Source organism: Petromyzon marinus, chromosome 42, assembly GCF_048934315.1.
Source record: "Petromyzon marinus isolate PM22_M1 ecotype Great Lakes invasive population chromosome 42, UKy_Petmar_22M1.pri1.0, whole genome shotgun sequence".
NCBI classification, from domain to species: domain Eukaryota; kingdom Metazoa; phylum Chordata; class Hyperoartia; order Petromyzontiformes; family Petromyzontidae; genus Petromyzon; species Petromyzon marinus.
In genome coordinates, this window is record NC_133708.1 from 3926417 (window position 1) to 3998505 (window position 72089).

At 47.2% G+C, this 72089-nt stretch overlaps 1 protein-coding gene and 2 long non-coding RNA genes across 3 annotated transcripts; 1 reads left to right on the plus strand and 2 right to left on the minus strand.

Annotated features, from left to right (window-relative positions):
* Window positions 1–24357: 24357 nt before the first annotated feature.
* LOC142930575 (uncharacterized) lies at window positions 24358–34263 on the plus strand. Its single transcript, XR_012946538.1, has 3 exons — window positions 24358–24459; window positions 27963–28085; window positions 32381–34263. It is a non-coding gene; the product is annotated as an uncharacterized LOC142930575 (long non-coding RNA).
* A 1463-nt stretch (window positions 34264–35726) lies between these two features.
* On the minus strand, window positions 35727–50574 carry LOC142930628 (protein-arginine deiminase type-4-like). The gene is made up of 7 exons (XM_076073623.1): window positions 50512–50574; window positions 49785–49987; window positions 47848–47995; window positions 45247–45352; window positions 44292–44374; window positions 39142–39267; window positions 35727–38433 (listed from the first exon to the last, which is right to left on the minus strand). The coding sequence occupies exons 1-7, from the start codon at window positions 50572–50574 to the stop codon at window positions 38194–38196; spliced, it is 969 nt and encodes a 322-aa protein (XP_075929738.1). The 3' UTR covers window positions 35727–38193.
* A 760-nt stretch (window positions 50575–51334) lies between these two features.
* LOC142930574 (uncharacterized) lies at window positions 51335–53142 on the minus strand. The gene is made up of 3 exons (XR_012946537.1): window positions 52815–53142; window positions 52203–52305; window positions 51335–51732 (listed from the first exon to the last, which is right to left on the minus strand). It is a non-coding gene; the product is annotated as an uncharacterized LOC142930574 (long non-coding RNA).
* Window positions 53143–72089: the final 18947 nt, after the last annotated feature.

Sequence of the window (72089 nt, forward strand, 5' to 3'; positions counted from 1 at the left end):
ACCACCGGAGGTTGTTATCTGGTGAAGGGGCAGTTACCCCTTTGTTTTGGTATTAATGTGTTGCCTCCAAGGAGTACGTCTGCGACTCAGTTGAACTCACTACGCATGTAAACACAGCAACACTTGTACACATGCACAACCCTTAAAAGTATCAAACAGAGATAAATACACGTGCATATGATATACACTCACACGCAATATTTAGTCACATAGCACACGTTATTTGCAGTAGTAATTTGTTAGACTGTACTGCTATCAATTACCTCATCGCCTTGCAAGGTGAGAGACTGACACCTCATCATCATCGACCATGATCTAACCATTGCTGTATTAAGATCTCTCCATGCCGTTTTCACCCCTCAAGGTCCTACGATGCAACAAGTCCCCAAGCTCCAGCACACAAACTGATTCCATTGCTCCGTCTCCGTGGTGGATGTCCTCTCCTGGCCGCGTTTCCCTTTTTGGCAACCGCTCCTCCTTTCGTCTCGACTGCCGTTCATCGTCCATGCCAATGATGATGCGTCCTGCTGCCAGAGCACACTTATGTTTCTTAAAAGTCAACATTACATTGAATGTGTTAGGGTCGCCGGCCCCCGGGATCTCCCCTGCCTGCGACCCTGTCCGCGAAGTCCCGACGCTCCCAGACTCTCCACTAGTGTGGGAGCTGCCGCCGCCGCACTCCTCCCCGGGCGGGGAAAGGTCGTCGTGCTCCTGTTCCCCCCCGTGTGCTGTTCCCCCCCGAGTCCGGGTTTCCGACCGGTGAGGCATCATACTCGACCGCCCTGGGGCCCGCTAGCGCTTCGCCGGCACCCAAACGCGACGCTCCCCGCCCGCGCAGTCCCACGCCCCAATCACACGCGGGTAACCGGGGGGTTAAAGGTCGGAGGGTAAGCGACGTCGTTCGTGCTCACTCCGACGATTGGGGGGATTGGATTAAACGGGTTTAAAGGGCTATGCGATGGGCATGCATGCGAGACGGGTATCCGCTCGCAACGCGGGAGTCCGCAGCCGACGGTTTGTAGCGCACACACTCCACGCGGCGCCGCTCCACACACGCGGCGACCACCGAGAACAGCAAGCGCACCCACGCTTCCACTTTCTTTCCACACCCTCGCAAAAACCACCACACCAGTCTGTTATGTAACGACCACCGCGACAGCAAGCGCACCCACGCTTCCGCAAAAACCACACCAGTCCGTTATGTAACCGCCGACGATTTATTCCACCGCGTCGGCGAGCCCTTATTTAACCGAGTCAGTCGGGATCAGCGGGGCAGGACCAATCTATCTCTCGATAGTCGGCACTACACTCTACCTGTCCTTCTCCCCTTTACCCTCTCCGGTTTTGCTCTTAAGCTAAGTCCCAACTCCCTCTCTCTCTCTCTTACTCACGGTTTGTCGTCACTGCCGTCTGGTCCTCGCGGCGCGTCGATACGTCCCACGGACGTTCGCGCGGCTGGACTCGGGAGTTGACGGGCCTGGGGTTGACTCGAGTAGCCAGAGACCTTTGTCCTTCGCCCTCACTCGCTTTATTATTTCTACATCAAAAGGGCTACCTGGTGCCGACTCGCGGGCCAATCAGCTCGCTGGGATCACCCGCCAATCGGTAGGCCCATCTGTATCCCAGCATCCCCCGGGCCGTTGCTTTCAGCGACGTCCGCATCTAAATTTACCTGCTCAGCGGCCCTCCAGCCAGAGGGCGACCCTGCTTTCCCGCCGCTCGTGGCTCTGCCCTCCTACCTGCCTGCTGACCCGTGTGTGTTGTGTGTGCTGTCTACCCGCGGTGGCTCGGCAGCCCCGTCGTGACCATGTAATTACAACCAAAGTCACGGCGCCGCGGTGGGTGTTAGCGTCGGGGGAGACCGTCCAATTCCCTGGCTGCAGGAAACCGTGAAGATTATCCCTTTACGAGGGCTTCTGGGTGAAAACCTGTCGGCCAGGGTGTCTCCCCATGCGCTCTAATGGTGGGGGGAGTGCGTGCGTGTGTGTTCCGGTGGGGGGGGGTGGGGAGGTGGTGGGGTGGAGCAATGTCGGCCTCGCCGCTCGGGGCGGCGAGATCGCAGGTGGGCCACCCGCCGATCGGCTCCGTGGCGGCGGCATCACAAATGTTAACCCTCTCCCATTCCGGTAACGTATGTGTACGTCATCGGAACGAAATCAGAAGAAAAAATCAAAAGAAAATAATTTTATTAGGTATGTCTTCACGTCGGAAGACGTACCCGAGGCTCCTACAAGGTCAAGTGGGAGGGCGTGTGGCACATTTTCGCGCCAGCTATCGTAGAGTTAGGTCGTGTCACTGTGGTTCTCTGTGGTGAGTGCAAAGTCTTTAAAAACAACGGCGCTACGCCTCTTTGAAAACTAACGCACGTTCTGACATTCGGCGGCGAACGGGATACCGCACCCAGCAACTTGCAGACCGCCTCGGGATGGGTAAAATGGTTAAGAACTCATATGCAATGAAGTTTGCCAATGCCAACTCACGTAAGCCTCCGCACCAGACGTGATCGCAAACCCTTTATACACACTGCCCAAAGCGGCACGGCGGTGTCCACCACCCACCAGTCAAAACACCTCCGAGCCAACAAGCGCTGCGCAAAGCCACCACAGTACACGGACTCCCCCCCCCCCAACCACCTGTGTGCCCATATTGCACCGAGTTTGGCCGAAAGACGAATGGCTGCGGGTTCTGCAGCGATGGCTTCTCAAACCCTGTTTAAAAAATACGTGGGAGGGGAGGGGAGAAGGGCTACTGTCGCCCAAAATCATCGCGACCTCCTGGGCACAACACACGCCCTCACATCCCACCAACGTGGACACAGCCACTCTCAATTCCTCTTCTTAAATCCAGACGATTGGTCATCATCTCTCCACACCGTTAGCAGTGTGGTGAAGGCATAGTAACAGATCATGACACGGAGCCAGCTACTGTCGGTGGTGTGAAGGTTCACCAACAAGCCATGGGATGACAGTTTCTGTGGGTAGCATGGTGAAAGCTGGCTGAGGAGGTCATTAGCAAAGCCCGGGTGCCATGAGCAGTGTGGTAACGGCTCAGTCACAGGTCGTGGCACAAACCCAGCTACTGTGGACTGGGCGGTGTTGAGGCCTCGCCGCACCACACTCACCTCCATCCCCTTGTCCGGCTCGCCGACCCGCGTGGGTCTCATGTAGGGACTGCCGTCTCTGTGCAGCACGGGAATTGATGACCCAGCTTCGGTGGGACACTCCAGCACGAGCTCGACGCTCACCGGCAGCTGCTCCGACCGAACGGTGGCCGCCACATCCACGGCCTGCGTGATGCTGCACAAGCGCACGTGCACACGTGGGGCAGGTGGTCCTGAGCGCGCCCGCATTGGCGCTGCGCAGCCACCCGTCCGCCAAAGGAAGTGACGCACGTTGTGGCCGATGCAAATGTAGCGCAGAAGAGTATGGGGCTCTGTGTGTGTACGTGTGTATGTTGAACTTCTTTTGCGCTGTACGTCGCCAACCGCGCAAATCGGAGGTGCGGGGGAAAGGACCAGAAACTAAATGCAGAAAGATCAGTTCTAAAGAAAATAGATTTCAATCTTTAATAAATTAACATTTCAATTGAAGAAATTAGGTTTCAACTTGATACGGCTCGCGACCACGTGAGACCCATCACTTCGACATGGCCCACAAGCAATATCTGTCACTGTGAGCATCTTAGCCGCACTAATCAGATACAAGAGGGAAATATTTTTGACCTGGCTGTGGCATGGTCTTTCTAATTTTAGTCCGCTTCTGTCACAGCTGAAGGCCCTAGCAGTGACAGAACAATTTCTGATTTGAAACTCCACCTAATTTACTCCCGGTATAAGTGTAGTGTTCGATTTCACTCAGACAACTTCTGTCTTTCTTCGAACACTGCTTTATTTACAACTCTCAGCATGTCCTCCACATTCCACAGTATCCTGGTCGCCACGGCTCGCTCGCCGTGCTTCACTCGACTCGCTCGCCACCTTTGTCTCTCCACTCCCCACGATTACTTCGCTTTTTCCTTGTTAACTTCTTGTCTCCGCTCTCCGCTATCACCCTCACTATGCTCTCTCCACTGCTAACTGCTTCGTATCTGTTCACCGTTATCACCATCACTATGCTCACTCCACTGCTAACTCCTTCATCTCTCACTCCGTCTCAGCAACTCCGCACACAGCGTCTTCGCACACAGCGACTTCGCACACAGCGATTTCGAACACAGCGTCTTCGCACACAGCGACTTCGCACACAGCGTCTTCGCACACAGCGTCTTAGCACACAGCGCCTTCGCACACAGCGATTTCGAACACAGCGTGTTCGCACACAGCGACTTCGCACACAGCGTCTTCGCACACAGCGTCTTCGCACACAGCGCCTTCGCACACAGCGACTTCACACACAGCGCCTTCGCACACAGCGTCTTCGCACACAGCGTCTTCGCACACAGCGACTTCGCACACAGCGACGTCGCACACAGCGTCTTCGCACACAGCGACTTCACACACAGCAACTTCGCACACAGCGACTTCACACACAGCGTCTTCGTACACAGCGTCTTCGCACACAGCGACTTCGCACACAGCGACGTCGCACACAGCGACTTTGCACTCAGCAACTCCACCCTTCAACTCTTCACTCCAACTCTCCCAAGCTCTCTAACTTCAACCCATCTCCAAGCTCAACTCCCTTCAACTCAACTCCCCTCTGTTGACTCCGACTCCCGTTCTTATACCCGCTCTCATTACACCCCCAATTAATTAACCCGCGTCCCAACGGTGCTCCGCGTGACCTTCGCACCTCTTTCTCGCCAGACTTCCAGACGCCTCTCCAGCCCCAGCAACAGCACCAACCAATCACAGCCGTCCACGGCTACCCCAGCTTAATTGCCCTAATATAACCTGCACTGTATTCGCCTTCACTACAGGCTGACCCAAGATAACCCGTACTGTCTGTGTGATCAGGTAATCACGCTGTTTGTGCTACGCACCTTCCTACTCCACTACATAAGCACAACCGTTTATTATAAACCTTGCTGACATGTGTGCCCACCTCCATTGCGTTTACGGCCAGCTGCCACAGTGCACAGCGCATTGTAACGAGGGCCCCCCCTCTCTCACCATGTCAGTCGTGGGGGAGGGGGGGTGTTAAACCATACATGGTGCTGGTCAGTGCGGGCGTTGGCGAAGGGAGTGGGATGCCCAGGACCAGTTCATGTTGTAAGGTAGCTGCATTTAACGGGCACGGAATTTGTTCCAAAGTGTGGCGTCAAATGCTATGATGATGCTCCTTGAAGTCACAATTACGCAAGTCACTTTACGCGAATGTAGAAACATTTCCTTCGATTTTAATGACGCTTCAAATTCACGCGAGACAGCATGTAACAAGGAGCAGATTTTTAAAGCGTCCTCTCTGAAGAATGCCACGTCAGCTGTGTGCGGAGCAGTGTGGCAATGTTTCAATTTAAAGCTTTCGTGACTGCAGGGATTCATCTTCTTGGTTCTTTCGGTAAAGTCACGTACAATGGAAATAAAATAATAAAAATGAAACATAATAACATGAAATTCTCCAGACGTTTCTGCCACAACACAAGTAGCCTTCCTCAGGTAAAGAAACAGAACTGTCAGGAAGACAGCGCTTCAGTGAACACTGCTAAGCTTGGCAGCGTCTTTTAAGCTGGGTGGGAGGAGCAGAGCGCCTAGGGCACGGAGATGACCAATAAGGTCTGTAATAAGGTAGGACACTGATACGGAGTTGACAGGTATGGTCTTGATTTTGAACAAGGTAATTTTTTGAGAGCGACCTTTGCCAATTACTTTGGCCGAATGTTAACGGTGGCGACCGTAACTCACAATTGGTATAAAAGATACAAAGATAGCAAAAACAACACATTTTCGAACGTCCAATTCAACATCCACAGCGACACCCGCAGGCCAGAAACCTAATGATGAGAAAATTACCGGTGAGTGGATTATCCCGAGTTGTGTATAGAATGAGGGCCATCAGCCAACAAGGCTCTTTTGGTTTAACACGTAGGCTTTCGCGACGAATATATAGAGGCGTGGATGTGGTAACCGCACTTCTGCGCTCTTGCGCAAAGTGGGGGGGGGGGGGGGGTTGGGGGGGCGGAGGGGGGGTAATTACCCTATTGAAAGTTGGTACGGCTATTTTAATACACAATATACAGGAAGGACATGATCAAATAAAGGGCTCGCATAATATTTGTTGACTCAGTAATCCCCCCCCACCCCACTTTGCGCAAGAGCACAGAAGTGTGGTTACCACATCTACGCCTCTATGTAAGGAACGCCAAAGTTAGACTTAAGCTAGTTGTAATTAGTGGTGAACGTCGTACTCAGATTGTAAATGTTTTGGCTTGGCTCTCCAACACACCGGTGTGCTGTAATAGTGACGAATTGGCACTTTTTGATTACGTGACAACCCTTAGTGGAGTTGGCTGTGTCGGCTGGTGGCGGGTTTTAACGACACATTTATATATTTACGCGATCTAATCCCAAAACAACTCTATTATTGAAGGCTGTTTTACTCATTCTAGATTTGAAGTTTTCGTGACTGCAAGGATCCATGCTCTGGATCTTTCGGTAAAGTCACGTAGGTAAAGAAAATAATATAAAAGATAAAAATAAATCAATTAAATTAAATCACGACGTTACTATTGCAACACAAGCAATCATCATCATCAGGTGTGAAAATCACAGCTAAAATTTATTTTTATCTTTTATTTTATTTTTTTTACCTACGTGACTTTACCGAAAGAACCAGCGTATGGCTATTTTACTATTTTGTTTTACCCGGCAAAGCCCACTGAGCTATGTAGCTCTTTTTCAGAAGCAACCTGGCTATCACAAATCATAGCTCAACGAAGTGGCTTATCACGTAAACATTTATAGCAGCCAAATACTCGAAACGCACGTTGATTCTAAATGTGGGGAGGGGGAGCGGAGGATCAGGAGGAAAATCCACACAATCACGGGGAGAGAAACACCACAAACTTCAAATACACAGCAGGCGTCAAGGTCGGGGTCGAACCCACGATCTCCTGTATACCAGGCGAGGTAGTTAACATCTCACCACCGGGGTGCACACGAGTCGTCCTGGTGAATAAACTGTTGTTCCGAAACGCACACACAGCACAGTCCACCGTCCTGCCTCAGCAATTCACTGAAGTAATTCGTGCCCCCCGCCCTCACCACACACCTTAGTTTCTCGGAGGCCTGTGCATTTTCCCTCCCAACCTCCTCAGCTTTTGAGACTGTCGAGAAGTTCTTACCGGGGTCCCCGACTCGGTGGTGCCTCGGCTGGGAGGCTTCCCCCCCTTGCTCTCCAAAAACCCTCGCAGAATTATGACGTTTGGTCCAAAGTCCTTCGTTTTTAGTTTCGATCATTCATTTAAGACCATTTTGCTTTGATAAGTTATCCACGTGATACGCCACTTTGTTGAGCGATCATCTGTAGCCAGGTCGCTTCTGAAAAATAGGCGAATTGCTCAGTGGGCTTTACCTGGTAAGATAGAAAAAAATGTTTTCTTCAGTAATTTGTTTGTATTGTTTGTTGCACCGTTCTGACCCGCCCCTCCTGGACGGCTGTTTCTTGTTTAGAGATGTAGGAAAGAATCGGTGTTTTCGGAGAAACCCCATGCTATGAGAGGTTAAAACTTAAGGTTAAGACTTAAAGTTGAGACACAAATGGGTTCACAATCCCAATTGCCGCACTATCTCCTGACCACCACAAAGTGCAAGTGAGTTTAGGATTTGCAACAACAACTAAAACTGCAGGCCCCACCAACCCTTGCCTCCCAAGTGTAGGCCTATGAGTGTGTGCGACTGAATGGAGGTCTATGTGTTGCAAGCTCAAAATACTTGGGCAATGCTGAAACAGCTCTGAGCATCACACACAAACCACACATTTTACAAATGTCATAATACTAAGTATTTATTAACATCGTTCAGGCAAAGGAATTAGCATCATACATTCGGTAAGAATAATTCGCAACCCTGTGTTAATCCACCGCTGGTTGAAGGCATCCTCGCGTGGTTATTCTGGCAGTATCTTTCGCAGCTTGATGAGGAAAGCTGTGAAAAAATACAATCCACGCATCAGAATTTAATTTCACCTTAACAAAATATACGATACAGAAATTAAAATGACATGAACCTGCAAATAGAGATCACCACCCTATCTACTCCACACGAAGCTCTCTTGACTAAGAGAAGACTCCTCAATGGGTTCTTGTAAAAAAACTTTCCATGCCTTGTCGGTCATGGGGTTGTACATGTATAGTGACATAACGGATTTCACTGTGTGATGCCGGCTCTAGTGAGGCACGGCGTGCGATGTATTGACATCGTGGGCACCACTTTTATGTGGGTGCAGTACCGGCCCTAGAGGGGCTCGGTGAGCGCTAACTGGCAGTGCTGGATGGCACCACGCTCTGCGTACAGTACCGACCCCTACAGGGTAGGGTGTGAGAGTGCCGGCCATGGGAATGGGGTTATAAAGGGCCATGGCACTCTGGTTGACCCCGAAGGACACGTGGCTGGTAAAGTCTACACAGGGCGCCCAGGTGGGGGCTAGGGGTGGTCACGTGTCGAGAGGATTCGAAAAGGTGGTCGTGGCCAAGGGCAGAACCAGCCACGACTAGTGAAGATATAAGCCGGGTCCCCAGAGGGACCGGGATTCGGCGTTGCTGTTGTTATCCTGAAGATCTACGTTCGACGTCTGAGAAAAGTCACCAACACATGGACCTGGACCCGAGCTGGGGTCGTGTCCACTGTAGCTACTCCCAGTGTAATAAGTGTAGTTAGAATGGTGGTCATGTAGCTAGTTACGGTGTAATTAGTGTAGTTAGCCTGGTGGTCACGTAGCTAGTTAGGGTGTTATTAGTGTAGTAGCCTGGTGGTCATGTAGCTAGTTATGGTGTAATTAGTGTAGTTAGCCTGGTGGTCATGTAGCTAGTTACGGTGTAGTTAGTGTAGTTATTCTGGTGGTCATGCATCTAGTTACGGTGTAGTTAGTGTAGTTAGACTGGTGGTCCACCACCGGAGGTTGTTATCTGGTGAAAGGGCAGTTACTCCTTTGTTTTGGTATTAATGTGTTGCCTCCAAGGAGTACATCTGCGACTCAGTTGAACTCACTACGCATGTAAACACAGCAATACTTGTACACATGCACAACCCTTAAAAGTATCAAACAGAGATAAATACACGTGCATATGATATACACTCACACGCAATATTTAGTCACATAGCACACGTTATTTGCAGTAGTGATTCGTTAGACTGTACTGCTATCGATTACCTCATCGCCTTGTAAGGTGGGAGACTGACACCTCATCATCATCGACCATGATCTAACCATTGCTGTATTAAGATCTCCCCAAGCCGTTTTCACCCCTCAAGGTCCTACGATGCAACAACTCTCCAAGCTCCAGCACACAAACTGATTCCATTGCTCCGTCTCGGTGGTGGGTGTCCTCTCCTGGCCGCGTTTCTCTTTTTGACAACCGCTCCTCCTTTAGTCTCGACTGCCGGTCATCGTCCACGCCAATGATGATGCGTCCTGCTGCCAGAGCACACTTACGTTTCTTAAAAGTCAATATTATGTTGACTGTTAACCCTCTCCCATTCCGGTGACGTATGTGTACGTCATCGGAAGGAAATCAGAATAAAAAATCAAAAGAAAATAATTTTATTAGGTATGTCTTCAGGTCGGAAGACGTACCCGAGGCTCCCACAAGGTCAAGTGGGAGGGCGTGTGGCACAGTTTGGCGCCAGCTATCGTAGAGTTAGGTCGTGTCGCTGTGGTTCTCTGCGGTGAGTGCAAAGTCTTTAAAAACAACGGCGCTACGCCTCTCTGAAAACTAACGCCGATCCGCTTGCACGTTCTGACATTCGGCGGCGAACGGGATACCGCACCCAGCAACTTGCAGACCGCCTCGGGATGGGTAAAATGGTTAAGAACTCATGTGCAATGAAGTTTGCCGATGCCAACTCACGTAAGCCTCCGCACCAGATGTGATCGCCTACCCTTTATACACACTGCCCAAAGCGGCACGGCGGCGTCCACCACCCACCAGTGAAAACACCTCCGAGCCAACAAGCGCTGCGCAAAGCCACCACAGTAGACGGACTCCCCCCCGCCTCCCCCACCTGTGTGCCCATATTGCTCCGAGTTTGGCAGAAAGACGAATGGCCGCGGGTTCTGCAGCGATGACTTCTCAAACCCTGTTTAAAAAATACGTGGGAGTGGAGGGGAGAAGGGTTACTCTCGCCCAAAATCCTCCTCCTGGGCACAACACACGCCCTCGCATCCCACCAACGTGGACACAGCCACTCTCAATTCCTCTTCTTAAATCCAGACGATTGGTCATCATCTCTCCACACCGTTAGCAGTGTGGTGAAGGCATAGTAACAGATCATGACACGGAGCCAGCTACTGTGGGTGGTGTGAAGGTTCACCGACAAGCCATGGGATGACAGTTTCCGTGGGTAGCATGGTGAAAGCTGGCTGAGGAGGTCATTAGCAAAGCCCGGGTGCCATGAGCAGAGTGGTAACGGCTCAGTCACAGGTCGTGGCACAAACCCAGCTACTGTGGGCTGGGCGGTGTTGAGACCTCGCCGCACCACACTCACCTCCGTCCCCTCGTCCGGCTCGCCGACCCGCGTGGGTCTCATGTAGGGACTGCCGTCTCTGTGCAGCGCGGGAATTGATGACCCAGCTTCGGTGGGACACCTCCAGCGCGAGCTCGACGCTCACCGGCAGGTGCTCCGACCGAAAGGGTGCCGCCACATCAATGGCCTGCGTGATGCTGCACAAGCGCACGTGCACACGTGGGGCAGGTGGTCCTGAGCGCGCCCGCATTGGCGCTGCGCAGCCACCCGTCTGCCAAAGGAAGTGGCGCACGTTGTGGCCGATGCAAATGTAGCGCAGAAGAGTATGGGGCTCTGTGTGTGTACGTGTGGATGTTGAACGTCTTTTGCACTGTACGTCGCCAACCGCGCAAATCGGAGGTGCGGGGGAAAGGACCAGAAACTAAATGCAGAAAGATCTGTACTAAAGAAAATAGATTTCAATCTTTAATAAATTAACATTTCAATTGAAGAAATTAGGTTTCAACTTGATACGGCTCGCGACCACGTGAAACCCATCACTTCGACATGGCCCACAAGCAATATCTGTCACGGTGAGCATCTTAGCCGCACTAATCAGATACTAGAGGGAAATATTTTTGACCTGGCTATAGCATGGTCTTTCTAATTTTAGTCCGCTTCTGTCACAGCTGAAGGCCCTAGCAGTGACAGAACAATTTCTGATTTGAAACTCCACCTAATTTACTCCCGGTATAAGTGTAGTGTTCGATTTCACTCAGACAACTTCTGTCTTTCTTCGAACACTGCTTTATTTACAACTCTCAGTATGTCCTCCACATTCCACAGTATCCTGGTTGCCACGGCTCGCTCGCCGTGCTTCCCTGGACTCGCTCGCCACCTTTGTCTCTCCACTCCCCACGATTACTTCGCTTACTCCTTATTAACTTCTTGTCTCCGCTCTCCGCTATCACCCTCGCTATACTCTCTCCACTGCTAACTGCTTTGTCTCTGTTCACCGTTATTACCGTCACTATGCTCACTCCACTGATAACTGCTTCGTCTCTCACTCCGTCTCAGCAACTCCGCACACAGCGACTTCGCACACAGCGTCTTCGCAGACAGCGTCTTCGCACACAGCGACTTCGCACACAGCGTCTTCGCACACAGCGTCTTCGCACACAGCGACTTCGCACACAGCGTCTTCGTACACAGTGACTTCACACACAGCGACTTCACACACAGCGTCTTCGCACACAGCGACTTCACACACAGCGTCTTCGCACACAGCGACTTCACACACAGCGTCTTCGAACACAGCGTCTTCGCACACAGCGACTTCGCACACAGCGTCTTCGCACACAGCGTCTTCGCACACAGCGACTTCGCACACAGCGACTTTGCACTCAGCAACTCCACCCTTCAACTCTTCACTCCAACTCTCCCAAGCTCTCTAACTTCAACCCATCTCCAAGCTCAACTCCCTTCAACTCAACTCCCCTCTGTTGACTCCGACTCCCGCTCTTATACCCGCTCTCATTACACCCCCAATTAATTTACCCGCGTCCCAACGGCTTTCCGCGTGACCGTCGCACCTGTTTCTCGCCAGACTTCCAGACGCCTCTCCAGCCCCAGCAACAGCACCAACCAATCACAGCCGTCCACGGCTACCCCAGCTTAATTGCCCTAATATAACCTGCACTGTATTCGCCTTCACTACAGGCTGATCCAAGATAACCCGTACTGTCTGTGTGATCAGGTAATCACGCTGTTTGTGCTACGCACCTTCCTACTCCACTACATAAGCACAACCGTTTATTATAAACCTTGCTGACATGTGCGCCCACCTCCGTTGCGTTTACGGCCTGCTGCCACAATGCACAGCGTATTGTAACGAGGGCCCCCCCTCTCTCACCATGTCAGTCGTGGGGGAGGGGGGGGGGTGTTAAACCATACATGGTGCTGGTCAGTGCGGGCGTTGGCGAAGGGAGTGGGATGCCCAGGACCAGTTCATGTTGTAAGGTAGCTGCATTTAACGGGCACGGAATTTGTTCCAAAGTGTGTGTCAAATGCTATGATGATGCTCCTTGAAGTCACAATTACGCAAGTCACTTTACGCGAATGTAGAAACATTTCCATCGATTTTAATGGCGCTTCAAATTCACGCGAGACAGCATGTAACAAGGAGCAGATTTTTAAAGCGTCCTCTCTGAAGAATGCCACGTCAGCTGTGTGCAGAGCGGTGTGGCAATGTTTCGATTTAAAGCTTTCGTGACTGCAGGGATTCATCTTCTTGGTTCTTTCGGTAAAGTCACGTAGAATGGAAAGAAAATAACAAAAATAAAACATAATAACATGAAATTCTCAAGACGTTTCGGCCACAACACAAGTAGCCTTCCTCAGGTGAAGAAACAGAACTGTCAGCAGGACAATGCTTCAGTGAACACTGCCAAGCTTTGCAGCGTCTTTTAAGCTGAGTGGGAGGAGCAGAGCGCCTAGGGCACGGAGATGACCAATAAGATCTGAATGGGTCTGTAATAAGGTAGGACACTGATACGGAGTTGACAGGTATGGTCTCGACTTTGAAGGAGGTAATTTTTTGAGCGCGACCTTTGCCAATTACTTTGGCCGAATGCTAACGGTGGCGACCATAAATCACAATTGGTAAAAAATATACAAAGATAGCAAAAACAACACATTTACGAACGGCCAATTCAACATCCACAGCGACACGAGCAGGCCAGAAACCTAATGATGAGAACATTACCGGTGAGTGGATTATCCCGAGATGTGTACAGAATGAGGGCCATCAGCCAACAAGGCTATTTTAGTTTAACACGTAGACTTTCGCGACCAATATATAGAGGCGTAGATGTGGTAACCGCACTTCTGCGCTCTTGAGCAGAAGTGGGGGGGGGGGGGCGGACGGGGAGAAATTACCCTATTGAAAGTTGGTACGGATATTTTAATACACAATAGACAGGAAGGACATGATCAAATAAAGGGCTCGCATAATATATGTTGCCTCAGTAATCCCCCCCCCACCCCACTTTGCGCAAGAGCGTAGAAGTGTGGTTACCACATCTACGCCTCTATGTAAGGAACGACAAAGTTAGACTTAAGCTAGTTGTAATTAGTTGCGAAACGTCGTACTCAGATTGTAAATGTTGTGGCTTGGCTCTCCAACACACCGGTGTGCTGTAATAGTGACGAATTGGCACTTTTTGATTACGTGACAACCCTTACTAGAGTTGGCTGTGTCGGCTGGTGGCTGGGTTTAACGACACATTTATATATTTACGCGATCTAACCCCAAAACAACTCTCTTATTGAAGGCTATTTTACTCATTCTAGATTTGAAGTTTTCGTGACTGCAAGGATCCATACTCTGGTTCTTTCGGTAAAGTCACGTAGGTAAAGAAAATAATATAAAAGATAAAAATAAATCAACTAAATTAAATCACGACGTTACTATTGCAACACAAGCAATCATCATCATCAGGTGTGAAAATCACAGCTAAAATTATTTTTTATCTCTTTTTTTTATTTTCTTTACCTACGTGACTTTACCGAAAGAACCAGAGTATGGCTATTTTACTATTTTATTTTACCAGGTAAAGCCCACTGAGCTATGTAGCTCTTTTTCAGAAGGGAACTGGCTATCACAAATCATAGCTCAACGAAGTGGCATATCACGTAAACATTCATAGCAGCCAAATACTCGAAACGCACATTGATTCTAAATGTGGGGAGGGGAAGCGGAGGATCAAAAGGAAAATCCACACAATCACGGGGAGAGAAACACCACAAACTTCAAATACACAGCAGGCGTCAAGGTCGGGGTCGAACCCACGATCTCCTGTATACCAGGCGAGGTAGTTAACATCTCACCAACGGGGTGCACACGAGTCGTCCCGGTAAATAAACTGTTGTTCCGAATCGCACACACAGCACAGTCCACCGTCCTGCCTCAGCAATTCACTGAAGTCATTCGTGCCCCCCGCCCTCACCACACACCTTAGTTTCTCGCAGGCCTGTGCATTTTCCCTCCCAACCTCCTCAGCTTTTGAAACTGTGGAGAAGTTATTACCGGGGTCCCCGACTCGGTGGTGCCTCGGCTGGGAGGCATCCCCCCCCATTGCTCTACAAAAACCCTCGCAAAATTATGACGTTTGGTCCAAAATCCTTCGTTTTTAGTTTCGATCATTCATTTAAGACCATTTTGCTTTGATAAATTATCCACGTGATAAGCCACTTTGTTGAGCGATCATCTGTAGCCAGGTCGTTTCTGAAAAATAGGCGAATTGCTCAGTTGGCTTTACCTGGTAAGATAGAAAAAAATTTCTTCAGTGATTAGATTGTATTGTTTGTTGCACCGTTCTGACCCGCCCCTCCTGGACGTCTATTTCTTGTTTAGAGATGTAGGAAAGAATCGGTGTATTCGGAGAAAACCCATGCTATGAGAGGTTAAAACTTAAAGGTTAAGACTTAAAGTTTGAGACACAAATGGGTTCACAATCCCACTTGCCGCACTATCTCCTGACCACCACAAAGTGCAAATGAGTTTAGGATTTGCAACAACAACTAAAACTGCAGGCCCCACCAACCCTTGCCTCCCAAGTGTAGGCCTATGAGTGTGTGCGACTGAATGGAGGTCTATGTGTTGCAAGCTCAAAATACTTGGGCAATGCTGAATCAGCTCAGGGCGTCACACACAAACCACACATATTACAAACGTCGTAATACAAAATATTTATTAACATCGTTCAGGCAAAGGAATTAGCATCATACATTCGGTAAGAATAATTCGCATCCCTGTGTTAATCCACCGCTGGTTGAAGGCATCCTTGCGTGGTTATTCTGGCAGTATCTTTCGCAGCTTGATGAGGAAAGCTGTGAAAAAAATACAATCCACGCATTATCATTTAACTTCACCTTAACAAAATATACGATACAGAAATTCAAATGACATGAACCTGCAAATACAGATCACCAGCCTATCTACTCCACACGAAGCTCTCTTGAATAAGAGCAGACTCCTCTCAATGGGTTCTTATAAAAAATAACTTTCCATGCCTTGTCAGTCATGGGGTTGTACATGTATAGTGACATCACGGATGTCACTGTGTGATGCCGGCTCTAGTGAGGCACGCCGTGCGATGTATTGATATCGTGGGCACCACGTTTATGTGGGTGCAGTACCGGCCCTAGAGGGGCTCGGTGAGAGCTGACTGGAAGTGATGGATGGCACCACGCTCTGCGTGCAGTGCCGACCCCTACAGGGTAGGGTGTGAGAGTGCCGGCCATGGGAATGGGATTACAAAGGGCCATGGCACTCTGGTTGACCCCGAAGGACACGTGGCCGGTAAAGTCTACACAGGGCGCCCAGGTGGGGGCTAGGGGTGGTCACGTGTCGGGTCGAAAACCGGCGAGAGGATTCGAGGTGGTCGTGGCCAAGGGCGGAGCCAGCCACGACCAGTGAGGATATAAGCCGGGTCCCCAGAGGGACCGGGATTCGGCGTTGCTGTTGTTATCCTGAAGATCTACGCTTGACGTCTGAGAAAAGTCACCAACACGTGGACCTGGACGCGAGCTGGAGTCCTGTCCGCTGTAGCTACTCCCAATGTAATTAGTGCAGTTAGCCTGGTGGTCACGTAGCTAGTTACGGTGTAATTAGTGTAGTTAGCCTGGTGGTCACATAGCTAGATACAGTGTAATAAGTGCAGTTAGCCTGGTGGTCACATAGCTAGTTACAGTGTAATTAGTGTAGTTAGCCTGGTGGTCATGTAGCTAGTTACGATGTAATTAGTGTAGTTAGCCTGGTGGTCGCAAAGCTAGTTACAGTGTAATTAGTGTAGTTAGCCTGGTGGTCATGTAGCTAGTTACGATGTAATTAGTGTACTTAGCCTGGTGGTCATGTAGCTAGTTACAGTGTAATTAGTGTAGTTAGCCTGGTGGTCATGTAGCTAGTTACGGTGTAATTAGTGTAGTTAGCCTGGTGGTCATGTAGCTAGTTACGATGTAATTAGTGTAGTTAGCCTGGTGGTCATGTAGCTAGTTATGGTGTAATTAGTGTAGTTAGCCTGGTGGTCATGTAGCTAGTTACGGTGTAATTAGTGTAGTTAGCCTGGTGGTCCACCACCGGAGGTTGTTATCTGGTGAAGGGGCAGTTACCCCTTTGTTTTGGTATTAATGTGTTTTCTCCAAGGAGTACTTCTGTGACTCAGTTGAACTCACTACGCATGTAAACACAGCAATACACATGCACAACCCTTAAAAGTATCAAACAGAGATAAATACACATGCATATGATATACACTCACACGCAATATATAGTCACATAGCACACGTTATTTGCAGTAGTAATTCTCTAGACTGTACTGCTATCGATTACCTCATCACCTTGCAAGGTGGGAGTCTGACACATCATCATCGACCATGATCTAAACATTGCTGTATTAAGATCTCTCCATGCCGTTTTCACCCCTCAAGGTCCTACGATGCAACAACTCCCCAAACTCCAGCACACAAACTGATTCCTTTGCTCCGTCTCCGTGGTGGATGTCCTCTCCTGGCCGCATTTCCATTTTTTTGGCAACCGCTCCTCCTTTAGTCTCGATCGCCGGTCATCATCCACGCCAATGACGATGCGCCCTGCTGCCCGAGCACACTTACGTTTCTTAACAGTCAATATTATGTTGACTGTTAACCCTCTCCCATTCCGGTGACGTATGTGTACGTCATCAGAACGAAATAATGAGAAAAAATCTAAAGAAAATAATTTTATTAGGTACGTTTTCAGGTCGGAATACGTACCCGAGGCTCCCACAAGGTCATGTGGGAGGGCATGTGGCACAGTTTGGCGCCAGCTATCGTAGAGTTCGGTCGTGTCGCTACGGTTTTCTGCGGTGAGTGCAATGTCTTTAAAAACAACGGCGCTACGCCTCTCTAAATGAAACTAACGGCGAACCGCTTGCACGTTCTGACATTCGGCGGCGAACGGGACACCGCACCCAGCAACTTGCAGACCGCCTCGGGATGGGTAAAATGGTTAAGAACTCACGTGCAATGAAGTTTGCCGATGCCAACTCACCTGAGCCTCTGCACCAGACGTGATCGCCTACCCTTTATACACACCGCCCACAGCGGCACAGCGGCGTCCACCACCCACCAGTGAAGTGATGGCTTCTCTAACCCTGTTTAAAAAATACGTGGGAGGGGAGAAGGGTTACTGTCGCCCAAAACCCTCGCGACCTCCTGGGCACAACACACGCCCTCGCATCCCACCAACGTGGACACAGCCACTCTCAATACCTCTTCTTAATTCCAGACGATTGGTCATCATCTCTCCACACCGTGAGCAGTGTGGTGAAGGCATAGTAACAGATCGTGACACGGAGCCAACTACTGTGGGTGGTGTGAAGGTTCATCGACAAGCCATGGGATGACAATTTCCGTGGGTAGCGTGGTGAAGGTTGGCTGAGGAGATCATTAGCAAAGCCCGGGTGCCATGAGCAGTGTGGTAACGGCTCAGTCACAGGTCGTGGCACAGACCCAGCTACTGTGGGCTGGGCGGTGTTGAGGCCTCGCCGCACCACACTCACCTCCGTCCCCCTCGTCCAGCTCGCCGACCCGCGTGGGTCTCATGTAGGGACTGCCGTCTCTGTGCAGCGCGGGAATTGATGACCCAGCTTCAGTGGGACACCTCCAGCATTAGCTCGACGCTCACCGGCAGCCGCTCTGACCGAACGGTGGCCGCCACATCCACCGCCTGCGTGATGCTGCACAAGCGCACGTGCACACGTGGGGTAGGTGGTCCTGAGTGCGCCCGCATCGGCGCTGCGCAGTCACCCGTCTGCCACTGAAGTGGCGTGTTGTGGCCGATGCAAATGTAGCGCAGAAGAGTATGGGGCTCTGTGTGTGTACGTGTGTATGTTGAACTTCTTTTTGCGCCATACGTCGCCAACCGCACAAATCGGAGGTGCGGGGGAAAGGACCAGAAACTAAATGCACAAAGATCAGTTCTAAAGAAATTAGATTTCAATCTATAATAAATCAACATTTCAATCTAAGAAATGAGGTTTCAATTTGATACGGCTCGCGACCACGTGAAACCCATCACTTCGACATGGCCCACAAGCAATATCCATCACTGTGAGCATCTTAGCCGCACTAATCAGGTACTAGAGGGAAATATTTTTTTCCTGGCTATAACACGGTGTTTCTAATTTTAGTCCGCTTCTGTCACAGCTGAAGGCCCTAGCAGTGACAGAACAATTTCTGATTTGAAACCCCACATAATTTACCCCTGGTATAAGCGCAACCGTTTATTATAAACCTTGCTGACATGTGCGCCCACCTCCGTTGCGTTTACGGTCAGCTGCCACAATGCACAGCGCGTTTATAATAAACGGTTGTGCTTATACCAGGAGTAAATTAGGTGGGGTTGCAAATCAGAAATTGTTCTGTCACTGCTAGGGCCTTTGGCTGTGACAGAAGCGGACTAAAATTAGAAACACCATGCTATAGCCAGGTCAAAAATATTTCCCTCTAGTACCTGATTAGTGCGGCTAAGATGCTCACAGTGACGGATATTGCTTGTGGGCCATGTCGAAGTGATGCGCATCATGCGGTTGCGAGTCGAATCTAATTGAAAACGAATTTCTTAGATTGAAATCTAATTTCTTAGAGATGGAAAACTAATTTCTTTAGAACTGCTTTTTGTGTTTAGTTTCTGGTCCCTCCCTCACTGCACCTCCGATGAGCACAGATGATTACGTATGGTGCGAAAGAAGTTCAACATTCATATATACAATCAGTGGCTTGACTACGAGTTGTAAAAGTGTCAGAGAGGGTAAAACCTCTTCGTAGTTTTTCATATTTTGATACTGGAAAAAAAGGTCCCATTTTGTAGATGCTCACCCCGAGCTTTAAATGCTCCGATAGTGGCATTGTCTTCGTGCTGTTCCTCTTTTTGCGTTTTGCTCTGGCCTAACACTGGTTGAGACTAGGCCCTAAAGAAGGCTGTCTCTGGTGTCGGCCAATCAGTTTCAAAGACAATGCATATATTATCAGAGCATGTTTGTTTACATGTTCACCACAATAATGCAGACATGATTCCTTGAAAAAGGTTTCTATTTGGTGTTTGAACATCTTAATACCTCTTTTATTGCCAGAAAGTGTTTAACCTATTCTTATTTTTTAATAGTTGTAAAAGTGTGTTTATATACTGCCCTACAAAGCCAGCGATGTGGCATCAATTCCCGACCATCGCTAACGCCGCCACTGCAGCTTTGCACTTTAAATCTAGATTGAAAACTCATTTCTTTAGAACTGAATTTTGTGTTTAGTTTGTTGTATCTTCCCCTGCACCTCCGATTATCCCGGTTGGCTAAGTATGGTGCGAAATAAGTTCAACATACAATCCATGGCTATCCAAAACGTGATATGGGCCTCCTCTAGGGCGAGTCGGCCTCAAACGAGTACCTGATACAATGTACAAAAAATCGGCACTGAGGAAGGGCAACAATACCAGACCTGGCGCTAACCACACCACCACATTGTATGCTGTGCAGGTATTAATAGGTGCTTGCCAACAGAACTTACCCCAACGGTTTGTTCAAGGCTACATGAGAAAAAGTCGTTTTATTCATGCAGCATTGTAAAGTGTGGCATGGCCAGAGGTCGGCAAGACCTGTGGCTCCGGAGACTGCGTTGTGGCTCTTGAAATAGAGTTGTTTTTTTACTGAATTCCAAAAAAATGGCTATTCTTGTTATTTTGTTTGCCGGCCCCTGTCCGTGGAAGTCCAGTTAACCATTGAAGTCCAGTTTGCCATGGAAACCCAGTTTACCATGGAAGTCCAGTTTGCCATGGAAGCCCAGTTTGCCATGGACAGGGGTCACCAACCTGTGGCTCATTAAGGACTGTTTTTGTGACGCTATTTATTAAGGACCACCGTCTCGTATTCACATCCATTGCGGCTCTTTTGAAATATTGAGGTTTTATTTTACCGAATTGGAAAAAAAGTCTCTTATTCTGGTTGCCGACCCCCGGGGCACGGTGAAGTGTCCCACGGTGAGCGCGGCATGGTGAAATGTGGCGTGGTAAACGTGGGTGAATCAAACGGTGCATCGGGAGGGGTCACCTGCACCGGACAGCATCAGCATCATGGCTCCACTCCCCGACCCGGCCTCTAGCACCACGTCTCCCGGTCTCAGGTCAAGGTGCATGAGCATGGCACTCACATCCTGCCATGATAACCATCATCATGACCATCATAACCATCATCATGACCTTCATCATAACCATCATCATGACCATCATAACCATCATCATAACCATCATCATGACCATCGTAACCATCATCATAACCATCATCATGTCGGGCACCGTGTTGCGTGTCCTCGTCCACGCCTTTGACGCTGGCGTCAGGTTGCGTTTCATTCGACGGATGGCTGCCTTGGCCCTGTGCCGCCTGTCCCGCAGACTCCGCATCGGGGCTGAGGCTCTGGGGACCCAGGAGGGTGGCGAGGCGTGCGGCTGGGGACAGGGAACGGCGCCACGTGCCGCGCCGGACAAGGGGTGAGGAGGCAGCATCCGCGACCTGGGAACAAGGGGCAGTGGAAACGCCATCATCTACACCTGCAACAACAGGGCTCTTAAGAGGCAAAATCCGGCCCACGAACTTCCGTTCCTTCATCGTACCATTAAACTATAAACTATATTTTATTTTACCACGTAAGGCCCACTTAGCTATAAAGCTCTTTTTCAAAAGCAACCTGGCTATCACAAATGAGAGCTCATACAGTGGCTTATCACGTGGACATTTATAGCAGCCCAATACTCTTAAACGCATGTTTTTTTAACATGGAGGGAAAAACCTGAGGACATATATAAAAAATACCACCGTGGCTCTGAAATTAAATGACAGTGCTAAAGTTAATTCGTTTGTGCGAGTGCGTGATATAATTTAGTGAATGGTCTTGGACACCATATCGACTGTGTTGTAATGTGTTGTGGAGGTGCAGGCCTGAGGTGTGAGGACTGTAGCACAGAGGTGGTGGTGATTCTGAAAATCCTTATGGAATAAAGTTTGGACACACCTGGCCTATAACAAATGCACGAAGTTTATGCAGCAACACCTCAATGAATCACCAAGACACACATTTAGGAGGGTCCTGCATTGTGATGTTCGGTCGTAAATTATATATTTTTATGTGGTGCTTGTGGGATAAATTGGTCATACCACTCAATAGATCTGCTGCTAGTTATATGTATGTTGAACTTCTTTTGCACCGTACGTAGCCAACCGTGCTAATCGGAGGTGAGATTGTTGGGTTCATGATACCCACTTTATTGGTGGAGTGGCAGTCAAAGGATGGAACATTGTTAATGCGTGAGAAGCTGGCTTTTATATTTAGTGCAGTTTTAGGCAACTATTTGATCAATCTGGCCGTGTTTCCTGAAGGGCGAGTCACTACAAATCACAGCAATATATATTCGTATTGGATCGATAAGGAGTTATCGAGACTTACCGCTACAGACGGACAGAGATAGACGAATAGAGGGAATACATTAATGGCAGTGTTCTTCAGTAATTTTCAGAAGGAGGGGCCCACTTTCGCCGATAAGACATCATCGGGAGTGTGGTGAGGGCCACCACACATTTGAAACCATTGTTGGGTTTTACAGCAGCACGATGATGATGACAATGGGGGGTGTTTTCACTCTTTGTGTATCGTCGGTGGGGGCCGCAGGTCAGGTGCCGGACTAAAGGCCCCGGGGGCCCACCAGGGCACCCGCGGTGGCCTTGCGGTGAACGACACCGCATTAACGCTTTCAACCTCAGTTGGAATGAATGTGTTTTTTTTTTAACCAACTGCCAGGCCCACTAAATAAACATCACCACCAGCGGAGTGTGAAATCCCCCTGCCTTGGTGCATAGCTTCAACGGCTTCACACAGCCAGCCCCCAGCATGCACCGCGCACTGTGACGTGGCCCCGTGTGTCGGCTCCCGTCATGCACCGCGTGTTGTAACACAAGGCTAGGTTATTAGTCGGAATAACCGTGACTTTAAATTTGCTTTTTTTTTCCTTCTAAATCTACAAACCTGTCAACCCATACAGTTCTCTCCGTATTCTTGTACAGGGAAATTGAGTTTTCAGGTCCGTACGGCATACAGACGTTTAAATACGGGCAACAAAATATCTATTTGTTTGTGTTTCTCCCTTATGATGGGACTTTGTAGGATGAACGTTGAGATTTATAAGGACACTGGGTAATCAATAATGTCTGAATTGGTCTGTAATAAGGTAGGGCACTGATAAGGGGTTGACAGGTATGAATCTCTAGCATTAAACTCGCTAGTGACACATTTTTATTCGATCTTCATGCAGCGTCTCGCCGCCCTGTGTCTACCATGCCAAAAGGAGGACAGTGCAGCAGGATTCATCATTGTACTGCACTTCTATGCTCCTCGCCTTAACCGACCCAAACAGAGCAGCCGTTGTGAAATATGGTGAAGAACCCCCGCGAGAGACACTGCATGGGGGGAGCGGCCCTCATAACAGAGTGAATCGCCAAAGGGCTGTAGATTAGCATTTATAATTGTAAGCTTATCAAACGTTGGGGCTGTCTCCAATGACCTGTACTCAGGATGCAATTCTGAATTTCGGATTTATCCGTAATTCCGAATCGTGTTTATTTTCACAGCCAACAGCCCGTGACATCGTCTCCATTATTCTATGGTTCTTTCGGTAAGTCAGGTAGATAGCAAAAATATTAAAAGTGATTAAAAAGTGATTTTACCGATTAAAAAGTGATTTTACCGATTAAAAAGTGAATTTACCGAAAAAAGTTACTTTAACGAAAGAACCATAGAATATGAATTCCTGCAGTCACTAAAGTTGTCAAAATCGCTCCCTTACCACAATTATTATAATGCTGCAAATATGTAAATGACCCTAAAACTTTTTCGAAAACTGTCACGGGAAAATTGTAAATGTTCATCCGCAACGTGACCTTAGGGGCCGTCCATAAATGACGTCACGCACCTGGGGGGGGGTCAGACATTTGTGACGATATGTGACGAGGGGGGGGGGGGTTGAGAAATGTGACGTCACATCAAAATGCGCAACTTAAATAAATATAGACACATTCTACTTAATTAAATAGACTTTTTTCTCTTACAACATCAGAGTGCAGCGCCACATTAAATACGCACTACAATGACAATAGTTTAAAGCGATTTGAAGCATGTTTTACTTTCAAAATGGAAATATGGTTTTGGGGGGTGGGGCAGAGCTTTGTGACGTCATATTTGAGGGGGGGTCTGACTTTTTGTGACACCGTGAGACGGCCCCTTAGACCGAACAGCATTAAGAGGTTAAAAACCTCTCCATCTGGCATGTTCATTAGGGGGGGGGGGGGGCACAACGTGACGTCACGTCTTACCTGTGACTCTGTGACGTCACTCGCCCGTGCCCTTCGATGTCGCCAGGGTGCGAGCCCGCACGGCTGGCGAGCTCACGTGACGGCACGCAAACGCGGCGATGCCTGTGCCCAGACGCGCGGTTTGACGCGGACCCTCGTCCTCCCCTCAGGTCTCGGAAGTACGAGGTCATCGGTGATGTCATTTGGCGTTCCGAGTGGCCGTCGCACGTTGCGTGACGTCACCACTCGACGGCGTCGACTATCGATTCCGAGGCTATCGGTGTGAGCGATTCGCCATCGCGATTCTTGAATCGATGTCGTTTCGTCTCCCGTGGGCTGTTCCTGCGGCCGTGATGGCCACGGCCCCTTTTGTGCCAGGCTAGGTGCACCTTGAGGCCGTCAAACGTGGACTCCACCTGCTCCGTCTGTGTGAGATAGAGGGCGTCGCGGTGGCTAAGAGATGTTAACTACCTTGCCTGGTATACAGGAGGTCGTGGGTTCGACCCTGACCCCTGCTGTATATTTGGAGTTTGCGTGTCTCTCCCCGTAGAGATGTTAACTACCTCGCTTTGTATGCAGGAGGTCGTGGGTTCAATTCCGACCCTGACTCCTGCTGTATATTTGGAGTTTGCAGTGTCTCTCTCCCCGTGGTCGCATGTATTTTTCTCCGTGCCCTCCGGTTTTTCCTTCCACATTTAAAATCAACATCACGCGTTTAGAGTCGATCATCGATTATCCACGAGGGAGGGGACGCCAGATTTTCAAAAACTCCGGATAATTAATCACTAAATAATTATTTAAAATAGATGTTTTTTGCACATTCTTGTATGACATGTTTTTAGGTGTTATTTTTTTTTGTTTACTGTATGAAATTGTCAGACATTAACATACAATGGACAAAAATGAACATCCAACTTTAAAAAAGTTACTCTATTTACTGTATCGTATTTACCACTCCAATCTCGAAGACTACATGGGTTTATGTATATGAGCGCAGTATTATTGTATGTAGTGTATAATGTAGTGTATATATTTGACACTGAAATCAAGCATAGCTACTTTGTGTGTCATGTTTTGGTGATTTCGAAAACGTTTTTTGGTTTGGCCATGTTTTTGTTTATTGTAGTACGGAGTTAGACTGATGGCCTTAATCTAAGTTGTCTTGTGGTTGTTTTTGTTTGACTTGCATCCCACTGGGATTTTTGCACACAGTGTTGGTGTACGGTGCTTTTTCAGGAATATTTGATGTTTTTTTCCTGGATTTTCTGTTTGCACAGTCGCATAGTCACTTTAAGATGTTTTATTGTTTATTTTTGTGTTTGTTGCGGTTGCACCCGATTCAAGAGCCGAATGACTCACAGGGCTATACCAAATAAATGGAACTATCAATGGAACTATGTGTAGTGTCTTCAAAAATTACTCACGCCGACACGTAACAAGTCACCTACTTACACTTTATTCACCTATTCTTGCACCAATTGTAGGCACTCCTATAACTATCTATATCAGTGGTTCTTAAGCTGGGTTCGATCGAACCCCAGGGGTTCGTTGAGTCACTCTCCGGGGTTCGGCAGGGGTCAAGACACACAGTATAGCAGCCCGGTTCGCACTAGCAATGTCGGGCGGTTTTGTCAGCCGTCAAAAAATTTGCAACACACAATTTTTCTTCGCTGTGTTAGATTACAAGTGTTACACAAAATAAATTCAGCCCACTTGTATTAGTCGTGACGTCACGCTCCGCTTGGCCATCATTGGCTGCAGCTGATCACGCCACATTACGTGATCAGGAACTTGGTGCGCTCAGTAATCAACTTGTGGCTGTTGTGATTGTACGTAATTTGTGATTTTCTTTTAATCTTTCAATCCCTTCATACTAACTATGTCGAGCAAAAAAAGAAAGTGGTTGGACGAATACGTACAATATGGAATCACGTGTATAAAGGAACGTGATGGGAGTCAGCGTCCTCAATGCATGATTTGCAATGCCAAGTTGAGCATTTCTAGTCTAGCACCGGCAAAACTAAAGGAACACTTCCTAAAGCTGCATGGAGATGGGAAATACAAGAACACAACGCTCGCTGAATTCAAGGTGAAGAGAGCCAGATTCGATGAAAAGGCTACTCTGCCTGTTCTCGGCTTTGTACCCATCGACAAACCGATCCTCGCAGCATCGTACGAAGTTGCGTACCTGATCGCAAAGCAGGGCAAACCACACACCATTGGTGAAACACTCGTAAAACCAGCTGCGTTGAAGATGGCGAATATCATGCTGGGAAAAGCTGCTGAAGATAAGTTATCCCAAATTCCTCTTTCAAATTACACTATCAGCAGCAGAATAGACGACATGAGCGATGAGATCTTGGCTCAAGTAGTTGCAGATCTGATTTCATGCCCAATAAAATTCAGCCTCCAACTCGACGAGACCACTGACGTTTCCAATCTAAGCCAGCTTGTTGTATTCGTGCGCTATATGAAAGACGACGTGATGAAGGAATATATTTTTTATTTTGTAACGATCTTTCGTGGAATATGGTTTCTGCAGTTTGTTCGGACGGAGCTCCAGCCATGCTGGGACGACACTGGTTTTGGAGCACTGGTGAAATCCGATGCACCACACATCATTGTTACGCACTGTGTTCTGCACAGGCATGCGTTGGCAACAAAAACCTTGCCTCCAAAACTGGCAGAAGTATTAAAAATTGTAGTTGAATGTGTGAACTACGTGCGAAATAGTGCTATGAAGCACCGCATCTTCAAAGAGCTGTGTAAGGAAATGGGCTCTGAATTCAAGATACTTCTGTACCATTCTAACGTTCGGTGGTTATCCCGGGGAAAGGTGCTGAATCGTGTTTTTGCCATGCGTGTGGAATTAGTCCTGTTTTTGCGAGAGTACCAACATTGTCACGCAGATTGCTTCGAAAATTCTGAGTTCGTTCTCATTTTGGCGTACATGGCCGATATTTTCGATGCTCTCAATCATCCCAATCGACAGATGCAGGGTGGTGGAGTCAACATCATTGAAGCAGAAGAAAACCTGAAGGCGTTTAAAAAAAAGCTCCCTTTATGGAAACGACGAACAGAGAATGATAACTTCACAAACTTCTCCCTGCTGGACGACTGTGTAAGTAAGATCGAAGACGTGTCTAGAATTGGAGACATTTCTGTACCTGGGGAGCTGAAGCAAGCAATTGCCATGCACTTAGATGAGCTCGCAAAGTCTCTCGACGGATACTTCCCCACCAGAGAGTCATATCCAGCATGGGTGAGACAGCCGTTCACGTTTAGTGTTGCGACAGCAGATGTCAACGATGAATACCTCGAGGAAATCATTGAACTTCAGCAGAGCCAGCTTCAACAGCAACTCTTCAGAACAACAACACTCTCAACGTTTTGGTGTCACCAAATCGTACCATACCCTCTAATTGCTAAGAAAGCCCTTGAGATACTCACACTGTTTGTTACAACGTATCTTTGCGAGCAATCTTTTTCGAGGATGGTAGACAAAAACTAAGAAAAGGAACAGACTTTGTTGTGAAAATGATATGAGAGTGGCACTTGCCAAGGTGAAGCCGCGCATTTCTGAACTTGTATCTGAAAGGCAACAGCAAAAGTCACATTGATTTGCAGTAAATATTCATTGAGTTATGTTTTTGTGTGAAATTCATGTTTTGTTGGTTTTGTTCTTTGAATACAGTGATTTTGTGTGCAACTGATGCATGGTTAATTTTGTGCACTAATAAAATATATACCTATGTTTTGAAGAAATCATATTTTATTTTTCCAATTATGAAGGTTTCGGTGAATGCACTGATGAAGCTTGCAGGGTTCAGTACCTCCAATAAGGTTATGAACCACTAATCTATATGATCACTTATGGTTAACTTCTCCCCACTCTTATCTACCTTTCGCCTCCCTTATCCTGCGCTCAGCAGCTCTGCTCTCAGCAACTTCGCACACAGCATCTCCGCATGCAGCGTCTCCACACACAGCAACTCTACACCTCCACCGCTGCCCTCACCTACGCTCCCTCAGACCCGCTCACCCGTCTGTTCCAGGTGAGGGAATCACTATCACCTGCCTGGCGACGGCATAGGGGTTGAGGTTCCTTTGACGGCTGGAGCGGCTGCGGCGAGATGTCTTCACACTTGGTCCTCGGCAACAACTCTCCCGCTCCGCTCACGCACACTCCCTTATTTTAATTCCTCTGCTAATTATCCAAAACCTCTCGTGCGTCTCTTTAAGCTGTCGCCAGGCTAGCGCCTGTCAGCCCATCAATCAACCATTATCTCCCGTCTCCCTGGCAACACCTCCGGTTTCAGCGTGCACAACCGGTCGACTCCGTTTGCACCTGGTTGCCCCTTAACAACTGGCGGTTTGCCCGTGCAAACCTCATGCGCACCTGTTTGTCCTCAGTTGCCCTGGGTTAACTGTGCACACCGCGTATTTCACTACTCTACACATGCACACGGTGGCGATAGCTGGACTGGGTCACAGCCTTTGGAACGGTTTTGTCGGATTGGCCCGGGACGGCCGGATAATGTTGGAAGCAGCCGGATAATCGATGATCAACTATTTATCTGCTTTACATTTTCACGTGACAAAACCACTTCGTTGAGCTATCATTTGTGGTAGCCAGGTCGCTTCTGACAGCTCAGTGGGCCTTAAGTGGTAAAATAAATAAATAAACTTTTGTTTTTGGTTTAGTGTTGCTCCCTTGCATATATGGGTTTTCTCCAGGAGCTCGTTTCCTCCTACATAAACACTAATCTAGTTACAACTCCCCAATATAGAGAGGATCCCAGAGCTTGAGCATTTACTGGTGCCGGCTCACCACTTGGCTGCTGCTGCATTCCCACTTGTCTGTGGTTCCTGCTCGCTCTTCTCGAGACGTTCTCTCGCTGCAAGAGCGAGTGAATAACTGTGCGGCCCGTTACGAGTTGAAGTTATTTTCTGCTGCAGTTGGAATTCGTGGTCAGTCGGCTTTGTTAGCTTTGCGCCCAAGCTATGGAACGCCTTGCCACTTGAAATCAGGCAGTCGGTAGACATTTAAGTCTGCTTTGAAAACCCATCTCTTTTTAAAGTGGCCTACCCTCTATAGTTTGGTCAGTTGGCCTGTCTTTATTTTTGTTTCCTGCTTTTCATGCATTGCGCATTGGGAACCTAGGATGGAATGCGCATTATACATTTGAATTATATTATTCACATTCTTGCGCCTCTTCCCCTAAATGATATCCTGATTCTTCTACTATTGATGTTCCATCACGAGACATCAGTATCCATTTTGTACTTTGACACAGCATCGCAACCTCCCTGTATTTAAGAATGCAAGTCTCAAGTTTATTTTGTTTAACCATGTGAGGATTGAAGACGCTAGGATAGAGCCTCATTTGCAAGAGTGACCTGGGCATCAGCCCACGGAAGTCGATATCACAGTCACTCACGTAACTTTAAATTCTTATGGGCACCAGCAGTAGTCACAGCAAGGCCCCTCAGTAACATTTATGTGTAGCTATGGAATTGACAGCAAGGGCATTGCAGTGGCGAGATGTTAACTACCTCGCCTGGTGTACAGGGGGTCGTGGGTTCGATCCCGACCCTGATGCCTGCTGTATATTTGGAGTTTGCGTGTCTATCTCCCCATGGATTTTTTCCCTGGGTTCTCTGGCTGCTATAAATTTTCACGTGATAAGCCACTTCGTTGAGCTGTCATTTGTAATAGCCAGGTCACGTCTGAAAAGAGCTATACAGCTCAGTGGGCCTTACCTGGTAAAACAAATTTGTTTAGTAAGTTGATACAGGAGTGCTTCAAGAAAAGCCAAAAGCATTGCATTCGTCCCTGTGTGTGTGAAAAAGCAGGTGATTTCCCAATGCACTCCATTGGGTCCGATTCTGGTGTTGATAGTGGCAGTTTGTAGTGATATTTGGTCCGAAAAATTTCGAATTATCCCTCAGTTATCAAGAGCAACTGCCTTTCTACCAAACGTAATTCAGGCCCGGCCAGGTCACCTTTGACGAACAGATCATAGCTCAGTGGGCTGTACCTGACAAATAAAACAGTATATCCATGAATTAGAGCATATTATTCCTCTGCACTAATCACACCTCCGATTAGCACCATTGGCTAAATACGGTGCGAAATAAGTTCATCGCACATACAGAAAGTTGCAAACCAGTAATCAACTTGAATGGGTTTTGGGCATTGTTAGAAAGTACACTTTATTGCGAAGAAAATGTCATCAACTATTCACTTTGCAATTTACACAAGACCTGAAATATCTTGAATTACAGATCATTGATATCCCTTAGCCAAGAGCGATGCTGAAGCATGGGAAGGTAACTAGGAAACAGACACCATTGTGAAGCATGCACAGTAAAGCCACCGCCTCCGCTATAACCGCGCATGTGGCCGCATGACATTCTCGCCGAATCTTATAAGCCACAGGCCCTGAGGGGGCATGCATATGCGTGGATTAGCACACACGGTACGGACACCATAAACTACGCACAGTGACATACTGATGGACAATCGACTTCGGTGGTACTGTAGACCTAAGTTTTTTTTACACAGGGCACAACCTCCTGATGAGACTCGAGGAAACGATAAAGAAACCAATGTATTTTTTTATTTTACCAGGTAAGGCCCCACTGAGCTGTGGTAGCTATTTTAAGAAGCGACCTGGCCACAAATGATAGCTCAACGAAGTGGCTGATCGTCACGTGGGAATTGATAGCAGTCAAATACTCCTTAAGCGCATGTTGATTCTAAATGTGGAGGGAAAAACCCTAGGACCCGGACAAAAATCCACGTACCCACGGGGAGAGAGAGACATAGAAGCGAACAAAGCCTCACCAGGGTTTTCTATGACGCATTGCTATTAAGAGCCCAATAATTGGTATATTGAAATGTGATTTTATTGCAGAGGGTAAACAAGCTCCCTTTTTGTGACTTTATGTAAATATATTGGTTTGAATAAAAGTGTTTGAGGGATTTTGCGTTTCTCTTTGCTGTGCATAACTATGTTGGGAATGCATCTGACAAACAATTGAACTAGACATGCGTAGGTATGTACAACTTGATAACACTGTAATCAACTTAAAACTGACACTGTGTATTGTTAGGGTGTTTATGAATTGTCTGAGGTTGCTTAATCTGTGGAACTGCCAGTGTTTCTTAGTTAGATGAGGCATAAATATTTGCCTTAAGAGACCACTTTCTGTGCGTTGTTTACACTACGTTTTTTATGGATACTGTGTTTTTTATTCCATATAATGCCATCATGTTTTAGGCTCAGTCTACATTACAATTAATATGACAGATTAAAAATCGTGTTTTTAGAGATACATAATTGAAAAAAAATGAAGATAATTTGTATATTGCGATTATAATTTGCTATCTATTGTTTTACTTCGCTTATGTGTTATTGTTTAAGATTTGGTTTATTTTTACCGTCACTTGTTGCGTATGTCGGAGGAAGTGGTGGTGTTGTTTTTTGTTGATGAAACACGATTCGAGAGCTTCTTGACTCACAGGGTCATGCAAAATAAACTGAAACTTAATGGACAGCTGAGGAAAGACAGTTTGAGTTCGGAAATATATATATTTTTGCACGGACATCATTTGCCGTAGCAAATGTGTAAAGCGTTCCAACCACCCTCCCAACTCTACACTCAATGCGTCTGGTCCAATTCACCGTACGTCACGTGACTTTTTGATGAATGCAACTCAACACAGTATCACTTAAAAAATTTACAATTTTTTCGCATGCTTTCATGGTGGATTATACGTAAATAATAATAATAGGTCTACATCACCACATTAGAATTACATCTTGGTTGCTCTGCCTATAGGCTGTTTAATACTGGAGTTCGTTACCTCAAAATCCACTACGGCAACATACAGCGATTGCTTTTGCATCATGTCGCTGGGTTATGGTGAAGGGACCCACCCCACAGTGTTCATGGAGACCTCTTGCCTATATGAGGCAATCCATACACATTGTAATGAGCAGGCTAAATGGAGCACAGGAGGGCAAGTGAAAGATGAGCTTCATTTTATTCACCCGGAACCATGTTGACGCTCACCCACTTAAACACGTGCTTCTGGCAAATATTGTTCCAAACAGCACAGTAAGCTGCTCATTAGTGAAACAAACATATGTCCGTTTATTTTGTAGATTTAAAATTGCATGTTCATCAGGATTTCACTGTACACGTACGGTAGCTGGGGACCTTTTAAGCGACTGCTTGGACCTGTCCAAAAATTGGCAAATCTCCCTCTTTCCAATGTGTTTTCGGGTCATACCATGTTCTTGTACCATGTTTGTTGTCCTTCCCCTGTACCACCGATTAGCACGGTCGGCTAACACACGTACACGTTCGGCTTCTTCGGGAGCTCTCGTGAAACTGAAGAAGTTCCCAGAAAACGTCGGAGACATCGTGCCCAACAATGCGCAGTGCAACCAAAAAAACACAGACATCGAGAGAGGGCTACGAAGCACAATAAAAACGCGAAAACGTACGCAGCAAAACTCTCCGTCAGTACGGCGGGGGCCCTCGCGGGCACCGTCCCTACCCCGTGGGCACGTGGTGGCCGGGGCCTCACGGGGCCCACATCCCACCAATGCATGGCGGCGAAGTGCGCCCGGCGCGTGTTGGAGCCGCAGTGGACCTCGCCCTTCTTCACGTGGTGCGACAGGAGGTCGTCCACGAAGGAGCAGCGCAGGCCAAGGGGCTCGAGCAGCGAGCACACGCTGGTCTCGAGGGCGCACTGCTCGTCGATGATCGGACCAAACGGCTTGGGGATGGCCAGCTCCTTGTTCAGCACCACCATGTTCACCTGCGAGTCGTGACACGTGCAAGAGGTGAATTTTCTTTCACGTGTGTATGTTTAACTTTGTTAGCAGCGTATGTCGCCAACCGCACTAATCGGCTGAGTGTCTCGCAGTTTATAACGGTTTGTTAGAAACGTCTTTCCCGTGTTCACCTTTCCACAATAAAGAATACGACGTTTCGCCAATTCTGGCCGTCCCCTTATGATGCTAATTGTAATTATTGGTGAAACATCGTACTCATTGTAAATGTTGTGGGTTTACCTCTCCAAAACACCGGTGTGCTGAACTCCTAACGAATTGGCATGTTTTGTTTACGTACTGAACCTTACTAATTAAGCAAGCACCCTCTCTAGTTTCCACTCCTCCCTCAAGACCCACCTCTTCTCCCAGGCCCATCCTTCCCTCCATCCCTTAGCACCCCCATAATTCCGGTACTCACAAACCGCCCTCCCCATACCCCAAACCCTATCCGCCATATCACTTTTCGTTACCCGAATTGTACCACTCATAATCCTTGTAAAGCGCTGTAGATAACAGCGCTATGTAAATATAAGATATATTGGCTGTGTCGGGTGGTGGCGGGTTTGACATTTATATTTATGCGATCTAACCCAAAAAACCTCTTATTATGGACAATATTGGTCGTGAAAGCTCTGCTGCTACTACTACGTGTTAACTTGCACCTGTGGTGGCGAGGCTGTTATTGCTCGCCAAGCGCACGGCTTCCGTCGCGTTTTGCATTCTCGACCGGTCGCAGGGGACGTGAACCCGAGGTTTGCCACGCAACATTGCAGCAGCAACAACGACAATGAGGGCAGCCACACGCACCATGTTGGAGAAGTAGGCCTTGGCCTTGCACTAGTTGAGGAAGAACACGGGGAGCTCAATAATGTCCGCCTCCTCCAGGCCCAGCTCCCTCTTGAGCACGTCATGGTTCCAGTCGATGCAGCGCTGCCACCACACACAGGACAGATAAATGGGGAGCCGGGGATCGCGTCGCTTCAAGGCTGTGTGGCAGGTGCCTCCCCAACCCCAGCAAGCTGTTAATGGCGCTGTCTCCACCGCTGCGTATGTTCAGTGGTCCCTCGGTCTATGATTCCATCGATTAACAATTCGCCTCCCATAGAGTCCCATTTCTATTAACGATACATTTTCAATTAACGATACGGTTTTACGATATCACGCGGCCGCCCATTTCGGCCAATCGGAGCGGTCCCAAGTGGACTCAGCCAACCTCAGCTCCATCAACCCCTTAAGCCGCTATCCATGTTCTTAGCCAAAGGTATGACATTTTATTGTATGCTCTATTGATTATTTATCCATTTTTCTATTCATATTAATGCTCTAATATGTTCCTATAACGTGTATTTATTAAAATTGTGTGTTTAAATATTATAACCTATATTTTTAGGGTGAAAAAGATCAACTTCTGGTCGTCGTTTAACAAATTAAGCCTTCAACGTGTATTTCCTATATTCGATTCATGATGTCAAGTAACGATGGTTTTCGTGGACCCAGTTAACATCGTTAATCGAGGGATCATCGTATATCTGTACAGCGGCTGGGAGGGCAATCACTCGTGATGATAGTGTAGAGGTGTTAACTACTCACTGTTCGGCATTGCCACTAGGTATCAAAGGGGCAGTGCAGCGTTACCTCTGTGTACATAACGGTTGGGGTCAGACGAGGTGAAGTGGATCGTAGCGACAGGTATCAGTGTGTTTAACACGTAGTAGAGCTTCCACGGCCAATATCCATGAGAGGTTTTTTGTTGGATTAGATTGCGTAAATATACATGTCGTTAAACCCGCCACCACCCGACACAGCCAATTAGTAAGGTTTGTCACGCAAACAAAATATGCCAATTGGTTACTAGTTCAGCACGCCGATGTGTTGGAGAGTAAACTCACATTTATAATTCGAGTACTAAAACTTACATTCTATAGTTGTGGCTTTAGCCAGGAAAAAATACATTTTAGTGATATTGCTATTGATTTAATGATCAACTTATATTTAACATATGTAATTAAAGATATCGGTGTTACAAAAAATAACCTAATGATAACATGTCTAATGAATGTAAAACACTAAAATCCCTCTTGCACCCTCAAATGCGGAATGTGCACCGTTATAACGCGGAACACTCCCGTTATAACGCGGAACGCTCCCATTATAAAGCGGAATGCTCCCATTATCACGCAGAATGAGCGGCGTTATAATGCTGAATGCTCCCATTATAACACGGCATGAGCGCCGTTATAACATGGAATGAGCGCCGTTATAACGCGGTTTTCTGAGCAGTCGACGTCGAACTACTTTCTTGAGCTGCATGGCTGAATGGTGTGATACAGTACGCGGAATGATACAGTAACACGGTGGTGTAGCCTCATTTATCCCGCCACGTTACTCCCCGTGTGCATATCATATCTCGCCAAACTATGTTGTTTACATTTTTAGTGGGGAAAGTTTTTCGCTTAAAACGAGTTTTTAGTTTGAAGCAGCACTTATCAGGAACGCATCTACCGCCTTAAACGAGGACTTACTGTGATAATATATTTTATCATTTTTTATTAAACAAGAGCCCAGTATACGGCACGAGCGACGGAAATTATATTTTTGTTAAACGGACAGTGTGATTATCGTGGACATGACATCGTACTTTATACCGTAGCATCCCCATAAGGGGTGACCCGAATGAGCTGTGTGTGCCCATCTGGTGGAGAGGCGATGATGATGATGGCGAAGCCACTGCCAGCGCATTTCAGTTTCAAATTAGTGAACTATTCTAAACTAAAAAAAATATTTTACCAGGTAAATAGCTCTTTTTCAGAAGCGACCTGGCCACAGAAAGTCAAGAACAAAGAACACGTTTAAACAATTTATTGAAAGAAGTGCAACATCAATCAAACACCAATATTTTAACCACATCAATTTGCAGTGGCGATTAATAAAATATAAAAGAGAAATGCACCTGGAAATGAGGCACTTCTCATAAATGTACTACTGATTTTGGTCCATGGAAGGTACATTAAAAAGCAAAGCGAATCACATGACTTGGTGGCCTGTGGTCGAACCTGGCGCCGACGTCTTTTCGATGCCGAGACACGTAGAAGAGAAGCATTTTGAATCAATATCTCCTGTAAACCGGAGTACATTCACAGTCGGATATTGTCAAGAAATTCTGCGCTTTTAATTTAAGCTAAATTCCCAACTCTGAAAGTTTGACGTTCATGCAATGAGCATTAAGTCTCACGTGGCAGAGCGGGTGAGAAAATTCCTCCCTCTGACACGTGGAGCCAGAGGTCACTTCCAGCTGTCTCAGAGGTAGCGCTGCTATATCCTCTTCAGTGAGCCATACCATTACACAAGGGGGGGTTGGTTGTACTGCTGAATGAGACATCCCAATGGATACTTCGTCTCAGACATGATGCAAACAGGGAAATTATGATAACATTTTGTAAAGTTTAAAAGCCATGTAAAACTATTCTTCACATTAATCTAAATCATTGTTGCCACGGCCAATTCGAGTGACGCACACTCGTTACATTTTTTTCTAATTTAAACTTTTCTTATCCAATGCAAAACTGGATGTCAGAGTTAAGTTGATTCTTGGGGCTCTAGTTATCCTTCGATCTCAAAGGATTCGCAAGTCAATTGGGGGATGAATAGGCCTGAATAGGCACGAACATCATACCAGCCACAGTTTTATTAAATGCCTTTCCCTACACAATGTTTGCAATGATTAGGCAAAAGTCTGCTGCAAGAGTTACTTGGCTTAGATAACGCCCTTCGATAAGCCTACTATTTGTTTTTAGTCCTTAAGAGCTGGCACGAGTTACCTGCCTGAAATAATCAAATCACCATATGTGATTACAGCCTGGATTAATACTCACAAGGCAGTTGCCTGAATTGAACCAGCTGAGCAAGCTATGCCAGGGCTGTGCCGAGCCAACCCTGGTGTGACTCGAGAGGTGCTGGGTTGTTTTTCCACTGCACCAGCCAAGACATGCCAGGGCTGTACCGAGCCAGCCCTGGTGGCACTCGGGAGGTTGCTGGGTTGCTTTTCCACTGCAACCAGCCGAGCCATGCCACCGGCATCAAACACAACGAGCAAGTCGAGATGCAGGTAGACAATGTGGTGACGCCGTGTCCTCACCACAGTGTGCCGACTAGCGTCGCATGCGATGAACGAATCATTAGCCCTGTTTAACACGTAGTAGTAGGCTACCTGTTAGATATAAATGTGTAATTCACCCTGCCACCACCCGACACAGCCAATTGGCGAGGTTTGTCACATCAACAAAACATGCCAATTAGTTGCTGCTTCAGCACATTGATGTGGCGAAGAGTAAAAATAGTAAATTGTGGGTTTACTCTCCCAACACAACCGGTGTGCTGTAGTAGTAACAAATTGACACGTTTTGTTTACGTTATAATCTGGATGGAACACTCATTTCTTAAGAACTGCTTTTTGTGTTTCGTTTGTTGTCCTTCCCCGACACCTCCGATAAGCACGGTTGGCTACGTACGGTGCGAAAGAAGTTCAACATACAATCCTTACAAATTGGCTGCGTCGGATGGTGGCGGGTTAATCAACGTATTTATATTTACGCGACCTAACCCAAGCAAAACTCTTTGTGAAGCATTAACCCTGACCCTGTTTGGGCCCGAGCTAGATTCAGATACTTTGTTAGCCCAGGAAATTATGCTTTGGTTGTGGCTAAGCACAGTGGGAAAACCAACCACCTGTACCATCAGTTTAACACGTAGGCTTTCGTGATCAATATTATTCATAATAAAGGTTTTTGGGTTAGATCGCGTTATTTATAAATGTGTCGTAACCCTCTACCACCCGACATGGCCAAACTGTAAAAAATGTGTCACGTTTACAAAGGACAAATAGTTCACTACTTTAGCCTACCGGTGTGTTGAAGAATGAATCAACATCATTTAAAATTTGAGTACGACGTATCACTGGTCATTACATCCAGCTTCATCGGGCAATTCGCCAGAATTGTAAAGCCCTCACTTGCTCCCGGTCTAAAATAGAGCAGCAGGGTGGCATCATCATTTAACTCATTCAGGTGCAGTGATTTCAGGCGGGGGGGGGGGGGGGGGAGGTATTGTAATTATATAATCGATTGGTAATCAGTCAATGGTTATGATTAGTAATGAGTTGTAGATTAGTAATTAGTTGTAATGTGTGTTATTGTAATTATATGCACAATAACACATGCGGGCCTCGCACTGGCTTGGCTCGGACGATCCAGCGGAGGACGGGCCATCGGCATGACGTGGGCTGTCGTCTTCACGCCCAGGGGCTTGACGGGTCTCACAGGGGGTCCACGTCCCACCAGCGGACGCCGGCGAAGGGTGAGCGGCGAGTGTTGGAGCCGCAGTGCACCTCGCCCTGATTGAGGTGGTAGGTCTTCAGGTCGTCGATGAAGTGGCAAGCGAGGCCCAGGGGCTCGAGCAGGGAGCGCACGCGTCTCTCCAGTGGGCACTGCCCGTCCACGTGCGGCCAGAATGGCTTTGGGATGCCCAGTTGCTTGTTGAGCACCACCATGTTCACCTGGGCCACGGAATGGCACGGGAGAAATTAATAAGCCTGTATTTTAACGATGATATAAGGAATAATATACTATTTTGCAGAGGTTCTTAGCAGTCAGTTGTAGAGTATTCCAAGTTGGTCATAGAGGAGTGGGGTAGTTTAGGGTACAGTATACAAAGTATGTATGTACGGTGAACTTATTTCGCACCGTGTGTAGCCAACAGTGCTAATGGGAGGTGCGGGGTAAAGACAACAAACTAAACACAACAACAAGCAGTTCTAAGGAAATGAGTTTCCAGTGGCTGAAGTCACGATCAGCGCAAGCACAACGCGATGGCAGTGGTGGATGGTGAATGTTTACAACTGAGACTGCCACTAGTGTGACCACTTGGCAGCATCGTGAAATAAACAGATCTTAGAGAAGGGCACGGCAAGATGCCAGATGGCTATAGTAAACAAAATTCGGATATTGCCATTTCTAACAGATGCCGGTTTAATGGAGCATTCCGGATGGTAAAGTGCCGAATTGCAGAGCTTTTCCTGTATATACTATTAAAAATAATAATTAAAAAATTAAGCTTCTAATCTCAATGGTCCTCAAACTATTTGTGATGGACAGGTCACTTCTAAAAAAGAGCTATATATATCAGTGGGCCTTACCTGGTAAAATAAAAAAAATAGTTAAACAGTTAAAGAGTGGAGCTTTTGTAACAGAGCAGCCACACGCACCACGTCGGGGAAGTAGGCCTCGGCCTTGCTCTCGTTGAGGAAGAAGAGCACGGGGAGGTCGATGATGTCCGCCTCCTCCAGGCCCAGCTCCCTCTTGAGCACGTCGCGGTTCCAGTCAATGCAGCGCTGCCACCACAGTCGTTGCCATTAATACGCACGTGTGCGTGTGTGTGCGCGCGTGTGTGTGTGCATTTCTTCACAGGTGCTCGCTAACAGCACTTGCCCCAAAAGGCCGTTAAGGCTATATGGGGGATCTTTGTCTTTGTGCCTTACAAAATTGGCGCGTGATTTTTGGCGATTTCAGTGGCGATTTTCTTTTTCTCTCACTAACTTTGACGTCAATTATTTTTTATACGCATGTAGTATTAATAATAACGAACGATAAAAAGTAGAATTCAAAGCCATCAATTGGGGCTGTCTTTGGCCTTATGGAAACAATAGGCTTTTGTATTCTTTGGTTCTTTCGGTAAAGTCACGTAGGTAATAATAGAATAAAATAAAACAAAAATAAAAACTAAATTAAATCATGACGTTTTGGGCGCAACACAAGCGCCCGTCATCAGGTGGAACACAACAGTTAGACACATCTAACTGCAGTGAAACAAGACGCTATGTAAATAAGAGAGGGGTGGGAGGAGCCAAGGTGGGGGGGTGGGGGGTGCGTGGGGCAGGGGGTAGGGCATAGGAAGATCAAAGAGAGAAAAGGGAAGACACTAAACATGCTGCAATGGACAACATGACACTAAACATGCCGCAATGGACAACAACATCATGTAGTTATGATTTTACCTGATTAATAACATCTTTCCAATGATTGCTCAATTTGTATCCATCATCTCAGTTAAAGTTATGTCTATGTTTGTGTATCTGGATGGCTTCATGAACAAACCTTTCATAGTAGCCAGATGGTTTGCAGAGTACCTTGGTCTCGGAAAAAACAATATCATGAGAGCCCACAGCATTATAGCAGTGATCAGCAACTGCGGAGGAATTGGTTTTTCCGTGTTTCAGATCTGACTTGTGCTCGCGGACACGGTCAGAAACATGACGTTTCGTTTCGCCAATGTAACAATCACCACAGATGCAACTTAGTTTGTAGATTCCAGGGTATTGCAAGTCAGGAATGACATCCTTCACAGATGAGATTAGATCACGGATTTTGTGTACTGTACTAAATTGGACCTGGATCTTGCGTTTTGTTTAAGATTTTGGCAACCTTTTTGGTAACGCCATCTATGTATGGTAACGTGATGGTTTTGATCGGAGTCTTAGGGGGTTGTTTCTCCATGGTAGGAGATACAACTTTGCGGATAGTACGGTCCGAGTATCCATTCATCTTAAGGGCCATGTGTACATGTTCTAATTCATTGACCAGGTGGTGTTGGTCAGAGATGCAGTCGGCCCTATGGATCAGTGTTTTGATGAGGGAATTCTTCTGTGCCGGATGGTGGTGGGAATCAGGCTTCAGATAGGAGTCTGTGTGGGTGGCATTCCTTTAGACAGAATGTCCCAAAGAGCCATTGGACCTCCTCTCAAACAGAACATCCAAGAATGGTAGCTTGCCATCCTTCTACATTTCCATGGTGAATTTGATTGATGGGTGTATGGAGTTAATGTGGTCAAGAAATTGGTTCAATGCTGGTAGGCCATGTTGCCAAATGACGAAAGTGTCATCCACATATCTATTCCACAGGGAACGACATAGGGTGGATGTCTGGATGGCGTCTGTTTCAAATTTCTCCATGAAAACATTGGCTATCACTGGTGACAAGGGGGGACCCATGGGGTATCCTCATTTTGTTTGTAGAAAGTACCATTCCAGGTGAAGTAAGTGTTGATGAGGCAGTGCCTAAAGAGCACAGGGACATCAGGGTTCAGTCCATGTTGGACTAAGTCTTCAATTATTGCTATGGTGTCAGTAGGCCTCGGCAAGGTAAGGTAAAAGGTTAAAACAACGAGCCTACCTTTACCCTACCTTTTACCTTACCACAATACAATCACTCTACCCTACCTTTTACCCTTCAGCAGGTAAGGTAAAAGGTTAAAAGCAACGAGCCTACCTTTACCCTACCTTTTACCCTTACCCCACCTTTTACCCTTACCCCATACAAATTACCCGATTACAGGGTAATTACTGGGGTACTGCACATGAAAAAGGTTTATAACAGGTAAATGCTAGGTAGAGTGCTTTATTCATATAGAATACTCTCGATGATTACAATTTTACACGCTTTATTTTAACTCACTGTTGTTGTCCTCAAATCTTGTAACTCAATTTTAACCCACTTTCCAATGTGGTATCGACTGCAAACTTGATATACTTATGTCATACTGATGATGATACTATATTCTATCATTAAAAAATATATATAAGTTTTTATGTTATGTTTCGGCTTGGGTCTAATTGTCCACAGTCAACTGACGTTGGCTGTAATTGGCCACGGTCCCTTACGTTACGGCAAGCTTCGGGGCCACTTCCTGGAGTCGTGGAGTTCTGCCATTACTCATACATTTCATAAAAGCGTGTTTTTAAGAAAGTTTTTTTTAAATATTACTAATTAAATGGAGGCCACGGACTGCGCCACGGAGCTTTTAGCGGTAAACAAGGCACCGTATTTACCGGGTAATACTTCGCGCTACCGTTACCCTACTGGGTAATTCTTCCGAGCTACCTTTAACCCTACCCTTTACCTTACCCCTTGGCATGTCGACACTTTTACTCTTTTACCCGGTAAAAAGGGTAAATTACCTTACCTTGCCGAGGCCTAAGTGTCAGGCACTGGAACCTTGGTAAATGGAGAGACCACATCAAAGCTGACGAGGACATCATCAGGGGACAGTGAAATGTCCTTGATTAGAGAGACCAAGTGAGTTGAATTAAGTACAGCTGAAGTGGTCTTGCCTGTAAAGGGAAGTAAAGTATCCGGCAGAAAACGGGCTAGTTTGTAGGTAGGTAAGTTGATCGTGGACACGATGGGCTGCAATGGGGTACCTTCTTTATGGATCTTGGGAAAACCATAGAATCTGGGTGGTCTAGCAGCCGAGGGTTTTAGGGAGAGCCGTTTGACTGGTTCGATTAGGGAAGTCGAACTGGTAATTTTCTTGTTGGTTTTAGTAGTTAGGCTGTTAGTCAGATCTCTATTGATTTTGGAGTAGCTGCCATCATTGAGTAGGCCCTGGATTTTGTTGTTGTATGTGGTTTTATCCATGATGACAGTGGCATTGCCCTTGTCGGCCGAGAGGATGACTATCTCATCCCTCTTTTTCAAATTTGCGAGTTCAGAGCGCTCATTTTTGCTAATGTTGCTAATGGGTTTCTTAGAATTTTTGAGGATAGTGGCAATTTCAGCTCCAGCAACGTCTGTTTGGATGTGTCCTAAGCCTTTGAGGGCTCAGCATGTTTAGTGTCATGTTGTCCATTGCAGCATGTTCAGCATGTTAGTGTCTTCCCTTTCCTCTCTTTGATCTTCCTACGCCCTACCCCACGCACCCCCCACCCCCCCACTCTGTATCTCCTCCTTGGCTCCTCCCACCCCTCTCTTATTTATATAGCGTCTTGTTTCACTGCAGATTTCTTGCTCAGTTCAGCAGTTGTTTCTAACTGTTGTGTCCCACATGATGACGGGCGCTTGTGTTGCGCCAGAAACGTCGTGATTTAATTTAGTTGTTTTTATTGTTGTTTTATTTCATTTTTTTATCTACGTGACTTTACCGAAAGAACCAAAGAATATGGATCCTTGCAGTCACGAAAACTTAAAATCTAGAATAGGCTTTTGCTCATGAAACGGATATACGGTGAAGTCCTCGCTTAACGCGTGTTCACACACCGCGTTCCTCGCTACGAGAGTTCTGCGAGGGAGCACTCTCGCACACAAGCGGAACGCGCCATGCAACAACGCTGGCTGCTCTCAGTTATAACGTTGACCGCTCCCCATTATAACGTGGACCACGCCCCGTTATAACGTGGTTCCTGAGCGGTCGACGACGAACTACTTTCTTGAGTCGCCCGACTAAGCGGTATGATACAGTAACGCGGAACAATACAGTAACGCGACGGCGTACCCTCATATCAGTTGTATGTCCTACCATCGGATGAGTTAATTATATAAACGTGATTCAGTCGGTTAATTCCTCACTTAATGCATTTACACTGAACGCAGCACTTTTCAGGAATGCATCTACCGTGTAAACGAGGAATTTCTGAACACGAATGAATCCCACCCCCTTAACGAGGCAGGTGTTTGAAGGACACCCTAAAATCGTGTGTGTGTGGTTATCTCTGGGTATCAGTGTGTGTGTGTGTGGTTATCTCTGGGTATCAGTGTGTGCGTGTGTGGTTATCTCTGGGTATCAGTGTGTGTGTGTGTGGTTATCTCTGGATATCAGTGTGTGAGTGTCTGTGGTTATCTCTGGGTATCAGTGTGCGAGTGTGTGGTTATCTCTGGGTATCAGTGTGTGTGGGTGTGGTTATCTCTGGGTATCAGTGTGTGTGTGTGGTTATCTCTGGGTATCAGTGTGTGTGTGGTTATCTCTGGGTATCAGTGTGTGTGTGGTTATCTCTGGGTATCAGTGTGTGTGTGTGGTTATCTCTGGGTATCAGTGTGTGTGTGTGGTTATCTCTGGGTATCAGTGTGTGTGTGTGGTTATCTCTGGGTATCAGTGTGTGTGTGTGTGTGGTTATCTCTGGGTATCAGTGTGTGTGTGTGTCTGGTTATCTCTGGGTATCAGTGTGTGTGTGTGTGTGTGGTTATCTCTGGGTATAAGTGTGTGTGTGTGGTTATCTCTGGGTATCAGTGTGTGTGTGTTTGGTTATCTCTGGGTATAAGTGTGTGTGTGTGGTTATCTCTGGGTATCAGTGTGTGTGTGTGTGTGGTTATCTCTGGGTACCAGTGTGTGTGTGTGGTTATCTCTGGGTATCAGTATGTGTGTGTGGTTATTTATGGGTATCAGTGTGTGGTTATCTCTGGGTATCATTGTGTGTGTGTGGTTATCTCTGGGTATCAGTATCTGTATGTGGTTATTTATGGGTATCAGTGTGTGGTTATCTCTGGCTATCAGTGTGTGTGTGTGTGTGGTTATCTCTGGGTATCAATGTGTGGTTATCTCTGGGTATCGGTGAGAACAGGTCCACCTCTGGGTGAATACTGTACCTGCACATTATTGTTTTCAGTCGTGATGTTTATGTCATCGAGGATGTCCTGAATCTTCATCTTGCGCTCCAAGGATGAGACAACTGTGGGGGGATCATAGATGGGAAGAGGGTGATCGCGATAGAGGAGATGTGGGAGGTCAGAGGTTAGGTTTCATTGCTTACAGCATTGACTACAACTAGCATTACTGCCTGTTGTAATTACAACTAGCAGTAACTACAACTAGCAATGGTGAAACGTCATACTCAGATTGTAAATGTTGTGGATTTGCTCTCCAACACACCGGTGTGCTGTGCTAGTAACAAATTGGCATGTTCTGTTTACGTGACAAACCTCAATAATTGGCTACGTCGGGTGGTGGCGGTTTTAACGATACATTTATATTTACGCGATCGAACCCAAAAAATCCGTATTATGGATTCTGTTCAATGCAAAACCGGTACCAGTTCTCGGTGCAAATCAATCGCTGCCACCCAAAGAGAGATGCCAATTTCCTGATTGTCCAACTGAAACCCAAGACATGTGGCAGCCCTGACTTTATAATGCCATCCAATGTTTGGTGCTTTACAGTTATATTTCTTGGAAAGGCAAGGATATTTTCCCAAAACGTATTTTTTCTTTCTTTGCAACTCACCAGATGGAAGTCTTTACAAAAGGGTCGGTGCCTCATTTTTCTCTTCTAGTCAATCATGACCCAGAACTTTTATCAGTATTAGAATACAGTCTAGGAAAGGCCTAAGGCCCAATCCACCACGTTTCCATTTTGCCTGCTTTCAGATGCCCTCAACCAGCAGAAGACGAATATGTACCTGCACATTAAAGCTAAACACAAATACGTAGTCGTCCAATGTGCGGGACACCGCTTCATTTAATACCTAGGATCTTGCGCTGCCAACTGCAGCTTCAGCGTCGATGTTTATAAATCTTCAACCTGCACATTTAGTGACGAGCTCACCGTCTGGGCAGCTCTCAAAGAGGCGCCTCTGGCCGTGGCCCTGCTGGTGCAGCTCCTTGAGGAGACGGAGACACGCGTTGGGGCTCGCGAGCAGCAGCCGGAACCCCTGTGTGTCGCACGGCACCACAAGCAAATCGCACACAACAACAACACAAACACGTAGAACACAACGACAATAATAACACCACGCAAAGCACAATACAATTCACCGTAACACAAACACGTCACACACAATGACAACACAACACAATGCACAGCAACACAAACACATCGCACACAACGACAACAACAACACAAACACGATGAACAACGGCAATAATAACACCACACAAAGCACAACACAATGCACGGCAGCACAAACGCATCACACACAATAACAACACCGCACAATGCACAGCAACACAAACATATCGCACACAACGACAACACCGAAAGCGCACAACACCGTACAACAACACAAACATCGCACACAATGACAACGACATCAACACAAACACATCGCGTACAACAACGACAACAACAACACAACACACAACAACACAAACAGACAAAGATCGTTAGCAGCCCCGCCGTTGGGCAGGGGCCTCCCACCCGCGTCTTCCACTCTTCACAATCTCTTTGCCACCTCCATCTCGGGCATTCCTCCAAACTGCATCTCATCCCACAATCTCATTTTCCATCTTTATTTTTCCTTCCAATCTTCAGCCTTAGTTCCTTTGGTAATGTTTCCCCATCTCTCATCCGATGTGCGAGCAATATCAGCCCCCCACTGGAAGCCCTGCGGCCACCTTGTGCCACTGATGACGCCGTCACTCGTCGTCACCGAGGTCGTCACTCTGGACATCTTTGTGAAAAAGAGCTTTGTAGCTCATCGGATTCTTCCAATAAAAATAATTCAGATTCTGATTCTGAGGGTCGCGCGTCTTGAAGGCCGGATGCCTGACAGCTGCCATTGGAAAATGCATGCCGCTAAAATGATTATTTTAAAAAAATCTGTCTTCTAATTGATTTTTCTAAATCTCACACAAACCCTCCTATTAACTCCTTTTTAAAGATCTTATTATCTTGTTCAAGTAAAAAAAAGATCAATGGTCATCTATTTGCATATTCTCCAAATTATAAGAGACAGTTTTTTTCTCCCCGTACTTTAAAACAACATTTCCAGGTGCATCTTATTATTCAGTTTTCGTGTGTGTGACCAATATAACTTTATTGACACTGGGCACATGTTTAGAGTGCATCGGACCTTGCGAGTCTTTTATAATGATGAGACTATGGTATACCTTCAATAGTGCTGTTTGTTTGCTCACCCCTTGCCATTTTGGGCCTGTGCTTAGCAACCACAATAATAACAAAATAACGCATGTATATAGACATTGTGCATGCACGTGCGCTCGCATATACAGGGTGCTTAAAAAAAATGTTTAACACGTCTGAGAATTTGCAACAATGCCACAAGAAATGTGCCTCCAGGCTCTGGAGACCACCTGGAGATGATTCCAGGCATGTGTTGACAATGATTGCGAACAAGTGGAGACTCTTTCACATTTTTAAGCTATTAACATTACATTTTGGTATCATGTTACAGTACCTTATCCGTTATTTTTTAATTAAAAACGATGGTCCCATGTAAGTGTTAACGTGTTTTTGAAGCGACCCGTACTCGAGGCCAGCGGTACTCCACGCCAGCGGTTCCCAACCCTCTTTCCCAACCTCCAAATATTTAGCGGAACACCACACGCTGCAACCACTAGTTATTTGAAATTGTGCATTTCCTCGGTGAGGATGTTATTATTTATCTTTTTTTCCACGGGACCCCCACCCCACCATAGTAGCCTCGCGGACCACAGGTTGGGAACCACTGCTCGAGTTTAAAAATCCATGCATGGTCCTGCCCCACCCTCGTCTTGCTTCTCTCGTCTCTTACTCCTCTGTTACATCCTATCCTCTATGCTCCCAGTCTCTGCGGTCCCTCTCCGTGCCGCCCTCACCATCCTGCACCCAGCCTCGCTCTCTCGTTCCTTGTCCCTTCTGGCTCCCCTTCACTGGGAACAAACTCCCACTGCACGCGGAACAATCGTTGCCAGAACAACCAGCTGCCGCTCCTCCCTTAAATCCCATCTCTTCTCCCCAGTCCAATCTACTACTGCTGCTACTAAACTAACCTGAAATTTAATTAAACCATTATTTTACCAGGTGAGGCCCACAGAGCTATGTAGTGCTTTTTCATTAGTGGCTAATCACATTGGCATTTATTGCAGCCAAATGCTTTAAAAGCATATTGATTCTAAACGTGAAGGACCCGGAGACAAATCCTCGTGACCACAGGAAGAACATGCAAACTCCAAATATACAGCAGGCATCAGGGTCAGTATGAAATCCACTACCTCCTCTACACCAGGTAAGGTAGTTAAAATCTTGCCACCGTGGCGCCTCCCTGTCCCCCACCCCCCAGCTACTACCAGACCTACCCCAACCCCCCCCTTAACCTCTCCCGCCTGTCCTCCTAACCGTCACCTAAACTACACCACCACTTTCTAAATCGCAACAACCACCATCATCTCCCGTGTAATCGGAGGACAGTTCACCATCACGCCAAACCTTGCGGTCGGGCGCCGGCACGAAGCTCATGAACTCGTCGACGTGGCCCACGCTGAGCCAGTCGCTGTAGAGCTCAACGGGCGCCTGCACCTGCTGCGCGAACAGGAACTCGCGCACGGCGCGGGCCATTTTGCGCCCCGCGCGCTCTCTGCAGGGACGGGACCACATACGAGACAAGCGGGGCGGGGCGGGTCAGGGCGGGTCGGGATGTCACACCTGGGCGACAACGACGGGCGACGGAGTCAGGGGGATAAGGGGACAGGAGGTGGAGAGGGAATGCGGTGAATGGGACGATCCTGCGAACGAGGGACCCATTTGAGCTCGAGGTGGTGCGTGGCACGTGCCTGTAGTCCCGCCACTCTTAGAGTGATTGGTGCAGCGGCGGCGTGGTTGGCTTGGGCCCTGGTGAAAATAATTAATTGGGCCCCCCCATCCCTCCATCTTCAATTTTCCCCCACTTTGTATCATAAATCGTTACAACTCAATTATGAAGCTGTTTCATGACCGTTCCCCTCTTGTCTGTGTGTGTGTGTGCGAGCTGCTTAATGAGCTCATTCTTTACGTTTTCTGGCTTTCTGCCGAGTTCGGTTATGATTCTGAATCATACTATACAGTGTTGTTATGTTAAGGTTTGGTATTGAGCGGTATGCCACGTTAATTTAAAAAAATATCGCACGATATGCTGCTAGGTGTGTACAAGTTATTCGTATGCTGGTGGTCACATGGCTATATATTTTTTTTGCTCTCAGGAAGCCACTAGAGCTATGCCCTTTCAAATCGAAATTGAAAAATAATTCTTTAAAACTGATTTTTGTACTTAGTTAATCCTGCAATCTCAAATGTAAATGATGTATAAACCTGAAAAGTTTGCATCTGAACTTCAATCTTTGATTAGTTTGTTGTCCTTCCCCCACACCTCCGATTAGCACGGCTGGCTAACGTACGGTGCGAAAGAAATTAAACATACACACCTATATACAACAGCTGGACTCCTCTGGCTTATCGGCAGTGCCTTCCCTGTGACGGCACCAGAGAAGGTGTCGGTCCAGCGATGTTGGTAAATTGTCACGATTCAGCATCGTGACCAAACTCGCCCGTTTTTTGTGTAGATGGTACCCCGTTTGTATTTTCTCGTTTATTTCTCTGTCTCATTTGTTGCAGTTTTTTCTTGACGATGGGTGTTTGAGGAATCGCCGATTCCAATACAATTGTTGCATTCAACGGCGAGCGCACGTCCAAATGTGCTTTCATGTGAATTCCAGTCTTGCGCAAGAGCAATTTTCGACGTCCGCTCGCCACGAAGAGAGTGCTTCGGGAGGAGGCAGCTTTGCCATTTTCTCCCATTGAAGAGGGCGAGGGCTACAGTGGTCCACTATATACTTGAACTGATTAAGGCTAGTGCAAAGGAGAAAGCTATTTTTACAAGTGGGCTAATGGGGGGGGGGGGGAGGGGGGTGAAGATAACCGTACAAATGAGATAGAATAAACGTGAAAAAAATTAAGCCCAAATGAAGTGGAGGGGGTGGAGCTGGGGTGAGGAGGTGCATTGCGAGATGAACCAGCCAACCCGAGTTCGAATCCCGGCCATGTTCAACATCGGTAAAAGAGCGTTAACCTGAACCGGGCCTGGCCCATTCCCACTCACCAAACGTGAAGGATGGTGGAAACAACCCCCTGTGATTAACATTGGTGTGGAGTGGCCTTAATGCGGAAGATTTTTTTTTTAATGCAGCAAGGCAGTCGATTTCTTCCTTACTTTCTGAAAACATGACGAAAAATAATGACTGAAGAAGAATCGGCTCTTGAATCAAATCGCGGCCGCCGACTGAATATTCATCGAGTTATTGAAGAGGTTCGGGGGGAGAGGGGGGGAGGTGAATCATTCCATGCGGCGACCCCCAGAATGAGAGAGGGAGTGAGACACCCAGCAGACTCACCCGGGGAAGGCGCTGCCGATGATGATGCGCCCGAGTGGATATTTCTTGCCCCTCACGATGACGGGGGGCGACACCTCAAGGTTTCCGAACGAGTCCAGGCTGTTCACCCATTCGCCTCTCTGTGTCTTCCGCGTCACGTAGCCAAAGTCCTTGCCCTGAGACGCCGGCCAGGGCAGAGAAACACCATGGTGGCGAGATATTAACTACCTCGCCTGGTATGCTGGAGGTCGTGGTTTCGATCCCGATCCTGATGCTTGTTGTATATTTGGAATTTGCATTTACTCTGTCTCCATGGTCTTGTGGATTTTTCTCCGGGTCCTCCGGTTTTCCCCTGCACATTAGGAACATGCAGTTCAGAGTATTTGGCTGCTACAAATCTCCACGTGATAAGCCACTTCGTTGAGCTATAATTTGTGGCCAGGTCGCTTCCGAAAAAGAGTCATATAGCTCAGTGGGCCTTACCTGGTAAAATAAAATAAAAATGTTGGTTTTAGTTTTAAAACATAAAAGGCTCACAGACTGAAGGGCTATAATCTGTTGGAATATTACACGTTGAAACAGACCATGGTTCATTTACACTATTACCCACAACTAGTGACATAGGTGCATAATAAATTGAGTAAAGTCTCTGAAAAGTTCACGATTTGAAAAAGAGCTATAATTGCTCAGTAAGTCTTACCCCAGTCCAATTGCCTCCACGGACTCATCCCTGCATGCCCCGTCTCACTCCATCCTCTCTCATCATCCCCTCGGTTCCCCTCCACGCCCCCTCCTGCTGCTCCCCTCTCATCTCACTCTACTCTCCTCCGCACGACCTTCCCATTGCTCCCTTTCTTTCTGTCCTCACCATACTCCCCCCTGTGTATAGGAGGAGACGATGCATTTCGTGGGTAACAAGCAATTCCTGTGAATGGGTCACTGTATGATGTATACAGTAGTCCCTCGTTAACACTGACATCGATTAATTATACCTATCAACCTGTTATCAGTGCCTACCTTATTTCAGACCAATTCAGACAGTATTGGTCACCCCGTGCCCTTATAAAGGGCGAAACACAAACAAATAGAAACAAAATTTTGCCCGCATGGAAACGGCTGTACGCCGTATGGACCTGAAAACTTAATTTCCCTGTACAAGAATATGGGTAAACCGTATGGGTTGACAGGTATGTTTAATGTTTTTTAATCGGTTCACGTTTCACCTCCTATAGGACCCCTATGGTTCCGACTGACGTTAACATGTTGATTGATGGTAATGTTTACGTTCTGCACCCCGCGTGCAGAACGTAAACATTACATGACTGGTACCGTCTTCCTGTTTCAGGAGAAACCCAATTTTCTGATATACCATGATAAGTCCACCCGTTCGCCCAACTTAACGCCATTCGATTTTTTTTATCTCTGCGATTTTTTAAATAAAGTCTACAACTAGCAAACCAAGGGACCTTGAAGAGCTTAAACATGCTACTGTTGTTGATGTTGCTGTGTCATCATCCATCCCCTACAGCTGTGTTGGAAAATATTTTCTCAGGGTTTGAACACTGAATTAGTTTGATTATAGTGAATTATTGATCATAGTAAATGATGGACGACGTGGAAGTTTATTAATAATCCGATAATATCTAATCAATACCATAACATTTTAAATAAACTAAAAACTCCTAAGCCATATTAAATTAATGTCAGTACCTCGAATAACAATAAAACTACTCAACATTATTTTTGGTCTATTATTTTTCGGACACCCTGTATGCTTTTTAATCCGCGATTCGCGAGGCAGTGTGCATCGCTTTCTGCCATGGAAGCGTAGCCAGCAAGGGCTGGGTGGGGTCGACGCGGTTACCGTTAGAAGGATCGGCACGGCCTTTAGTTCGCGGTCCCGCGGGGAGTCGAACACGACCGGTATGACCTTGGTGGGACACTCGCAGTAGCCAAACTCCATCTCGTCCTGCACGTGAACAAAGAGAAACGTCAATTACCCCACCCCCACGAAACCTCGCTGAGTGAATGGAGCAGCGTTGGTAGCGAGTGAATCCACCGGCGGATTAAGGCCTCCCAACGTCGCACTAAGACGTTTGGTTTGTTTGACCATACTTCACCGTGCAGGTGGAGTGCAGGCTGAAGGGTGGGCCCTAGGACCAGTTCGGTTATCACTCACCACTGATGTTAGCTGTCATGAGGAAATCGAACTTGGGTCGCCGGGTTCATAACCCAGTGCTCTCACCACTGCACCACTGCTCCATCAGAACTGCAGCATTATGAGATTCTAATCATCTTCGACAGATGAGCTCACCCTGTGTGCTTACCACTATGAATGAGAATTGAACTCAGGTCACTGGGTTAGTAGTGCAGCACGCTAACCGCTACTCTATGGCTCCCCACACACCTCAGTACTCTCTCTTACACACTGACACTCACCTGCATCCACACGTCCATCTTGACCTGTATTTCAATTGGCGTGCACCCGGCCAGGTGAGCGAGGGTGGTCATCTGCTTTATGAACACCGCATTCGAGTCGACCCTGGGGTGACAAAGACAAAGATCCCCCGTATAGCCTTAACAGACTGTAGGGGCAAGTGCTGTTAGCAAGCACCGATGAAGGCCGGCACAGCACACGAGGAGGTGGGTGGCCAGCACTACACCAACACACACTCTTCCACACACCTTTGTCTCCCTAGTGGTGACGTTTACACATTGCACCAGCTACTCCTTTGAGGCTAAGTCGACCTAGGGGAGGTCCAGGACCGGTAAAAATATTCGCTATCACTGGTGTTGGCTGTTAACGGGAATCGAACCTGGGTTGCCGGGTTTGTAGCACAGCGCACTAAACTGCTACACTTCCACTCCCTACTAACCCTGGGGTGAGCACACAACCACGCAAACACACAACCACGCAACCACAGAACCATGCAACCGCTCACCATGCAGAGAGGATACACCACGCATCACACGCCACCGCATCTAGGCCCGGTTTAATTTATTTTTGGGATTAACATAAAAATCAGGAACGTATCCCTACTCCCCAGATACCTTGACATGAAGACCTCCAGCGCCGGCTGGGTATTTGGAGTCATGATCCACGGAGCCACACGAAAAACCACGCTGTCGGTGAAAATCGGCGTGCTCTGTTTGCCCTGGCAAAAGCGAGAAAATAATACTATAGCGTCACAAAACAACCTAACCCATAATGTTCATAATGATGGTTTTGGGTTAGATCGCGTAACAATAAATGTGTTGTAACCCTCCACCACCCGACACAGCCAATTGGTAAGGGATGTGTCATGTAAACAAACGCCAATTAGTTCCAACTTCAGCTCACCGGTGTGTTGGAGAGTAAATCCACAACATTTACAATTTGATTACGATGTTTCACTGGTAATTACATCCAGCATCATGCGCCATTTGCCAGAATAGCCTATCCCACTTCACTTCCCATAGATGGATCACTGATGTCAAGATGTGTCCAGACACCTGGATAAAAAATAAATCGCAACGTTCGATGGCCAGCCAAAAAGCCGACTGCTGCGAGGATGACCGAAGTCTGCGCGATGGTTTATGCTCCTCGACAAGAAAGATGGATGCACGGGGATAGTTGCTGCTCGGTTGCTGCTGCTGCTGGTTCTGATGCCCACTCACCGGCAGGATGCTCTGCAGGAGGCTGAGGTGGAAGTGAACGAATCCGTTGAAGTCGCCGTCCGGGAAGCTTAGCCCCTCCACGAAGAGGTTAACCTCTCCGCCACGACCCGGGTACTCGAACAAGTAGCTCGACTTTCCCGGCCCCAGCGAATGGCTCTCCGTGCCTATCACCTTGCTCAGATCTCAACACCACCGAGGCAACGACAACGTGTCAACCAGCGAGTGTCCTTCACTTGACATGTCCTCCGTCACGTTTACAAGCTTGTGATGGTTGTCCGATCTCAGAATCAAGAGTAGGATTCAGACTGGAGAGTGCAGTAAAACCCTTTCTATCTGCGAGGATTACGTTGTTGAAAATGCTCGCGAATGCAGAAAAACCTTTGTTCCAGTGGGGGAAAAGCGGGGTGAAGTTCCTGGAATGAGTGAACATAGGGAGGAAATGGTAAGTGTTTAATAACTATGACTACAATAAATAAATAACATTCAGAAGTACGACGTTTTTTAAAATTTCCTTTGATAATGATGATGATTTGACAATGATAGAGGTGGTGGTGGTGATCTCCTCGGGAGATGCAGGGGTTTGATAACAACGCAGCACAGCTGTTATCAGTTCAGCACTGGGGAGCGCAAGCCGCAACACTCTCCCTGATTGCATTCGCGTTCTTTTTAATGGACCGGACAGTCGAATCGTTTAAAGATTTGGTATAAGTACGTATATGAAGTAAAAAAATCCACAAGAGTGAGTTTAGAGCGGGATTACTGCAAGACGTGAGGACTATGTGGGCAGCCGAGGGGGCATACCTGATCTTTGCAGACAGTTTCAAATGTAGTAACATTCTGTGCTCACCTCCCTAGTGTCGATGGTTTGTAGGCACTACGCACATTCGCGAATACTGGAGTCCGGCGGGTCGCGAAGAGGGAAAAATGGATACATTTAGAAACTCGCGAATATGTGAAACTTGCAAATCCAGAACTCGCGCTTAGTGAGGATTTCTTGTATTTGGATTGAGGACTGCCTCAGGATACCAGCTACCATAGGCTTGAGATGCCAGGTAACCAGGAGATAGCAACGCAGCTACAGAATGTATGAAGTGAAGTCGTGAGTCGTAAGGAATGAACTTGCGGACCGTATCTCTCTTTAAATACACCTTGATGCTAAATGCAGAGGGAAAAAAAAACGGAGGACCCGGAGAAAAATCGACGCAGCCACGGGAAGAGAGACATGCAAACTCCAAATATAGAGAAGTCAGGGTCGGGATCTTACCCACGAACTCCTGTATACCCAGCGAGGTTGTTAACATATCCTAGCCACCGTGCAAAGTGATTATAGACAGGCGTCAGGGTTGGGCTTGAGCCCACGACCTCCTGTATCCTGTATACCAGATGAAGTAGTTAACATCTCTTAGCCACTGTGGCGCAGTGCTCCGTTGGGTCGATGGGCCTCTCACCAGGTACGTAGAAGACGCCGGCGTGCTGCGACTCGAGGCTGTGCAGCTGGAGGCTGTAGCCGGGCGGCAGCTTGGCGGGACCTCGGGTACGAACCAGCATGGGCGACATGTCCTGCAGGTCTGTCGGGGGATGGTCACATGCGGCGGCATAGCGATCATCACCCATCAGCTCATTAGTGACACAGTGATTATCACCCGTCAGCTCAGTGACACGGTGATCATCACCCGTCAACTCATTAGTGACACAGCGATCATCACCCGTCAGCTCATTAATAACACGGTGATCATAACCCGTCAGCTCTTTCTGAAGCCAGCATCGCAGCTTCACTCGATCTCATTCCCTCTTCTCATTCCTCTCTTTCTCCACTGCATCTACCCAACCTCGTTCCTGGTCTTCCCTCCTCCCAGTTTCCCTCCACTTTTGTGGGCACCGCAACATGGCTCCCGCGACGCTTCGTCGACACCCAAGGCCTCTCGCCCCTCTAGGGGGAGCCCTTCTAAAGCAGTGGTTCTCATACTGGGGGGTACTCGGGGGTACAAGCAGTTCCAGATTAAGCTAGTGCGGGGCCTGTAGCATATGTTATAAAGGGGCCCTAAATATGAAAACACAATTTTTTTACTTGCATAGTAACGTCATTGTATTTTTTAGTTTGCTATACAGCCAGATAATACGACAAATCGCTAACCTTTAAACACCCAGTCATTCATAAAAGTTGAAGTCGGTATAGTACTATAATAATAGAGAATCACTGAACCGGAATTGATAGCTTCAAAGCATTTAGCGCGGGGCCCTTGAAAGTGCTGGGCCCGTAGCTAATGCACGTGTAGCTACTGCACGTGTAGCTACTGCACGTGTAGCTACTGCACGTGTAGTAGCTACTGCACGTGTAGTAGCTACTGCACTTGTAGTAGCTACTGCACGTGTAGTAGCTACCGCACGTGTAGTAGCTACCGCACGTGTAGTAGCTACCGCACGTGTAGTAGCTACCGCACGTGTAGTAGCTACCGCACGTGTAGTAGCTACCGCACGTGTAGTAGCTACCGCACGTGTAGTAGCTACTGCACGTGTAGTAGCTACTGTAATAGCCACTGATACAGATACTACATGTGTAGCTACTACATGTGTAGCTACTACATGTGTAGCTACTACATGTGTAGCTACTACATGTGTAGCTACTACATGTGTAGCTACTACATGTGTAGCTACTACATGTGTAGCTACTACATGTGTAGCTAGACATGCTCCTCGGATAATCCCGCACTGGGTACAGGTGGCAATGTCCCAGGGGGTACCTGAGGTGATTTATCAATGAGAGTCATTGAGTAAATAATCTTAGATGAGTCTGCCAATATAAAATAACCAAGATGAAATTTATATCCATATGGTAACCCAAAACGTTATGAAAAACCTTTCTAAACTCACCGATCGTAAACAATGTGGGTTTCCAAGATAACCAGCGAGCGCGAACAAATTACCTCGCACGTTGCACAGCGTCCAATTAATTTTCTTTTATGCACTTGCAGTTACTACCTAGTTAGGATACCTCACGAAATGGACAACTAGTTCAAATATTGATGTCCATTATTCATACATTTATTTCTCAGAACCATGTTTAGTCGAGCAAGGAGCTTGTGCTCGTATGAAACAAAATTCAACAAGGGGGTCACAGAAGTAGCCAATCGAAGGTTGAGAACCACTGATCTAGAGGGCGTTTACGCATGTCACACGTCACACATTTTTTGTGCATTTGTATTATTAAAGAATAAAAACGCTCAGCAGGTCGTCAATGAGGAGCACGGAGAAAGCGAAGCGGCGTGAGGTGGAGATTGGAGTTTGCATGTCTCTCTCTCTCCCCGTGGTCGCCTGTGGATTTTTTTCCGGATCCTCCGGTTTTTCCCTCAAACATTTCAAATCAACGTCACGCGTTTAGAGTATTTGGCTGCTGTAAATGTCCACGTGATGACAAGCCACCTTCGTCGAGCCGTCATTTGTGAATGCCAGGTCGCTTCTGAAAAAGAAGCTATATACAGCTCAGTGGGGCCTTGCTTGTTAAAATAAAAATTCGTTTAGTTTATCAATTTTTAGTTCATGGAGTGGCGACCGCGCACCTGCTGCCCCCTGTAGGTAGCGGTCCTCGTTGTCGGGTTTTGGGGTGGAGTCCCTCTCCTTGTCGCAGTTCACCAGAAGAATGGCGCCATGCCCGTTGGGTCCCCACTTCCACGTCGCCTTCACGCGCCACAGAGAAAAAGACAAAGATCCCCCCCATGTAGCCTTAACAATACTGTCAAGGCAAGTGCTGTTGCGTACAGCACCTGTGAAGGGCCGGCACGACACATGAGGAGGTGGGTGGCCAGCATCATGCTCCAGCCGCATTTGTCTTGCCCAGTGGTGATGTTTACGCGCTGCACCGGGTACTTTTTTGAAGCCGAGTCGACCTTGGGGAGGTCCAGGACCAGTTCAGACTGGTGTTGGTGGCAGTCACAGTGGGTTCAAAGAACAGCGCTCTAACCATTACACTACCGCTCAGGACCACAGAGATAGAGATCCCCCATATAGCCTTAAACAGATTGTTGGGGCAAGTACTTTTCCCGAGTAGCACCTATGAAGACTGTAACGGCACACAAGGGGGTGGATGGCCAGCACCACACCCCGGCTGCCTTTGTTGCCCCCAGTGGCAATGTTTACTACACGCCACACCAGGTACCCATTTGAGGCTGAGTCGACCTAGGGGAGGCCCAGGATCGGTTCAGATAATTGTCACCGGCATTGGTGGCCGTGAGCAAGAATAAAATCCGTGTCGCCGGGATCGTTGCGAGGCATAGCGCAAAACCGCTACTGCACCACCGCCCAGCGCCACGGGCACAGAGCGACAACCGTCGAAGCTTCTACAACACCCCCCCGACACCGCCACCCTCCGGTGAGCGAAGACCGCGGCCACGCTCTGGGGATGACGACGCGGGCCGAGCACTCGCGCATTTGCCGCTTGTTGCAGATGCGCACGGTTCGAGCCCAGGGGCCACCCTGGATGACGCCGCGGGGTGTATCAACCAGAGACACAATGGGCCGTCTGCTTCACAGTGGTGAACATTCGAGATCCCGTGACGTGATTCGAAAAGGAGTGGGCCACGTGTGCCGGCGTCACGGTCCAAACTTACCAATTAAAATTACTCGTAAATGACCTATGAATTATAAAACTATACAAATAAGGTGTATTTATACTGGAGGAATCCGATGAGCTAACAAACAATAGGAAACACGATAGGAGTGTAAAGTAAAAAACATATCAATAAGTCAATTTTTTTTATCTTACCAGGTCAAACTTACCGAGGTATTTACTTATTTTTCAGATGCAACCTGGCCACAAATGGTAGCTCAACGCAGTGGCTTATCATGTGGAAATTTATAGCAGCGAAATACTCCAAACACAAGTCGATTATAAATGTGGAGGGAGAAAGCAGAGCACCCGGAGAAAAATCCAGACGACCACTGGAAGAGTGAGAAAGACGCAAACTCCAAATATACAGCAGGCGTCAGGGTCGGGATCGAACCCACGACCTTCTGTATACCAGGCAAAGGAGTTAGCATCTCGCCACCGATGACGGAGGCAGCAGAGGATCGTGTGCGGCCATCCACCTAGCTGGGCTTTGACAGAAAACCACGAGCATGTGAGAGGGAGTGGACAGGGTGAGATGAAACGAGAAGGGAGTAGGCAGGAGTGAGCCCTTGCAGAGAAACAGAGGGTGACCTCTATTTTTTTATATTGTTAACAACCCTATAGGAATAGGTTTTACCCTTTTAACTGAATAAAGGTGTCAGTTTTTGTGCCAGTTAAAAGGGTAAAACCTATTCCTATATCTTGTTTCTGGCAAAGGAGGTCTAATAATGTTAATGCTCACCCCGAGCCCTCAATACTCTGATAGTGCGCTGTTTTTGAGTTGTACGCCTTTTGGCGTCTTCTGGTCCAACATCAATGGAGACTAGGCTCTAAGAAAAGCTGTCTCGGGTGTGGACCAATCAAATTCAAGGACAGTGCATATTATTATCAGAGTTGTCTTTTTTGTTTGCATTTTGACTGCTTGTGTTGTGGTCATTGCAAACATGATGCCTTGAATAAAGGTGTCAGTTTTTGTGCCAGTTAAAAGGGTAAAACCTATTCCTATATCTCGTTTCTGGCAAAGGAGGTCTCATAATGTTAACAACCCTGCCAAGCCCTTGCCCCCCCCCCCCCCCCCCGAGTTGCCAGAGCATGCTCTCTGGACAGAAGCTCCCTTCTTCCTCACTCTGCTGTCCGGATCTGGAACTGCCTCCCTGATTAACACATTGTCGGCAAAGTCACCAATTCCGGTCTTCAGGCCTTCAAATGCCGAGCACAGACACATGGGAAATTTTCTAATGTCACCACACGCCTTGTAGGGACTGAATCTTTGAGCTGTAGTGAACCAATGATAATGGCGATTAGATGTACTAATGTTTAACATGTAGGCTTTCACGACCAACATCATCCATAATACAGGTGTTTTTTGGGTTCGTGGTGGTGGCGGCTTTAACGACATTCATATCTTTATTGTAACTGTAAAAAACCTGCATTATAGATGTACTAATGTCTGATATGGCGATCGTTCACAATTGCACCCAATGCAACAAAAAAACAGATTAACGCGAGCCCCATACAAAGCGCCGATCACCAAAATGCAGTTGGGGGGGGGGGGGGGTAGAACAGAAATTCTGCAAACAGCAGCCCCGAGTTTTCGGCGCGACAGGGGACTAGCGAAGTGCGGAAAAAACTGGGCACACTACCCCACACAGGTGGGGAACGCCAGCGGGGGGAGGGGGGGGGACATTAATTTTTATACGGGGAGGGGAAGAGGGTAATAGGGGAAAGATAGGGACGAGGAGGGGATAGGAGGGGAAGGGGGGTGGGGAGGGGGGTGATCTCTTTACGTTTATTCAGGACAGAGGGTGTGCCAGTGAAGGGATCGGAGTATGAAGGGTAACGTTGGTCTCTTTCTGTGTGCAGAGTCCTGGCGGCAGAGGCATTTCGGATCATCGTCATTCTCCCCATCTGGGGAAGGCGAAAGGTGGTTGAGGAGGCTACAGAGGACAATGGATGAGTGTGCTCTGCAGCAGCCAGGCAGAGGGAGCGGCGATGAAGGAGATGCGCAGACAAGAGGGAGGAGGTGTGAGACAGGGTGGAGGTACGTGGGGAGAAGAAAAATACAGGGGGCTCAGGATCAACGACGATGACTCGAAGGTTAAGCGCACACACTCCTTGCCAGGCGCTTTACCTTGTTAGGGTGGTTTTGCTCTACGATGCCATCTCGATCAGAGTCCACATCCAGGGAGAGGCCTGTAATCGAACAACAACAACAGCATCGTCACCATCGCATGGCCAAAGCTTAAATATCTCACTTTCGAGTCCAGGTCAACGAACTTCCTCTGTTCCTCTTTTCCTCTCTATTAAATATAAGGGAATAATTATGTCCATGTCCGTCCCAAACTATATTGAATTGTTACGCATTGACCACACCTTTTTGATGTAAACAATGAACTTCAGTCAAATGTCCTTAAAGTAATGATGTGTTTTATTTGATATTTTAAAAATAATGTAAACTACATTATTCCTATGCTAATTATACTATGACGGTCACACAGTGCATCTGAATTACAAAAGCACTACTTACTAAGCACTGCAACGTTGCAGGAACAATTATTAACTTTAAGTGGCACTAAAAGTTGAAGCCTCTTTAGTTCTTACTGGCTTAACCAACTCGCCTGGTATACAGGAGGTCGTGGGTTTGACCCCGACCCTGATGCCTGCTATATATTTTGAATGTGCGTGTTCTCCCTGTGGTTCCATGGAATTTTCTCCGGGTCCTCCGGTTTTTCCCTCCACATTTAGAATCAACGTCACACGTCTAGAGTATTTTGGCTGCTTTACATTTCCACGTGATGGTAAGCCACTTCGTTGAGCTACCATGTGTGACCAGGTCATTTCTGAAAAAAGCAATATAGCACAATGGGCCTTTCCTGGTAAAATAACATAAAAAGTTTAGTTTCAGTTTAAAACACAAAAAGCTCTCAGACTGACAGAGCATATTGTGTTGGTATTTTACGCGTTGAAACAGACCATGGTTTATTTACTTTATATTCCACAACTAGTGACGTAGGTGCATTCATAAATTGAGTACAATCTCTGAAGTTCACGATTTGTTTAAACCACCTTCAACCATGATCAGACGCCTAATTAACTGCTGTGGACAGACACATGAGTGCTTTGTGAACATTGCATGATTTCAATCACACCTCATCTAATTTTACATTTATAGAGAGCACCTTCACTCAAGGCGCTTGACAGAGCTTACAACTGAGAGACAGAATATCATGATTGAGATGGCAGGGGCGTGCAAGAGTTGAGGAATGAGTGACCACAAAAGAGGAGAACGTAGGTATCACGGACGTGTGGGGGTAGGAATGGGAAGAAGTGGAGGGGCGAGGGGCGGGATGAAGAAGAGAACAGGTAACAGAAGAGAGGTGAGCTTGAAAAGATTCAATGCTTCAAAACCTTCGCGTGCATCTCCTCATCAAGAAAACCAATGTTTCAAAAGAAAGACACCTGTTTGAGTTACACAGCTGTTGTTCACATTCTTCCACTTAACCAAAAGTTAATTAAAATACAGGAATAAGGGATCTTTGGACAACCAGATGAATTGCAAATTGGCTCCAAAGCAGAGATAGCAGGAATAATGGCAAATAAAGTAGCGTATATGAGGCAGTTCATTGTATGCTATTGTTTGAGCTGGAACGGGCAGCCGATTAAGTCAATTAATTGACGAAAAATTGTAACCAACGATTATTTTTTGGTACTTGATTACTCAGGCCCATTTAAAATGGTGACTGTTCCCCCATCCTTAAGGGAGAAAACCATCCCCACAAGCCATGGCCAGCGTGACATGGCCGACTTTGCTTGAGTCACCACGCCCCACCCATTACCTTCTGTTCAGTATCAACGTGTGGAAAACAGACGTGAGAATGATTATTTTAACATAAACTATTTTTGTCTTATCCAAATGGCACAGAAATTGCTAGAATAATCGATTGCTAAGGTAATTGGATAACACCGCTCTAGATACTACACGCTCAATGCCCCCCCCCCCCCCCCCCCGTCGCCATTTCATCACGGTGTGACATCACAGGAAGTGACGTCACAGTTCTGTCATTACCCGATATCGCCGAAAAGCTCTGGGTGACTATTAGAGTGAATCCGGGATTGAATGGAAAGAAACACCACTGTATGACTCTACTTTATTAGTTATTAAGATGAGGAGCTCATGTTAGTTGGCTTGCATGTCAAGAATAATGTTTTAGGCTTTGGGTTTAGAATTCCACATATTAGATAGGGGCTCATATCATGGTTGGTGTTGGGTGTTATTGTTATTGAATCATTTTCGCGTTCCGTAGGTCCTGAATTTTGATTTAAGATAAAGTATCACGCTCGTTGTCACTCGCACAAGGACACAACTCAGAAGTGACGACACTCAGCGACCACATCTCACCAATGGCCGTCAGGTAAACTCGAGCTTTGGCCAGGGCAACGTCAGCCTTTTCTCCGTAAAAGGTCACGGACATCTGCAATCAAAACCCAAAGAGGATGAGTACCACGCGCGGTGTGGGGGGGGGGGGGGGGGTAGTTGAGACCTGAATTAACGTGATACAAAATCCTTATCTCTGGTGTAGGCCACTCTGTTTCAAAGACAATGTATATATTATCAGAGCATGTTTGTTTGCAAGTATGTGTGGTTAATGCAGACTTGATTCCTTGAAATAGGTATCTATTTGGTGTTTGAACATCTTAACACCTGTTCTATTGCCATCACATCTAATTATTCCATTATATTTCTGATATGTTGAATAAATAGCATCCATCCCTCTTCTGAATACTCATTTTGCCTGGGCATATCCCGTGAATGCAATCGTGATGATTGCGGCAGTGGCCGGTGGTAGGAGTGTTGGTGCTAATGGTCCTGTGCACTTGGACGGATGAGAGTGGTGTGGCAGGGATATCAATGTCGGTCACGGTGGAGAGTAAATGGATCCAGTGGCAGATACAGTGGTGGTGTTGTTGCTCGTGGTAGTGATTAAGTGCCCTCACTGTAGTGGCAGATGAATCAGTATTAATGGTTATAAAGGGTGGTGGTGGACGAATTTAGACAAAGATTCCCCATATAGCCTTTAACAGACTATTGGGGCAAGTGCTATTGACGAGCACCTATGAAGGTCGGCAAGGCAAAGATGGGGTAGGTGGTAACACCACGCTTGGCCGCCTTTGTCTCCCCAGTGGCAATGTTTTTATACACTGCACCAGGTAATCATTTGAGGCTGAGTCGGCCTCGGGGAGGTCCAGGACCGGTTGAGATCATTAATCGTCACTGGTGTTGGCCGTGAGCGAGAATCGAACTCAGGTCGCCGGGTTCGTAGCGTGGTGCGTTAACTACTGCGCCACTGCCCCCCACGAATTGAGAATGCACACCCACACACAACAACCACCATTCACCACTAAGTGGTGGTGACGTCATCACGGCACCTGTGCCAGGCCAAGTGCACTTTGAGGCCACGTGAAATGTCGAAGGGTCGCTGGACAGACCCAGGTGCCATGAGTTGACCGACTGAGATGACAGGCAAATGCACCAGCCGTGCCCCCATAATGTGCACGCACACAAACGCGCACATGCACGCATGCACACGCAGCGTAACGTTCTCACCTTCTTGTCACCAACCTCCTGGCTGGGCGTGAGCACCTGAGCGTGCACCTGGGTCCCCACGGCCACGCGGCCGCGTGCGTCGTTGGCCGCCGACCTGAACGGCGTGCTCACCCAGCACGTGACGTCCACGCTGGCACTCAAAGAGAAGCTCTTTGCCCCCGGCGGTGCCACACTAGGAATGGGCAAGGGGGGGGGGGGTAGGGCAATTTGAATGTACAGCATCCCAAACGCGTTACTCCTTGGCATTAGTTTGAATGGTAAAATCCTAAACAAAATCTGCTGCATTGCCATAATATGATACTGAACTAAACACTTGTTTTATTTTACCAAGTAAGGCCCCCCACTGAGCTATATATAGCTCTTTTCTATAAGCGACCTGGTCAGAAATGATAGCTCAATGAAGTGGCTTATCGTCACGTGGATATTTATAGCAGCCAGATACCGGAGGGCCCTGATAAAAAACCACACGACCACGGGGAGAGAGACACCACAAACTCGAAATATGCAGCAGGCGTCAGGGTCGGGATTGAACCCACGACCTCCCGTATACTAGGCGAGGAAGTTAACATCTCGCCACTGTGGCGCCCGTATAAGCAAGAGTTCTCACAAAAAAACATCCCCTGTACTGTTTTGAATACACGTAGTCTGTCAGAATTTTCAGAAATTAAATGTCCTACACACGGGTTGTCGTTTACACTCAAAATAGCCCGTACTGGATCAGTTGCAACAACATGGCAAGTTGCGTTTAATTTATCTCTCGGATTGCATCGTCAGACATTATCTATCCACTGCTGGATGATGGCCTCATCGTCCCATCGTGGCACTGCATTGCCACAGTCCCTCCTGCGCCAGCATGTGAGCTGATCTGCCACCACTGCCTTCTCCACGGGACTTGTGAAACTCATTTTTGGCAGTATGTACACTCTATATAAGATGTCTTAGCACATTTAATGCAGCCGTTTGGGTGGCCACTTTATCTCAATTATAATTGATAATTATTAGTTCAGACACATGCAAAGCAGGTTTGTGTGACAGCCACCAACCATTGTTAAGTCAACATAACTCTGAGCTGCATTTAGAAACATGCGTTTAGAGTATTTGACTATGATACATTTCCACGTGATTGATACTTTGTTGATCTATTATTTGTGGTCAGGTCGCTTCTGAAAAAGAGCTATGCAGCTCAGTGGGTCTGATCTGGTAAAATAAAATAAAAATTAATAGTTAACTCTAGTGTGCCATGATGGTCTTCGTGAGGTGGTTACCAACAGCACTTTCCCCTCAACAATCTGGTAAAGGCTACAGAGGGCATATTTGTCTTTGTATATATGTGTATGTATGCATAGGTTGTGTGCACCTAAGGTTAGTACTTGTGGTTGACTGCCTAGTTGGTTATGGTTTAAGGCTCGGGCTCGCATTCGATCGGTTAATTTGTTATGCTTGCAAACTGCTTACCCCCCATCTCCCCATTGCAACGTGTGACCTTTTTTTTGTTTTTGGCACCGCTTCTGTGACAGCAGCGTGAATCAGACACCAAAGTACCCCCCCCCACCCCAAGTCCCAGTCCATATTAATCAATGCTGCATGTGCAGTGGGTCGTCCTTCCCCCGCACCTCCGATTAGCACGGTAGGCTAGGTACGCCGCTAAAGAAGTTCAACATACAGTACATAAACATAGAACATAGCAATGAATGGGCCTCGGGAAATAGCACCACTCTGCGTAGCTGTAGGGCAAAGCAATCGCATCTGGAGAAGGAGCCCTGGGCACCAAACCATAGGCACGGGTAAACTTGCACAGTTATTGAGTTGTGTCTCTCATGTGGTGACCACTGGGTTCTGAACCTTTAGCCAAGGGCACTTCATTGCCGACCCCTTCCTCACTGTTGCACACGCGCACGAGAGAGACAAGATGATGAAACGAGCCACAAATTGTTCGGTTGTAAACCGCGCCAGATGTTGGTGGTCACTTCTGAACCAGAATGTTCTCTGTGAGTCGCTACATCTACAGCATGTACAATTCGTTGGGGATATGCGAATGATTGGAATAAGAGCAGATGGCCAAACGCCATGGGTTATAGGAAATGCATTTATGCAAAGTTGGTGCTGCCCTGCATTTAAATTTCCTCGCATAACCATGTACTTTCTCCTGAACATCTGTGAAAAAATAGCTTTATAGCTCATCGGATTCCTCCAGCATAATAAAGATTCCAATTCTGACCGCTGCTGGCGACAAAGAAAATTCCGGTTCAGAAGTGCCCACCGACAACCCAAACAAATCTGTGGTGCGGCCATTTATGGGCACTTCTGAACCAGAATGTTCTCTGCGAGTTGCTACATCTACAGTGTGTACAAATCACTGGGGATGTGCGGACGATTGGAATCATTTCAGATGGCCAAGCGCCATGGGTTATACCAGGGGGGGTTGGCAACCTGTGGCTCCGGAGTCGCATGTGGTGGCTCTTTGGCTTCCCCCTTGCGGGCGGCCGTAAAATAGACAGTAGGCCTCAAACGTAATTGAACGTAAAGATAATTGATTAAGTATGGCAGGGAATGGGTCACTTTAGAATATCTAGACGATGGCGAAATGTACAAAAGTCAAACTGTATTGTTAAAGTATCATTAAGGGGGACAAAAACTAAATAGACGCAGTTTATTCCATCACCTATTTTGGTTAAGTCACAATGTGGTTGTCATCTGCCTGTATACCTGCTGCTGTGTTTGTGTGTAACAAGGAGCTCAGAGTGCGAACGGCTCTCGAACTATATTGGTCAAAGACAAAACAAAAATGTCTCTTCTTTTTTGAAAAGTTGCCGAGCCCTGGGTATATACGAATTGCGTTCGTGCAAAGTTGATGCTGCCCTGCATTCGCTTTACTCACACTGCATTTGATTTCTCCTGGATATCTGTGAAAAAAGAATGGTTTTTAGCTCATCGGATTCCTCCAGGATAATAAAGTTTCTGATTCTGACCGCTGCTGACGACAGGACCTCTCCACTCGAGGGCACGTGGGCTTCTCTTCCACGATGGGCAGACATCTTGGAAGAGCACGGGAGTACCCACACTTTAGGGGCCGTCCATAATTTTGGATGATTTTTAACCCCCCCCCCTCATCACACGGCGTCACAAAAAGTCAGACCCCTCCCTCAAATATGACGTCACAAAGCTCTGCCCCCCCCCAAACCATATTTCCATTTTGAAAATAAAACATGCTTCAAATCTCTTTAAACTATTGACATTGTAGTGCGTATTTAATGTTGTGCTGCACTCTGATGTTGTAGGAGTGTTGTTATAACAAGTAGTGTTCTTATAACAATTCTATATTTATTTAAAGTTGCGCATTTTGATGTAACGTCACATTTCTCAACCCCCCCCCCCTCGTCACACATCGTCACAAATGTCTGACCCCCCCCCCAAGTGCGTGACGTCATTCATGGACGGCCCCTTACCCCACCACACGTGACCTGCTGACAGACGGTGTTGCACCCATTTATGCTGTTGAGTGGACAGAGGTGGGGGGGTTGGTGGGGGGGGATTTAAGCGACTTGCAGCGTTGTTTCAACAGTACAACAAAATTCTACTTGGATTAACAAAGCGTATAAATGTGACCATGGCTCAAGGTGTTGTACAAGTATGGGGACGACATGTACATGTACAGAGCTTTTTGGGGGGGGGGGTGGGGGAGATAAAAAAAATGTTGGCAGGCAGAGGGGTTAAATTCCTCAGGTCACAAATGATCTTACGGTAGATGGTCAAATGAACACACTTTTTTGGGAGAGAGAGATATTCGTTTCGGCAAATGAGGAAGGCCTCTAGCCCTGACAAATCCGGGCAGCGGTGACGGCGGTTTGGATGGGAAAAATAAAATAATTCCAAATCATGGAGGCTCGTGTTGTTGCTCTGGAGACAAGGAGATCGATGATCATCGATATTCGGTCGCCTTGTTGATGGCACTCGTTGTGATTTCTCGCTCAACAGGGTGGACCACGTGAAGGCTGCCACGGGGAGGCGGGGGGGCAGCAGCAGAGTAAACGAGTGCCCTCCCATTCCATGAAAGTTTATTTAGGGGTTCGGACAGAAAGCCCTCGTTTCTGGAGCAGAGAGCACTCGAGGGGGAGTAAAGTGGGCTAAGAGAGAGGGGCGAGGTAGGAAAGTCCACGGAGTATCTTAGAGGTATCGAGTGTGATGCCAGGAATCGATCCGAATTGGGGGTGATGTCGCATTGTTTACAGGGTGTTGTGCATTAAGTTTGATGGAGTTTGTAGATTTAGCGACGTCATACGCCTCCGATTAGCACGGTTTGGCTTTCATGTGGTGTGAAAGAAGCTCGACATACATGTGTACGTACACCGAGAAGAGAGTTGCAGTAGTTAAGTTGAGAGGTGATGACGGTCTCAAGCAGCAGCAGCAGCTATGGCGAGGAGATGGCAGGTGCCAGTGGAGGTATAAAGGTAAGACCTACTTTAAACGCGATACCTCACCGAATGTTACCCGTATCTTCCATAAATCATTTTTACGATCACATTTACATTCCTTGGTTATCAGTCACTGATTTGGCTGTGAATGTAAACATCCTAACAGCTGCAAAACACCTCTGAGTGCACAATTATGTGCAAATCCCATAGTATAAGCCTTTACTGGCTACATAAGCAAACAATAGATATCTTAAGATAATAGTACAGTACTCCCTTGGCTAACTGTTTCATCCGTTCCATGAAAATTACTGGCAATCGAAATAACTGTGCATTTAATTCACTTATAAGTTGAAAAATAAGTCTGCAAGAGAGACGTTTCCACGCCAAAACAGAAAACGTCATGTAAACAAAGCCAGTCGAGGTCTAAAAGCTCATAAATGGGCGTCGCTGATTGGCTGAGGTAAGCTCTGCCCACTTACGAGCGCTCGGATTAGCCGAATTTGGCGCCCCGCGTGCATAACGTAAACGTTACCGTTAATCAAAATGTTAACATCAGTCAAAACCACGGGGGTCCTATGGGAGACGAAATGTCAACCGATTAAAAAAAAACGTTAACCGATGTCACCGTTAACCGAGGGACTACTGTATTAGATCAGGGACGCCAAAACAAAGCCCCTGACAGAAACCTAGACGCCCCCCCCCCCGCCACCGCCCTATCATAGACTGTCTGGAAGAGCCAAGGCCCACATATAGATTATCGGAGGCTTACCGTTTGCTAGGCAAGGAAGGTGCTGGGACCAGATCAGCAATTCTGAAACTATGGAACAGAAGAAACCTTCTATTCCCCGACATCACACTGCTGAAATTGTCCTAAATCTGGAAAGCCCCGAGAATCCGGCCCAAGATCAATACCGCTCAAAACTCTTACAGTTAAAATTCATGCATGGCACATACATGACAAAAGAAAGGGCAAAATTCACAGAAAACCCCTCCTGACTGTCTAGCATGTACCCCAGGCACAATACAAACCCACTTACGCGCGGTTTTGGTCATGCCCGGGCATCCCAAATTTATACCAGAAGGTGACATTTGACAAATGTGGCAACAACCTCTCTCCATCGATTGAAACTGCCCTGTGGGGGGGGGGGGGGGGGGGCTTGAAACCGAGTAACCCTTTCAAAACACCAGCACGCCCTACTCCAAGCGTTCACCATCATTGCCCAGGAAAACCATCCTTGTAAAACTGGAAAGACCATGACCCCCCGCCAGCCACCATCTCCCATGGGGGCAAAGGCGTTACACCCTGCTAGCTCACGCGGGCAATGAACACATTGTCCTACAAGGCAATGAAACGGTATATAAGGTCAGGGTATCCCCCCTCTGACCGCCGAAGTTTAAAATTAGAGTAAAGTGTCCCCCTGCCCCCCTCGTTGACCGGGACGCGTGGGCATAATATTTGCGAAGCGGTTGTTTTTTTTTTGTCGCCCCCAACGTTCTGCGGCGGGCCTTTGTTTTTTAGGGACAGCAAGAATCGCGTCAAACATTTTTAAATGAGAGGAAAGGTGGAGAGGCCCTGGGAGGGTGGGAGACGGGGAGCGGCCAAGGGAGAGGGGGAACCCCCCACCGCCACCAGTTGAGATAAGAAGGTCCCAGAATAGAGGAGAGGTTGTCATCCCAAAACGCAAAGCCACGTGGATGTTAGTATGGTTTATAGGGTGCGTTCCTTTCTCACCCACCTTCCACGATACACCTGATCTCCCCCCGAGAATGCTGATTACTTCCTCCCTGCCCCCTCTTGCCCCCACCCCCATCCATATATACACTCTCCCACTCTCCCCCGTCGGAAGACCCCCTCAGGGTGGTCACCGAACATTCCTTTCACACACCTCTACATGTTCAAGCGCCAAAAGACTCCACACCCACCCAAACCCACCCATCCACTCACCCAAACCCACCAAAATCCATGCATCCAAACCCACCCACCCAATAACTCCCCCCCTCCCACCCACTAACTCCCCCCCACCCACCCATATTTTCTATTATGTTGTGCACATCTATCACCTCTGCTTTCCCGCGAGAGAGACTTCTGCTACAACTCGTTAAATTAAGTCACTACCAAATAAGGGCCCGCCCCAGGCCCTGTCAATCATGGTGATTGTTTGACCACATCTTGCCACACTTGTGAGTGCAGGTTAATTTAAAAAAGAAGGGCGGGAACCAGGACCGGTAGAGTTATGATTACTCACCACTGACGTTATCTGTCGCTGGGAATCAAACTCAGATAAGCAGTTTCATTTATGCGGTGAAACAAACCACTGCGTCACCAGTCCCCACAATGAGCTCCTACCCAAGCAAAGAGTGCTGTGAAGGTGAACTCCACTGCCATAGTTCTCAACAACACATCTCCAGATTAGTGCTCAGGAGGAAGGATGTATCCAACGCACATCCGATTAACGCGGCTGGCTACGTACGGTGCGAAAGAAGTCCATCGCACGTATGTCCAGGGCACCTACCCATAACCACACACTCGCGACTCGCGTCTCTTGAGCTCTCGATCGGACTTTGAGTCCGATTTGTGAAATATGTGCTGCGTTTTAAATAGTGTTTATTTTAGTGATTATTTCGTGGTGTAGCGTGGTTGGTACGGCAGCTGGTGAACGGAATGTCTGATCTTAAGGTATCTAGATTTATATAGCGCCGCTTATTATAGCAATTATTTAACACGTAGTAGGCTTTTGCGACCAATATCATCCATAATAGTTTTTTTGGGGTTAGATCGCGTAAAAATATAAATGTTGTGTCATTAAAACCCGCGACCACCCAACACAGCCAACTAGTAAGGGTTGTCACGTAAATAGAACGTGGCCAATTCTAGATTTGAAGCTTTCGTGACTGCAAGGATCCATACTCTTTGGTTTTATTCGGTAAAGCCACGTAGGTAAAAAAAATAAAACAACAAAAATCACGACGTTTCGGCCACAACACAAGTGGCCTTCATCAGGTGAAGGAACCGTGCTGTCACGAAGACAACGTTGGAATAAAGCAAGTCAAGCCAGGTCGCGTCCTTTAAGCTGTGTGGGAGGAAACCAAACGCTTTGACAAAGGAATTAGCATAAAGTGCTGATAGAACACTTAAAGTGCTGATAGAACACTTAACACGGGGGGGGGGGGGGGGTGGGGAGGGGAATTTCACAATGCAAACGTTGTCTTGAAGGGAAATAACCTGCTGTGAAAGTTTGGTATATCACTACTGGGATAAATATACTGTACCATTGAAATTAGTTTAATGTTTGGTATGATTTAGAACATCTTTCCAATGATTGCTTAATTTGAAACCATCTTCTCGGTTGAAATTGTGCCTGTGTTTGTAAATCTGAATTTCCTCGTGTACAAATCTCTGATGATAACCTGTGGGTTTGTAAAGGACCTGGGTATCGGAGAACACTATATCGTGATCACCCACAGCGTTGTAACAGTGGTCAGCCACGGCAGAAGAATTCGTTCTGCCGTGTTTCAAATCTGATTTGTGCTCGCGAATTCGGTCAGAGACATGTCGCTTCGTCTCCCTGATATAGCAATCACCACAGGTGCAGCTAAATTTGTAAAGCCCGGGGTACTGTAAGTCCAGAATGACATCCTTCACGGATGGGATCAGGTCACGGATTACGTGTACTGTGTTGAACCGGACCAGGATCTTGTGTTTGTTTATAAACAACCATTTGATATTCTAGATTTAAAGCTTTCGTGACTGCTAGGATCCATACTCTTTGGTTCTATTGGGTAAAGTCACGTAGGTGAAAATAAAATAACAAAAAAATCACGACGTTTCGGCCACAACACAAGCGGCCTTCATCAGGTGAAGGGAGTGGAAGAAGCCACGCTTAGATCACGATCTTTAAGCTGTGTGAGAAGATAAAGAAGACCAAGCGCCTTGACAAAGGAATTAGCATATATTTAGCATTGAAATGGCTCATTGAAATAGCTAAGTTAAAGTATACACATCCGCAGAGGTACCCCTTGACAAAGGAATTAGCATCGAATTTAGCATT

What these genes read in the sequence shown, in the direction of transcription:
- LOC142930628 (XM_076073623.1), bottom strand. Translation starts at nt 50,574, where the DNA reads ATGAGAGGGGAGCAGCAGGAGGGGGCGTGGAGGGGAACCGAGGGGATG. An exon ending in ATCGGCAGCGCCTTCCCCGG is followed by an intron (nt 47,996 to 49,784) that starts GTGAGTCTGCTG and finishes CCGTCCCTGCAG; the next exon opens with AGAGCGCGCGGGGCGCAAAA. An exon ending in CTGAAAACAATAATGTGCAG is followed by an intron (nt 39,268 to 44,291) that starts GTACAGTATTCA and finishes CTGTGGTGGCAG; the next exon opens with CGCTGCATTGACTGGAACCG.